Source organism: Populus nigra, chromosome 1, assembly GCF_951802175.1.
Source record: "Populus nigra chromosome 1, ddPopNigr1.1, whole genome shotgun sequence".
Lineage (NCBI taxonomy): Eukaryota > Viridiplantae > Streptophyta > Magnoliopsida > Malpighiales > Salicaceae > Populus > Populus nigra.
Genome location: NC_084852.1, coordinates 39115993 through 39169192, shown reverse-complemented (window position 1 = coordinate 39169192; position 53200 = coordinate 39115993). Strand labels below are relative to the sequence as shown.

At 32.0% G+C, this 53200-nt stretch overlaps 4 protein-coding genes across 7 annotated transcripts; 3 read left to right on the top strand and 1 right to left on the bottom strand.

Moving 5' to 3' along the window:
• Positions 1 to 10050: 10050 nt before the first annotated feature.
• Positions 10051 to 15502, top strand: LOC133675606 (probable methyltransferase PMT20). 3 transcript variants are annotated; one of them, XM_062097035.1, is made up of 8 exons: positions 10051 to 10280; positions 11766 to 12057; positions 12152 to 12300; positions 12426 to 12621; positions 12792 to 13002; positions 13319 to 13994; positions 14126 to 14203; positions 14862 to 15502. In XM_062097035.1, exons 2-8 carry the CDS (start codon positions 11788 to 11790, stop codon positions 15079 to 15081), a joined length of 1800 nt encoding a protein of 599 aa, XP_061953019.1. In that variant the 5' UTR covers positions 10051 to 10280; positions 11766 to 11787; the 3' UTR covers positions 15082 to 15502. The 3 variants fall into 3 exon arrangements, with proteins under 3 accessions (XP_061953019.1, XP_061953027.1, XP_061953035.1); XM_062097043.1 differs by having other exon boundaries at positions 10051 to 10576; XM_062097051.1 differs by lacking the exon at positions 10051 to 10280 and adding an exon at positions 11171 to 11328.
• Positions 15503 to 21391: 5889 nt separating this feature from the next.
• LOC133699716 (uncharacterized) lies at positions 21392 to 27106 on the top strand. The gene is made up of 3 exons (XM_062123107.1): positions 21392 to 21747; positions 25451 to 25731; positions 26763 to 27106. The coding sequence occupies exons 1-3, from the start codon at positions 21685 to 21687 to the stop codon at positions 26836 to 26838; spliced, it is 420 nt and encodes a 139-aa protein (XP_061979091.1). The 5' UTR covers positions 21392 to 21684; the 3' UTR covers positions 26839 to 27106.
• A 4446-nt stretch (positions 27107 to 31552) lies between these two features.
• Positions 31553 to 33424, top strand: LOC133699919 (uncharacterized). 2 transcript variants are annotated; one of them, XM_062123440.1, is made up of 5 exons: positions 31553 to 31781; positions 32271 to 32398; positions 32489 to 32710; positions 32847 to 33064; positions 33140 to 33424. In XM_062123440.1, exons 1-4 carry the CDS (start codon positions 31694 to 31696, stop codon positions 33045 to 33047), a joined length of 639 nt encoding a protein of 212 aa, XP_061979424.1. In that variant the 5' UTR covers positions 31553 to 31693; the 3' UTR covers positions 33048 to 33064; positions 33140 to 33424. The 2 variants fall into 2 exon arrangements, with proteins under 2 accessions (XP_061979424.1, XP_061979433.1); XM_062123449.1 differs by having other exon boundaries at positions 31556 to 31781; positions 32283 to 32398.
• A 3048-nt stretch (positions 33425 to 36472) lies between these two features.
• Positions 36473 to 44222, bottom strand: LOC133700885 (protein BREVIS RADIX-like). The gene is made up of 7 exons (XM_062124610.1): positions 43788 to 44222; positions 43128 to 43325; positions 41696 to 41853; positions 38369 to 38775; positions 38059 to 38188; positions 37221 to 37582; positions 36473 to 36899 (listed from the first exon to the last, which is right to left on the bottom strand). Exons 3-7 carry the CDS (start codon positions 41813 to 41815, stop codon positions 36821 to 36823), a joined length of 1098 nt encoding a protein of 365 aa, XP_061980594.1. The 5' UTR covers positions 41816 to 41853; positions 43128 to 43325; positions 43788 to 44222; the 3' UTR covers positions 36473 to 36820.
• Positions 44223 to 53200: the final 8978 nt, after the last annotated feature.

The following is a 53200-nucleotide window of genomic DNA, read 5'->3' as shown; positions in this document are numbered from 1 at the left end:
TCTCTACCTTTGGTGCAAATCTTTTCAACAAGTGGATACTGTTTGTATAGCTAATGATACTATACTAGCTAGTTAAGATCATGAGTATGAAAATAAGGTGCAAAATAGCTTTCATGGTTGCTATATATCTTCATGGCCAATGAAGTAAAGAGCTAGAGGACAAATTAATACGAGCTCTTAGATGAGCAAACTCTCTTAAAATTAAAGACTACTCAGTTTCTTTTGTTGCAGTAACGTGGATAAAGATGATATGCATCTGTCGAGGTATACTCAATATGAGCTGTGAAAAACCTCACTCCTTATATATATATTTTTTCGATTAAATTAAAAATGGTGTCTATATAATATTTATATATACGTTGAACGTGGCAGATAATGCAACGTACGTGATTGGTTTAGTAGCTGTAGGAGTGGATATCCATACATATCAAAACTATACAAGATCGAGTTTTGGTTGGATGTCAGGATCAAAGTTTGAGTTGTCAAGGTGGTCAATTTTGTTGAGAAAAACACCATTGTCGTTCTGAAGAAATAAGATACGTGTATGCATTAATTGGTATATATTGCTTTCGTTGTTGCCGACACCTTCGATAGGAACAGCCTTGCCTTTTCTTATTCCAACTACCTGCAACCATTCTGTCTCGCGTATAAATAAACACTACTCGTGGTCGTCTTCATAGTTGTGGAATTTGGACCGGCATGATGAGTTGATTTGAGGGTTCAACTAGCCTAAATAAGATAAGAGACCGGACTAAGTAAAAAATCTAGCAAAACCTGATCCATTTATCATCCGGGTGACATGGCAAAATCTGATAAAAATATTTTTTTTTGTAATTAGAAATCTTTTTATTTATGTATTTTTTAGTAATTTATTAATTTTTTTTAAAGTTCACTGTATAAATTATTTTTTAGCGTGGAATTTGAAGTCTTTTAATATATATGCTCTGTATAGAAAGAAATAATTTTTTAATATAAAATAAAAAATAATTTTTTAATATAAAATAATAAAACAATATCTTTTTAATTTAAAAGGATAACGAGTCGTAGCTCTATCATCTTTCTTTCTTTCTTTCTTTCTTTTTTTGTCCTACTGGCATGTGCCAAGAGGCCCAAGACAGGCTATTGATGATGGGGGCACCACTGTACTATGAAAGGCGGTCTTTCTCTTTTATTTCCTTTCAAAGCCGGCCTGTATTTGAAACTAGCAAGGATGATTCATCACAAACTCTCACAATAATATGATGTTGAGTTTATAGTTTTTTAAACCACATATTTCTTTCTTACGAAGCTACATAAAAAAGAGTTTTAATTAAAACATTATACTATATACCATTTGATCTTTAAAAAATGTTGATGTGGGTGGAATCATCTCCAATGAAATTCAACATAGTTGATATCCATCTCACGTCCAGTCAACAAATAATATATACAAGAGCTACTGAATATGTGCTACATGAGACGCCTCCGGATGAATTAAATTTCTTTCAACATGAAAAAAAAAAGATATTCAAGTAATAATAACTTGAATTAACTTTGGTATAATTTGATTAACTCATGATCTAAAATATGAAATTATAATAACCCTGCACAAAAAAAAGCAAAACAAATAATTATAAAACTCAAGGCTAAATAATTTAATGTTAAATAATGAAATTGAAAAACAAATTAATTTTCAAAAAATACATCAAAGAAAAAACTACGTCAACCCGGGTTAACTTGACTAACCCACTACATACGAAATGAGATTGGGGTAAAAAAATTATTTTTTAAAAAAAATAACATAAAAAAAGACCAAAGTTAAATCAATAAAAAAAAGTTGACAGAAAAAATTCGAGTTTACTCGAGTTAACTTGACCAACCCGAACCCAGGATAACCCCACGTAAAAGAAACTTAAAAAGTTACAAAGCTCAAGGGCTAATAATTTAATTTTAAAGGATAAAAGAAAAAAATCAATTAAAAAAAATATTGAAAAAAAACCAAGTCAACTCGGGTTAACTCGACTAACCTACTACATGGGATATAAGATCAAGATAACCCTATAAATAGAAAAATAAAACAAATTATAAAGTTCAAGGACCAATAACTCAATGTCAAATGATAAAATTGAAAAAAAAATCAATTTTTTAAAAAAGATCTAAAAAAATAGTGAACTTAAACCCGGCTAATATTCAAAACCAGTAAGCTGAGTCATAAGACTGTGATTAACCCGTTGAAGAAGGAAACATAAAAATAATGAAGCAAAACTCTCAATCATAAATTTTTTTAAAAAAACAAAATAAATAGCAATCTAAATAATGAGAACCAAATCTGATATAAAAACCAAATGAAAAAAATTATTAGGGATGAAATTAAAAAAAAAATTTGTAATTAAACGAGGACCAAAATTGAATATAAAAATTAAACTTTAATATTTTATATATTAGAAATAGTTATTTAATTTGAAGTATAATTGTTTTAAATGAAACTTAAACTCAATTATTACGTTTATTATTTATCTTCATCTGCACCAAAATTAATATATACTGAAATTAAGCGGTAATGTGATTAAGATTTGTCCGCTAAAATACTTTCCTTTTTGTTCTCATTCCGATACTTCAATTATTGGATATTATTTTTCGAAGAAAACTTAATCCTCCAAGTAAAATTAAACCATCGAATAATTATTTGATATCTCCCTGTAAACCTGAGCCTCTGGCTTTTTTCTAGAAGCAAATTGTGGCTGGATAAATCACTAATTATTGGTTTGTGCATGGGAGTCTTGTATTTGCATCATACTTTGCATCCAATATTACGTGAAGACATATCCAAATCCAAAGGACCCCAAAAAATCAATCCTACTGTTCGAAATGTTCTGAAAATTCTTTTTAATTTCTTAGGGGGGAAAAAAGCTTTATTAAATATAAAAAACATACCCTCATGCATGAATATATGTATTTGCCAGCTGTTGCTTGGATGATTCATAATTGCTCTCAGTAACTTGATTTCACTCGAATTTATAGACATTTAAAATTAAGCAAAATACCCAAAATTCTTGATGGTGATTGCTTCTTTTCTTTCCCCCCCCCCCCCCTCTGTGAAACTCTACCCTGCAATTAATACTACTAAAACAACTAAAATAGATGAAGTTGGTATCACTGATCATATGAACATTGATCGATGCTGCTCCATCTGTCTTTTTTTTTTCAATTTTTGCCAGAAGTTTTTCTTTTTGTCCTCTAATTTTTATTTTCCTTTCAACTAAACCCTTTTAGCTCTAATTAGATGAGGTTAAGCTTGAAATTAAGGTAGAAAGACAAAAATAAAAGGTAGGGAATGGAAATGTAAAACACGAAAAAAATCATTCTCTTCCTCTGTTCTTTCTTAATCTGCTAATCTTCTTTTCTCTCTATTCTCTCTTCAAATTCTTCTTTATCAACAATTTGTTAAGGCCAAAAGCCTTAACACATGGATGTAGTCAGTATCATACCTTTGATCTCAATCAGCTAGTGGAAAAGTGCACTTGCAAAAGGCATTGGAGGTGAAGAAAGTTGTGTTTCATCTCTTAGAGACCCATCAAAATTATAGGATGGAGTAAATCAAGACTGTGAACTATGAAGGTGCACATTTCATTTACCTTCTTTTCTTTTTGGTGAAGGCTTTTGTAGTTTGATAATATATTCCACCAAGTGCTGTATTAATGAATTAGAATTTTGAATAGTTTGAAGGAATGCTAAGATGAAAAATCTTGGCCTGGTCTACGGCTACATTTACCAACATTACTTCATATATATATTATCAGCTGACATTTATAATAAAACACGTACATATTGTTTTTTCAGTCTTTGGGACTACATATTTTTGGATTCATATCTCATCATGTCACATGCACAAGAAAAAGACATTTCAAGTTCTCTCTCTCTCTCTCTGCTTGCTTGTTTGTGTTTACTTGGTGTTCTAACCTGTTACATTATCTACTACAAGTGATTATTCTTTGAAAATTTAAAAGATAATTGAATAGCTATTATGAACACAAACCACTAAGTTGGGAAGGAGTTCGAGATAATTAAAACAATGAGAAAGTTAGAATTGAAGGGATGAAGTCTTTTTGAAACAGTTGAATAGTTTTTAGATTATCCTAATTTTATTGAAATATTTTTTAGATATTCAAAAAAGTTACACTTTAAATGGTTAATTTGAAGAAAAAGATGGGATAATAATATGTTATTGAGAAATTCAAGTAAAGTATAAAAGTTAGAAGTATTATATAGTTTCGACAAGCTTATTTTTTCAACTATATATCAAAAACTTATTTCGTAAAAAAACAAAATGATTTAAGGGTAAAATAGTTAAGATTGTTAATTTAATTTATTACCATAGTTAATTATGATGGGTTATCAACTAAATTAAATTTTAATAGTGATTTGATTTGATTCAAAATTAAGGAGAAATATAGTTTCCCTTTAAAGAGATGCCGGTTTTAATTGTCGGCGAGTTGACCTAGCTAGTTAATTGTCTGAGCAAGTCATCGTAATAGGTTAATAATTGTAGAATATATAGTACTAAGGACGTATCAATTAGTGTATGAATCTAATAGACTGACATTATTAGAATATAATAGTCGGAAAAACTCAGAATCACAACTTACTGTGTACAGAAATCAATGGTATCACATTGATCAGTGGCTTCTTTCCAGCTTCTATCAGATTCTCTAGAGTGTGCAAAAGATAAAGAAAAGCATATAATATGGATGAATGGCGCTGACAAAGCAAAGAATAAAGTCATAAATTAGCAAACACATGTCGGTGGATACATATTTTGTCTGCCTAATATGTGACTCCTTTATCCTAGTTGCGAGACGCAGTGGAAGATGACATTAATATTTTAACATTTTCTATATTTCCCTCCCGGAATTCTTCTCTCTACCGCGTTAATGGCTAGTCGATCGAGTAAGTTTCTATTAAGACACCATGTGTATATATATCGTCGGTGGTTTTTATATATATATATATATCGTCGGTGGTTTTGTATTGTATATAACTTACATCCATGTTCAAGCTATTATAAGAACCAAACCCTTTTCCACATCTCTGTGTGTGTGTGTGTGTGTTAGGATGACCTATGATTCACTATTTACACGTATCTTCTTACACGTAATTTAGTTGAAAGTTCTTCTTGTAATAGAATTTAATTCGGTGTAAGAATATTTTTTTTTAATAAAGTGTGAAGAATTATTATGAATGCTTAAATTTGACTGGTTATTTTAGTACTTGGACCCATTCTATTGTCATATCAATTTTGGTGGATAGGAATGAAATCCTTTGATATTTCAATTTAAAGAAAAGTAGATTACACGGACCAAGATTAAAAAAAAAAGAATTTGGTTAACTTTTACCAGATAGATCTGACATTTTAATGCCAAGAACAACTAGCAGGAGGAAGAAATTACACGTGAAAATGAAAAGATGGAGGGAGAAAATGACTCCCACCATCCCATGAATCTATTGGCCAGTCATCAAAGCATGGAATATTGCGATGATGAAGGGGGATTTCATTTTATAAATTTGTTAGCTAAAAATGGCGGTGTTGACTGTTGACAAATGAATGGCATCTTTGTTTTATTTTATATTAACACAAGTCAAGAACCATGCACTTATTGTAAACCTATGCTTTGCTGCCAACTTCTTCCCAATCAACGTCCTCTCTTTCAATGCTTGGACAAAGGAAAAACAATGCCATCTCCTTCTCTCACAAGTACCAAGGAACACCTTGTGTTAGTATATTTAATAATATATATTGCGTAATTAAGGTTGTAGTTAATGCTATATATTTCTTCTTGAAAAAAAAATACTATTTATTTCTTTATAGTTTAGACTTCGATCAATAATAAAATCACGAGAATCCACGTAGAAATGAACAGCCTTTAACTAGTTTTGTTAGGTTCTTTTATCATTAGGAAAATTTATGATAAAAGTTTTGAAAAAATAACAATGGATATAAAAGAACTATGAAAATATCTTAACAATTGTTATTGACAATAATGATTGTACACAATTGTTATTAAAAATAGCATTGTTTTAAAAATCATTTCTTATTTAAATTAATTAATATGTATAAAAGTCAATCCAAAATTTATTTTATAGAGATTTAATTGCTAAGAAATAAGATCTAAGATCTAAGGCTAATAAAAAAAATGAGATAAGTTGATATGACATGAATGAGAAAGAAGAAAGATAAAAAAAAAGGAAATAAATAATGGGTTACTTATGACATACCGGGATTCTGTTTTCGATACACTTGGTAACTTTAGAAGGATATCGATGAGATGATTCTAAAAACATATTGAAAGACCACCAAATAAGATCGTAATTGATTATAAATTTTGTTCGGGATTAATTTAGAGTTAATTATGAATTCATTTGATAGTCTTCTAAGGTGTTGTTAAAATTATCTTGTCAAAATTTTTATAAAGATCTAATTGCTAAGAAATAAGATTTAAGATCCAAAGGCTAATAAAAAAAAGATGAGATAAGTTGATGTGACATGAATGAAAAAGAAGGAAGATAAAAAAAAAGAAAATAAATAATGGGTTACCGGTGATATATTGAGATTTTGTTTTCGACACATTTGGTAACTTTAGAAAGATCTTGATGAGATGATTTTAAAAACACATTGAAAGATCACTAAATAAGATTGTAATTGATTATGAATTTTGTTCGGGATTAATTTAGGGTTAATTATGAATTCATTTGGTGGTCTTCTAAGGTGTTGTTAAAATTATATTGTCGAGATTTTTATAATGATATCATATATGTCAAAAAAAGAGCTCTGATGTGTTCCCACTAACCTATTCTTTCTTTCTCTTTTTTTTTTCTCCCCCAGTTTCTCTCTCTCACCACATCACCTTATCTCCTTGTTTTTTTTTGCCATTGAATCTTAAATTCTATATCTTGAATATTGAATCTTCATAAATCTCGAGTTAATTTTTATTTAGATTAATTAATTTACAAAAGATATATTTTAAAACATAGCTAAATAACCGTTATTGAGGGTTGTTTAGCCATGTTTAGGTTAATTAGTTGGCAAAAAAACATATTGTTTTTCAAATAGTTTTTAAACCCATACCATTCTTCCAAGATTCTTCCAAGATTTTTATCAAATTGTGTTATTTCAAGGAAAAAAAAAAGAAATTCATTTTGTTGGGAGCTAGGCACTTGGGAACCCAAAGTCGAGTCAATCCAACTTCGAGGGGGAATCAAAGGAAATTACCATTACCCGTTTTAACCTTTTGCTTGGATCTAAAATCTTATAAAAACAACATGCGTCTAGAAATTTTGATTTGCAATGCCGTCCATGATCGCCTGTTGCTGTAGATGTTCCAGCAGTTTGCGACCGTGTCATTGGTTTTAACACCTTTCTGAGGAAATTCAAATTACAAAAAAAAAAAATTCGATTTCAATTGTGATATGGATGGTTGCTTGATATCTAGCAGGAAAATCCCCCAAAACTTGCCCACTGAATTATAGCTAATAATCAAGCATAGAGCTGTACTATTCCCAAGCAATTTACCAGTTTTTTTTTTTTTTTTGGTTTTTTGATTTTGCAAATAATTGTTTTGTTCAATCAACAATTGAAACCGTAAGGAATTAGTATGAGAGAGCATACGCGCTAATGTCCCTTCCCGACCATGCCCATATGCAATCTAAGCTAATTTATGTCAGATGATCACATGCTGTGTTTGAAACAGCTAACAAGTTTCTCGGAACATTATGGACTTCTCTCTCAAGTGTTATCATTGTCTAACACGCATGCCTCGCGCATGAATTACCGGGCTGGAATCCATTTTACATGCTTTCAACTTGCCATAGTTAGGCTAAAATACATATTCCTTTGAGTGCCTTTTATTTTTTTGTTTTTTGACCGCAAAGAATATATATATATATATATATATATGAAATTATATGAATAGTTTCATAATAGATTAAAATAACAGCTAAAAGATGTGAGTGTTTCACTATAAATCAAGATATAGTTTATTGTGAATCTAAATAGTAAAATAAATAATTATTTTACCCTTCTTAGCTAAAATAATTTAACTAGCTATTCGGGGCAAACTAGTCTGTTTGCATGGGATTCATTTATCATTAACGGATTGATAGTAGATAAATTGGTTCTTTTGCATTTAGGGTGCATAATAAAATAACTTATATACCCTTTAAAAAATTAGCTGGGGCTTCTTTGTCCTTTAAAGCTTTGAACGTATAATGGAATGACCACATTGCTCTTAAAAGGAAAAAAAAATTAAAATAAAACTAACATTCAAGAGTTTTTTTTTTTTATCTTTTCATCATTACTTTTTAGTTATTATCAATGTGAGTGAGAGGCAATTTAAACTTTTAACAAATTTAAAAATACTTAAAAAAACCAAAATAGTTGTTGGTGTTTGCCACTTACGAGCCAACGAATGAGAGGCATCCACGCTTTTTGAGCGGTGCGTAGGACTCCTCCTAACGTTCAAACACCACCTTTAGCAACGACATTGGAAACAACGTGTAGTCCTCTTCACGATGGTTAGACACGTGTATACAAGAGAGTAGCAGCCGAGCTCCTATGAACTTTTTTCTTTTACTTTCTATTTTCTCTCTCCTAGCCTCGAATTTCACACCAACCCTCCTAAAAATCAATTATGTCATGTAGTTTTATTAATTTTGATTCTTATTTTTTTAATGTTATTTGTTTTGTTTTTTAATGTTTTCTTATAAATAATGAGACACTAAATTGTAAATAAAATAAATTAAAAAAATAATTAAAAAAGTAGTAATCAAAAGAATAAAAATCAAAATTGAATATAAAAATTAAATGAAATAAAATACTGAAGGATAAAATTAAAAACAAATTTCAAGAAAATGATAAAAGAAATAACAATCAAAAGAATAAGAACCAAATTAGATACAAAAATTAAATTATTAGGGAATTTTTCTTCATGATTTTTTCATGTTTTTCTTTTATGTGATAATCTCGATTTCATTACCTAGGTTACTAGTTTTAAAGAGTAATCTAGATTTCATGATCCGAGTTACTAGTTTTGAAGATTAGTTCGATTCAATTTTGATCTTTATTTAGTTTCTTTTTTAAATTTATTTATTTTTATTAATTTCATCATTCAACTTCAGGTTATTGGACCTTAAGCTTCATGCTTTTTTTTGTTTTTTTTTTTCTGTGGTGTTATCCCGATTTCATATTCCAGATTATGAGTTAGTCAAGTTAACTCGAATTAATTTGATTTTTTAAAATTTTTATTTTAAAAAAAATATATATTTTTTAATTTAATCATTCAACATTATCAAAGATATTCAACTAAATTTTATGTAATTGGTGTATAACACATTACATCTATCAATTATGAGAACACAAATTCATTTAAATGATGTCTATAATTAAAAGAGGTAATTAATCAAACACAAATTCATTTAAACATTATGAGAACACAAATTCATTTAAATAATGTCTATAATTAAAAGAGGTAATTAATCAAACACAAATTCATTTAAACGATCTTTATAATTAAAAGATGTAATTTATAAGGATATAGTTTAACTGGTTAGGTTCTGAGTTTACTTTCTAGAGGTTATTAGATCTAGTTTCACAAATCTTATAGCCACTGAAGGTTTATATAACTTTAGAATCCGTAGAATTTATCGAGATATATATAAACGACCCGACACTCACACATTATATATATATATATATATATATATATATATATATATGGGTGATGACAAAGACTAGGAAGGTCCGTCCAAAGTGCGTGTAAGAAATCATCCGGGTCTTCTTGTCTTTCACCTTTTCACCTTTCACTCTGATGATGAGAGATTTACAGACTAGTATGTTTACACTTTACAGTTTACACTACTAATTTAAAAAGAGATAAAATATTTAAAAGACGAGAATAAAATAAAACAAAGGCAGAGAGAGAGAGAGAGGGGGGGAAGGAGCAAAAGGACACAAGACTGACAGCTAAGCAAAAAAAAAAAAACAGCAAGCACTGGAGACTTTTTATTTAAGGTTTTGGAGAAGGATGGATGGATGGATATCTGTGTGTGCCCGGCTGCTTCTGTCTTGGCGAGGTTTTAATGCATATCCCATTATCCTAGCCTCACCCTCCTTTCTCTTCTCTGTTTTGAAAATTGCAAGCGAGATCTCAATTCCCCTTCATTCTCTCTGTTTTGAAAATTGCAAGAGAGATCTCAATTCCAGCGTCCATTTCTAAGTATTCAGTTTTTGTAGCAGGTGGAAAATTAAGGTACAATTTCACATTAGCAAAGACTAGTACCCACTTGATCTTCTCTGTCTGTGTTTTGTCATTCTTGTTGCGTTGAGTTGCTCTTTCACCCCCCTCTCAATTACTCTCTGCTAGTAATTTCTTTTCTCTGACAGATATATTTATATGTGCTGCCCATATGACATACCTGTCCCCTTCTTCTTTGCTTTCTACAATTCAGATCTGGCCTTTTTCTGGGTGCCCTGTTTCCATTCTTGATTTGTTTTTTCTAGACTTCTATATCGTTACTATCTTTTGAGTTACTCTGTTTTTGTATGGTAAGCATTGTTTCACTCTGTTACTGCCCCTTCTTCTACTGCTTCTCTGGCCTTTTTTATGGTATTTTTTTTCTGTCGAGATTTTGATGAAATTCATGGAACTATATTTTCTTCTTTTTTTTTATTGAACGGTGAAAGATTGCTTTTTGGATTGAATGGGGGTCATGTAATAGTACTACTAGTATTAGCCATTGATGATGCATGAGAAATGAAGAAAACAGCTGATTGGAACAAAGTGATGATTGAATCATGGGAAACCTTTTCTTGGGTTTCAAGGAAATCATTAAAATTACTTAATGGTTTATTGTTCTTTTCCTCTTTTATTTCCTTTTTGCTTTTTCATTATTTGGTGTAAGATCTAGTGCTTCGCCTTTTGACTTATTGGGGGGGGGGGGGGAGTGCTGCCTAATTAGGACGGCTGTGTTTGATAGAGTTGGGTCCCAATACATGTGAGAAATGTAAAAGTAGCGTGGATAGTGATAACTAACATGTCGGTTGTTGCTATCAGATATTGTACTACTAGTATGTATCCCTCATCTTTCCAAGTCGTTTTAGTGGTTCAGCTCCAATCAACCTTTTCATTTCTATTAATTACTGCTTCTTTTCTTCTGGGGTTTGTTGGAACTTATTTACCAGTCACTAATTCTATATACATGAGTTGGATCTGTCTTAAAGACTATGGCTTGTTGCACTGACCTGCTCAGTTTTGCCAGTTTAGTGTTCACCAGCTGGAAGAATCGACTTATTTATAAGTTTGTGCTATGCTATGCTCTTGTTTTATCTTGATAGATGGATTTTGAGTGATATAATGCGCAATATTTTTTCATTTGGAATTCTTTTTGGCATTGCTGTTCAGTGTCCAATTTCATACGTTGATCTGCCTGAAAATTTTACTCCGATCTCTTTTACGGTTCTTAATAGCTCAGTACTAATGTTTATGGAATAATAAAAACTTTGCTGTTTAATAAGTCGATTACTATACCACTGCATTCTCTAATTAATCATTCTTAGTTTTACGAACGAGGTAACTTAGGAATAGGATTGAAAACTCCTAATGCTCACCTATATTTGTGCTCATTTTGTAATATTGGTTAAAGTTTTTCAATGTTGAGGTGGGAGTGATTGATATTAGCATCGTTGTTATTGTTTTATAAGACATTGAGACTTACCACTTGCCTATTGTTTGCAGATAGTTGTTCATTTGTGAAATCATGAAGCACAAAGATGGAAAACCTGTGTCTCATCCTGATAAAAATTCCAGGGCTGTTCCCATGGCAATAATGTTTTTTGTACTGTGCGGGTTTTCATTCTATCTTGGTGGAATCTTCTGTTCTGAGAAAGATAAAATTGAGGCCAAGGACGTTGCAAAGGTGGTCTCCTCTCCCAAGGAATCGTCCATCGCTCCTCTCCAAATTAAATCCACTGCATTTCCTGAATGTAGCAGTGACTATCAAGACTACACTCCATGCACAGATCCAAAGGTATTTACTTAATTAGTTATTACATGGAGCCTTAAGTTATTTAGATGGTTATACACTGAAATTGAGATTTCGATGACGTATGTCTATTGCACAGAGGTGGAAGAAATATGGTAATCATCGGCTTACTTTCATGGAACGCCACTGCCCTCCAGTTTTTGAAAGGAAGGAATGTTTAATTCCACCACCAGATGGGTATAAACCACCAATCAAATGGCCAAAGAGTAGGGATCAATGTTGGTACAGGTATTTTGATCTGTTTCCGATACTTGTTATTGTTTTTACAAGGTTTTTCTTTTAGCTAGAAATTGCCAAGTTCAAAACTGTCTTACTAAGTTTCACTTATTATTACCATGTGGATCTGGCTTCAGAAATGTACCGTATGATTGGATTAACAAGCAGAAATCTAATCAGAACTGGCTGAGAAAAGAGGGGGATAAGTTCCTCTTTCCTGGTGGGGGAACCATGTTTCCAAGAGGAGTGGGAGCCTATGTCGATTTGATGCAAGATCTTATCCCTGAAATGAAAGATGGAACCATTCGCACTGCCATTGATACTGGGTGTGGGGTGAGTCACATTCTCATCTTCATTCTAGTTTCTGAAATTATTCGTGAAAGAAAATTTGATTTGTCAGAATCCATGTTGCAATAAGAATGGTTATTCTGTTTGTATTTAGGTTACCTATGTATCTCTACAGAATTCTGTCATCTAATCCAGTTGATTGTTTTTACATCTAGGTTGCTAGCTGGGGAGGTGATCTATTGGATCGTGGGATTCTAACCGTTTCCCTTGCTCCGAGAGATAACCATGAGGCTCAAGTCCAGTTTGCATTAGAACGTGGAATTCCTGCAATTCTTGGCATCATTTCCACACAACGGCTTCCATTCCCATCAAATGCATTTGATATGGCTCATTGCTCCAGATGTCTTATCCCATGGACAGAATTCGGTTAGTCTTCATTTTAACTCTGTCAAATGATGTGTTATGGTTCTTGCTCCAGTTTGTGTGGGAACTAGCTTTGCATTTGTGAATTGATGCTGAATAACTTTCACAAGGTTCTTCATTTCTGTGGGATTTTAGAAAGGCTTTGAAATTCAGATGTGGGATGGGTGCCACCAACTTAATGAATTTTCTTTTCTTTTCTTTTCATTAGTTCTATGATTACTTGATGAGGTTCCTTTCCTCACCTTGGTCTTCCTATTATAATTGCTTATTATAGTACTACTTGCTGCTTTTCTCAAGAAAAGAATTTTGTTGCTTTCAGGTGGAATTTATCTTTTGGAAGTTCACCGTATACTCCGTCCTGGTGGCTTCTGGGTTCTGTCTGGTCCTCCTGTTAACTACGAAAACCGTTGGCGAGGCTGGAATACTACTGTCGAAGAGCAGAAATCAGATTATGAAAAGTTGCAAGAACTGCTGACTTCAATGTGCTTCAAATTGTACGACAAAAAGGATGATATTGCTGTGTGGCAGAAAGCTTCTGATAATAGTTGCTATAGTAAGCTTGCTAATACTGATGCCTACCCACCCAAGTGTGATGACAGTCTTGAGCCAGATTCAGCATGGTACACTCCAATCCGCCCTTGTGTTGTTGTTCCAAGCCCAAAAATCAAGAAATCAGTTATGGAGTCCATCCCCAAATGGCCAGAGAGGTTGCATGCTACACCTGAACGCATTTCAGATATTCCTGGTGGAAGTGCTAGCGCTTTTAAGCATGATGACAGCAAGTGGAAGATTCGTGCAAAGCACTACAAGAAGTTGCTGCCAGCACTTGGGTCTGATAAGATGAGAAATATAATGGACATGAATACAGTTTATGGGGGTTTTGCTGCAGCTGTGATTGATGATCCCCTGTGGGTCATGAATGTGGTCTCTTCCTATGCTGCCAACACTCTTCCTGTGGTTTTTGACCGTGGCCTCATCGGGACTTTTCATGATTGGTAATCTGAATGTGCTTATATGAATTCTAAAGTTTTCATTTTGCAACAAAAGTACCTTAAATAGGTGGGATGTCATTAATGATACTTTAGGATTTATTATGGTGTTGATTTATTTCTTTTTTGTCTTGTAGGTGCGAAGCTTTCTCAACTTACCCTCGAACCTATGATCTCCTTCATCTTGATGGCCTCTTCACTGCAGAAAGCCATAGGTAGGCTAAAGGGCACATTTCCCATTATCTACTTTTATGGAATCACTTGGAATTTAATGTCTAGAAATGTGGGTCTGGCAGATTGTACCGGGTCCAAGTTTAAGTGGTTAACTTCAAGGTGGTAATGATACTTTGTGTAGTTAGGTACAAATCCTTGTCTGGTATGATAAGGCGGACAGAAATGCATGGACAGTAGGTGACGCCATTTCCTCATGGTTAGGCAATGTAAATAGTGACATTGTAGAAGTTGGTTGCCTAACTACAATATAGTTGACTATCATGAGGAAAAAATAGCACAAGATATTTGATTGTTTGGAAATATGCAATGTGTACCATACCAGACCGCCACGAATTTCTTCCCAGGATGAGAATTGGCATGAAACCATGGTACTGTTGATTTGGAGTTGCACATTTAGGTTTGACTATATATCTCCCATCAGCTGGTGTGGAAAAGTCAATACCTTTACCAGCTAGTCAATGGATTTTCATTATTATTCGACTTTTATGATCTGGGGGTGGTGTGATCCTCCAGCAGAGGATTATTAGTCCTGTAATTTTCATTTATTTCCTTAATCGTAACTGATGAATGCTAAATTGGAAAGTGAGGATCCTTGTTTACTGGCCTTTGTGAGTCTCATGATTGTTTGTACTTGTGCAGATGTGAAATGAAGCATGTGCTTTTGGAGATGGATCGAATCCTACGACCCACCGGTTATGCAATGATACGAGAATCCAGCTATTTCGTTGATGCCATTTCTACCATTGCCAAGGGTATGAGGTGGAGCTGCCGTAAAGAAGACACTGAATATGGAGTTGAGAAGGAGAAAATATTGATCTGCCAGAAGAAACTCTGGTACTCAAACCAAAGTTCAAGGTGACAAACAAAGAGATCCAAAACATGCCATGCATGTAGCTGCAATACAGAATTCCAGGGATGATGAGTTGAGGAGATAAGTAATAAATTGAATCCCTTGCACACATATTAGTATATTCAATAGAAGCCAAGGATCCACAAGGTTGACACTGCAATTGAAGAGTTTGCTACTCAATAACAGAATTTGTTAATTTATAGAATCATTTAAGTACAAATAGATTCTTTGTAAGGCATCTATACTATACTTTCCTTGCGCTGTACTCTGTTTTCTGTTTTTTGGCCCTGCCCTTTACTTTCTCCCATTTTCATCATGTAAAACTTCGACGATCAGTGTATGTGAAAAATCGTGATGGACTGGATAAGCAATGCCATCACGCATTGTTTTTTTTTTATATATAATGTGATGAAACTTGGTTCTTCGATTATTGAGATCTTAATCTTATGTTGCAGCTCTGTTTCTTTAATTGCAATCGTGTTGGCACCTGGAGAATAACATGCAAAGCAGCATTACAGAGGGACTAATCGGTGACAACTGAAAAACAAGGAGGCTCTAATGAGTGTAGCTGTGATCATATAAAACGTTTGACCAGTGATAGTCCCAACTAGTCATCTAAGCACACTTGCCAAACACATAACTTGTTCATGAGGCGACGATAATTTTTAAAAAACCAAAAAAAAAAAGATAAAATGTAAAGTGTATAGAATTGAAAAAAGAAAATCATTGTAAAAAAGAGAAGAAAGGATTTGAGAAAATAACTTGTTAATGTTTTGGATCTCTTTGTTTGTTTTAACCAGAGTTCAAGGACTGGCCCATGGCTGGTATTGCACAATGAAAAAGCTTGAAAGGTTAATCCCAGAAAGTGATTTATGCGGGAGGAGATCAGATCTGTGATTCGCTCTCCTTCGAACAAGGGACCCACCAGAATTTAATTAAGGATGACAACCAGAGGTGTCTCCATCGACCAACTTATACGAAGCTGTGCGCTCGACCTCGTTAGACATCTCGCGCGATAACGCCAGAGAGTTTGTTTTATTCTTTCTATGGTTAAAAACACTGTCAGTCGGTAGCTTGTTTTATTCTTTCTATGGTTAAAAACACTGAGTCGGTTTCCTATATAGAGAGAGGAGAGGGTATCCTGTTTCCAATGTCAATTAAATTCTTATATTTTATGAAAAATATAATTTTTCCCTAATTTCTTTTTAGAAAAAAAAAAAAAGAGAAGTAAAAATCGCCTTCTGTCATCAATCTATTGCTTGGCATGTAGATTACCTTCCCATTTTCACAATTTTCCCTAATTAATAGTGGGTTTACGATGTGGAGGACGTCTATGCATGAAAAGGAGAAGGGATCGGAGAAAGAGGAGAGAAACTTCGAAGAAAAGAAAGGTCGAAGAGTACTCAACCACCTCCAATTACTGTTAGACATTTTTGAATTGATCAAGGTTATTACTGTTTTTTTATAATTTCTTTTCACAGTTAAAATACTCTTAAAAGCAAAACAATATCTAACTTGGGTCTGGTTTTTTTTTAAAAAAAGAAATTTAACTTTTCGAAGCATGGTTTAATTATTCTGTTGCCTTTTAAATCAAAAATTTTAAAACTTAACTTAAGGGGCTTTTTCGCAATCTCATGTATTTTTTGTTATAATTATTTTGCCTTAGGAGAAATTTAATCTTTTAATTAATATCGATAATAATTAAAAAAAAAAGAGCTATTGGGTTTTTTTTTTAATTTAAATTATGCTTTTGACTTTTAATATTTGGTTCATTATAATTGAGTTTTCTAATTTTTTTTTTCATATAAACTTCATAGTTTTATCATGATCTCATATCTCTATCTAAAATAGAACTCCAGCTGTATATCTCACCATGATTCTCTCTTAATTGTAACCGTTATGAATTCCTTTAGTTTAGCCAAATATATTTCTATCATAATTATCAATCCCTACAATTGAGGGAATGCTATGTAATTTTTATCAATATATATACTTCACGGGAATCACCACAGGGTATGATCTGAAACCCAATATACTTGTTATCTATATTCTCCTTCACCATCTCCATTCATAAATCATAAAGCAATAAAATAAAATCCAAAATTTAAATTCATGCATAAAACCATAAAAATCTTATGTGAATTATAAGATAAGAAAGTAAAAAATATGTTGAAAAGTAAAATTACAATATCCATAAAACTGAAAAACCAAGTCGAGTGACAGAGCGATTGCATGCCTTACCCCAACTTATCAAATTCAATCGAATTTTACCCACATTTAAATTAAAATTCAATCCGATTAAATTAGATACTCAACAAGTCATGTAAAATTGTCATATCCTTATTGTATATCAATATTGTTTTCTATTTTACAAGCTCACCTGCGTATTTACATGAGACTGGGGAATAAGATATCCGTCGATGATCAAGCCAATCTGCAGGATATACAGGAGTGTGTGGTTTAACAAGAACAAGGCATCAATTAATGTAGGGTATTTGACAGCCTTGAGTACTTTTGGCTCCATCTCCTTGCTTGATTGCTAAGGAAGGCGTGGCTTTCTTATCTCTATCCATCTCCTGACTTGACTGGAACATGAGTTTATAAAAAATAAACCGAAATATGTTATAAAATTTAATTTTTAATCAATTTAATATTAAAAAAATAGTTAATAAAAAAACTCAAGTCAATCCATTAAATTTATATTACAAATCGATTGTCTTTTTAACTTTTTCTTGTAAAATAACTATATATATATATATATATAAATAAATTGTATTTTTTTTAATTTATATGAAATGTTAAATTCATAAATATTTTTTTATTTTTCTAAGTTGACCCAGGATAACCTATGCCAACTCATGTAACCTTACCCGAAGCCAGGTAAACCGCAGGGCAGATTAAATAAATATGCTTTTCATTTGTTGGTCTTGGTCCTTTTTTTTTTTAAAGTAAAAGACTCAAACAGATAACTCTCAGAAAAAAGCTCATTTATTAAATCCCTATATGTCTCCCATTGTGCCAGATGTCGATCGTGCGATATCGTTAGGCATCTTTCCTTTATCATCAGTATTCGCGCGGCGACGCCCCCGGAGCTGTCGCAGCTCCTTCTACAGTAAAAGACGTGTTTTTGGGAGCAATTAGATATTTATAATTCCTCTATTATTATTAACAAAAACTTAAAAGAGGTGGGAAGAAACACTGTTCTGTTACCCTCTCTTTACGTATCGAGGTGGACAAGAATATAATTTTCCTTTTCCTGCTCTTTATTTTTTTATTTTAATTATTGTACTTTTTTATTTAATTTTATCCGTTAATATTATATTTATTAAAAATTAAATTTCATGATTTATTTTATCACAGTCTTGATTTTATAAAAATAATTTAATTTTATTGTTTGTAAAAAATTATAAACGAGGAAAGATGAAAAATCTAAAATAAAGAGTGGTGTCAACTTTTGTTTGGAAATTAATTTTTGCCATAGGAATTTTTATAATTTTTTTATTTATAATTATATATTTTAATTTAAAATATTTTTTTATTGACATTTTAATCTCTATTAAAAAAAGAGATGGTTTGGTCAAATTTTGCTACTAAATCAAAATTGACGTCAAAGTCTTTCTCTCAATGAGAACAATACCATTTATATATTTTAGGGTTTTCTGATTGTTGTAAAAAAGTAGGTTGAGAGATTTTTTTTTAGCTTGATTTTATGTTTTTAAATCAACTTTTAAGAGGAGAAATGAAGTATAGAAATTGATTTGTTGAGATTATAAGAGTGTTTTCATGTGAAAATAGATTAAAATTTAATTTTTTAGATTCAAAAACACTTTAACTTGATTTTTTGACCATCTTTTTGACTTATTCAAAAACCCGAACTATTTCATTATTCAAATCAATCTGGTTAAAACCTGATAAGTTTTTTATATAAAAACTATTTTATTCTTAAAATAATATCAACTCACGATGCAAAAATTAGGATATACCTCCGGACTTGATAAATATGATTGTAACCTACGAAATTTCAGTTTTTAGAATCCACGTGGACCGCCAGCAGGTTCGAAGTATCTCGCTTCCACGTAATAGAAGGGAACTGAAGTGTTGTCTAAATGTCTGTCAACAGTTTGTGAACGTGTCCAGAGGAATGTGGCCCCGCATCTGAAAAAAAAGAAAAATTAATATGACAATGTCCCATAGATATGCATGCATGGTTCCACGTACAGACTCCAGCTGACGCAACAAATCCAAATGGCGCACATGCATGTTTCATGGGAGGAGGTGGTTGAGGGATCGATGAATCATGCATGCATGGTCGCCACTCGCCTGTTGTATCCTGATCAGTTTCAGGCACGGTTTCTGGAAAGAGGTTGCAGCTTCTTCCATCTGTTTTTCAAAACAATGGTTCGCCGATGAGCCATTTTAGGTTTTTTTTTTTCTAAAAATTACTGGTTTGGGTTTTAAAAACTTTAAAGTTATTAAAGGTTTATATAATTATTAACTTTAAAATTTATAAAATTAATTAAGGTATGCATAAATGGATCCAAACACCAACATTAATTTAAAAAAAAAAACACTAAAACCTTAGCCACTTTCTCGCTAAAAAAACTCTGAAATGAGCCATTCAAAATCTGCAACTTAATTTTCATATATACTTTCACTCTTTTTTTTTTTTTCCTTTTTAATCCAGCTTGTGTTGGGGTACTGCCATGGCAACCATGATTAGACAAGCCGTGGATCTGCCCTGGTTGTTGCGTTGGTATCTGTTTCAGGCATTGTTCTTGCCTTTTCATTAACTACTCTCTATAAGCTTATTAATCATCATGATCAAGATACGGTTTTACCACAAAAATTATATTAATTTTCTATCCACATTCCACACCCCCACCTTACGTTCCACGTTCCACAAATTTGTCTCCGGAATTCTCTTAATTAACGAGACAACGTTCGGAAAGTTTTCCAACACGACGTATCATAGCATTAACTAGACAGGTCGTCGCCAGGACATTTTTTAACGTGTTTTAAACGATAAGAAAATAATTATAATTCACGTCATATAGATTGTTGTGTGTATATATATTTAATTATATGATAAAAAATAGACTGGTTTTTATTTTAAAAAAACAATTATAATAACATGCACAAAGAGAAAGTATGCTAAAAGTAAAAGTTCACAAAACTCAATTTTCAGACAATCCAATGTTGAATGATAAATTAAAAAAATAAACAAAAAAAATCTTAATTTATTGACCTAAAATAGCATACCAAACCCGCGACTCAAATTATAAAATTACGATAACACTTTAAAAAAAATACGACGTCTAACTCCCAGCACGATTAGGATAACACTTCAGGTAACATGGCAGACAACATTTTTTTACCAACAAAGATTGTCGCGTGCACCGCATGATTAGCGTCCTCCTCATGCTAGCACTTGTAGTCCATGCACCATCTTAGCTAGCTTACCCTTCCTTCCTTGTCCACTATATTTGTTTTAGTTTCAATTTTGGTTACTTAAAACTTAATTATTTTACATCAATAAAACTTTATTTTATTTTGCCAAACTAAACATCTACTAAGTTTCATAATTTTTCAGGACATTATGAGAACTCATATCCAGACAAATCAAACAAACTAAAAGTTAAATCTCAAATAAAGCTAATTTGAATTGATAAAATTATGAAAAAAAAGTTGAGCGACTAAATAAAAACATAAAATCTTCTCATGACCGTACAAATTAATCCTTGATACTAGGTAAAAAAAGGACCGGATATTTATCTAAATCTCAAATTATATCCCCTAAACTCTAACTCTTTTAAATCAATTAAATAAAATTTTAATTTGCAAAACCACATCCCAATAGCGTGAAAAATAAATCACCAAGATAATCTCAATCAAAGCAATGTTAAAGAACTAAATAAGAAGAAAAGAAAATTGAAAGACCAAAACATTAAAAAGCATAGGAACCAGAAAAAATGAAAAAAACTCGGTCTCCCAAGCCAGCACACATAGTTGTGCTGGCTTAACTTGGTAGGCTCACATGCTTCGACTAATTTTTGATGGTCTAACCGCTAGGCCACCCAAGCTCTCGCGCACATGATTTTTTAAAAAAGATTTTGTCTTTATGTTTTTTCTTCAATTTATATTTAGTTCCTTTTAAATTAAGTTTTTTTTTGTTTACTAAAAAAATACATTATCAACCCTTATATTGTTTTTTAAATTCAAAAAACACTTTTGTCTTTAACTTTGTGGGGCAATTTTTATTTATTTTTTTGCTATTGTTTTTTTCTTTTCCTAAGAAAAAGAAAGGTATCAGGCTCCATCGCCCGATTACTCTCTCGTATCGCGCGTCCTAGCGCGGAGGAAGAATTTAAGAAAGAGTGCCCGAAATTTCCTCTCCAATTCGTCTAAAATATTGTAATAACTACAAGGTTAAATATGCAAGCTATGTTTTCCCCGATTCTTAGCCCGAAAGTAGGTGACGCTTAGTTTTCCCAAGTTGGTAGGCTAATCCCATTGCTGAGTTTCGGTTATCGATCATACAGAGATATCAACCGTTTCTTATACAAGGAAGAAAGAAAACAGCAGAGCAAAGCAGATCGCCATTGCCAAAAGATCATGGAATGCACAATGGTAGCCGAGGAAACAAGCCCCAAGAGATCGATTGCGAGCAGGCTTCAGGTATGTAGAATTCTATTGCAGCTATTTGCCATGGGGTAGTAGGAATTCATTCAAAGAATGTTTAATTGATGCGGCCACTGCTACGTGCCTCCGATTTAGTATACATTCTATAAGCATGCTCACTTCTTATAATAATAGCTCGGTGTTTGTCGATTTGGAGCAGTAGAACTAAACTAGTGGTTTCTCTAATTTATATTTTTATTTTTTACTGCTTCTGGACGGTAGATCAAAGTGAAACTACTGTAGGGATACAAGGGTACTCGATGCTCTACAGAGTCTTTAAACTCACTTCATGAAAAAAGTAGTCAGTCTTTAAAGATTCTCTCTCTTTTGATTTTACATGGCACTCACTCTGCTAGCATAGCAAGTTTGTCTTTCAGTGAATCTATAATTGTGGAGCGCAGGAGGCGAAAAATTGCTGTGATAAGAGTGAAATGTTTTGAAGGAGAATGAGAAAAAAACAACTTCTTCCAATTTTACATGGTTCGGTTAAATTGCCTGCTCCAACGGTGAAGACGAATCCAGATTTCTCCAGGTCAAACAAGGCGGATACAGGGTTCAAATTAAAGAGATAAATTCAAACTCAAAAACCTCAAAGCTCACGCGTGCACACAAGAACACTAACAAATCTTACACAAAACTCAATAGACAATAAAGAACATAATAGAAGTCTTGATGGGTTGTTGCTTAAACAAAAAAGGGTCTCTCAAAACTCACACATAAGAGCTTATTTTTCTCTTAAAATGGCTCTTTCATGCACAAAGCGGCTACACACATTTAAGAGAACCCACCCCTACAATAGGATCTTGAAGCCCTTGTCACGTGGTAATATGATCATTTTAGCTACATCTCAAGTATATCAAAGTATCATTTGACTTCAGGTGGCGTGTGCGGTTGATTATGGTAATTCTAATGGTGTTTTTATCGTATTATTTGATTCATCTCGGTCTTTTCTTTCTTTCTGGATAACATATGTAAGGTGTTTCGAAGAGGTTTGGCTGGAGATGACTTTTTTTTTTTCTTGGGATTGTATGCTAGCCATGCAAAAAATCATATCGGCCCTTCAATTTATTTTTTCTTTGGATTCAATCTATCTTCTCTTATTTGCAATTTTTTTTTATTTACATTTATTATTTTTAATTAAATTTTATTTTTTATTTCATAAATGATCATTTGATTTTTGAATTTTATTTTCAAATTTGATTCTCATTCTTTGAATTGCTATTTGTTTTGTTTTGAATCATTTTCTTGATTGATTTGTTTTTTTACAATTTCATCCCTAGACATTTATTTTCATTTAATTTTTGTGTGAAATTGGTCCAGCTTCTTTTAATTGCTATTTTTAATCATTTTTTAATGGATTGATTTTTTACAATTCCATCCCTGAATATTTAATTTTTTTAATGAATTTAGTCATAATTCTTTTAATTGCTATGATTTTTGTTTTGCATTGTTTTTTTTTTTCAATTTCATCCATTAATGTTTGTTTGGTTAAGAATCTAACTTCTTTGTTTTTTTGGGTTTACCTTTGATAGGGTCACATCGGTCTTATGACCTAGGTCATAAATCTAAAAGATTAGCCTGAGTCGATTTTCATCTTTTTTTAAAGTATTTTTTTGAATATTTTTTACCGATATTTTTTAAGCTTTCTTGTTTCTTGATCTGATGAGGTTGATTTTTGCACTGTGAAGCATGTATTGAAGAACCCTACACTATGGAATGATTAAAACGCGTTTTTGACAACTTTGAAAATTCAAATGTATCTAAAAAAACTCTATTTTTTACAAACAAGACTCTGATATCAATTGTTAATGAAGTGAGAGATCATTGGTGGTGGTTTTGAAATACTCAGGGAAGATAAAACAATCTTTTTTTACAAACAACAAGTGTACATAAATTACAAACTTTCAAACTCTTACCATCTCTTTCTTTATAATGTTTCTCTTTTATTTCTCACAATTAGTAACATAAACTTAACTACCTATTTATACACAAAATGAAAGCATGAAAAATCAAAGTTCCATGTGTGAAAGATAATGGTAGATGGTAGTGTGAAAACGACTGGTAGTTGTGGTTAGTGGTTGTCTTTCTTAATCTTTTAGATTGAATTTACTACAACAATTATTTTAATATTTTTTTTAATATTCTTAAAATTGAGTCAACTTGCCCAAGCTTTGATCGGGTCTTAGTCCGGGTCATGGATTAACCAAGTTTAATAACTTTGATCTATTGTTAAATTGTCACGTGGTCATATGACCAATGAGCTATGGGAGTTGCTAATGTGCATTTGATGTGTACCAATGCATCATGTAACCTTCATTTGGTAGAAGTCATGTCACAACCACAGTTATTAAATCTAGACCGGTCTGACGGGTCAACCAGGGACCCGGTGGCTGAACCGGTCCAGGTTTGTTAAAAGACCGGCCGGTGCAACAACTCGACAAAACCTGATCGACCCGCAGGTCAACTTATGACCCAAGCAACCTAGGCGAACCCGGACAAGACCTGGGGTTTTTTTTTTCAAATGTGGTTTTTCTCCTATACCTCTTTTTTTTTATATTTGTTTAGTTGGTTATTAACACTTTTTAAAGTTCACTATATAAATATTAGAAAAATATTTTATTTTTTCAATGTGGGATTTGAAACCCTTTCGTATATATAATCTATGTTCACAAGAAAAAAATTATGTTTTTTCAATTTGAGATTTAAAGCCCTTTAGTATATATATTATATGTTCTCAAGGAAAAAAGTTATTTTTTCAATGGGGGATTTGAAACCCTTTCGTATATATACTCTATGTTTACAAGAAAAAAGTTATGTTTTTTCAATGTGGGATAAAAAACTTTTTGGTTTAAATACTTCAACTTAAAAGGATAACATAATATATTTTCAATATGGGATAAAAAACTTTTTAAAATATTCTTTTAAACTTCATTATATATAACATGTATAATCTATATTCACATGGATTTTTTCATATAAATATTAAAACTTTAAATATATTTTTAAAATTTTTCTGGGTTGATTTATAAAACCTGAAACCCAATCTTTTAACCAGGTAAACCCCAAACCGGTTTAATAACTACGTTGACAATACGAAAATACTCATTTTGTTAAAGGTGAACTCATTTGCTTTTCTGTCTCTTGCAGGCGTACTTTCTTTTTCAACTTTATGTTTCGTGGGACTCATATTTGAATCTAGGACCTCACTCCCTCTTCTTTGGAAATACCATCGGCCCACCTAAGCACTCATTCGTTACTGAATGTAGACTGTCAAATTTAAATTTCCACTTGGTCTCAATTGCATACGTTATTGAATTTCTGAAGCCATATATTAGAGCATATAATATATAACAGCATGTTCAAGGTGGTCAATACTTACTTCAATAATAATCAATGATAATTTTTTTACCAATAATTCTTCTTAGATTCTCACGAACCCCCCCTGTTTTGAACGTAAATATTGGCGTGCCTATAACGAAGTTGAATTTCATCTTGCTGCAGGAATAAAAAATTGACTCGAAAATACCAGCTAGTACTATTTTGTTTCCTTGTATCATAATAAAAATTCTTATATTCATAATGCTATGAAGTGGATAAAACATAACCTCAACTATTTTATGTTAATTTTAAGGTTATGGCCTGTTTTAACTTTTAATGTGAGACTAAAATGATGTTATTATGCTCAATTTTTTGTGTACAGAAAAGGAAAAGAAGTGGAAAAATAAAAGCAACAGTGAAAAGGTTAAAAGCTGAGATGGTAGAGATTGCTGAACAACAAAAACATATTAGAGAAGGGCAAAAGGAAGTCAGAGAGAAGTTTGAAGAGATTGAGTTTCAATGTGATGAGCTCAAAAAGGAAACGTTCCTGATATCACAACAGGCTGCAAGCAATCAGAAGCGCCTAAATCTCATGTTCAAAATTTTGAAAGCACGAGATGAGAACAATTTTCATGAAGCTGCCAGTCTTACCCAGTCTCTTCGGTTAGCTTCACCTAAATCTTTCTTTAGTTTCGTTAACAAAATCCCTATGACTTTGGTTGAATGCATGCATGGGATGGCTAATTGGTCCCCTTAAGTTTACATATATCTTTGTCTGGGAAATACAAGTGGCTTTAAAGCTAATTTTGAGTATTCGATCAGGGTATTTCTTTTCAAGGCTTCTTGGCCTGGACTAATCCTCCTATGTCCTAGCATTTACACCCCCATGTTAGATGAGTTTCATGTCAGATAGATGGTCTACACTTGAACTCTCTCCTGGTGGAGAAAACACCAGGCTAGCTGTTGCCAACAGGGTGGCTCAACTTTCTATTAGGCAATCCATTGACGCATCAGAAGAGATCAGAAAAATGGCCTGGGAAGAGGGGAATTGAGATTGTGACTTGAAAATAGAGGAAATATATAAGTGATCTTTTTATACAATCATTTGATTCGTAGGCAGAACGTACTGAATTTACTGCTTGGATTGACCACCCTAGAAAATTAGCATGTCTTCATATTAGAGAATAAGTTGTTTGATTTCAAGGTAGAGAAAACAATGCATGCCAGTCTGCGAGTACGTTACTGCTATAATCACCCTGACATCAAATTGGCAAACAAGGAAATTAAAATTTTCAACTGTTAGAACCATCTTTTGAATAATCCATGCACTCTCACCTGCATGGCCGACAACTCCTAGAATGAATTGCAAACTACAAATCGGATATGCTTGAATGATCATGAGCCTGCAAACTAGAGTGATTGTTAGTGCCCCTATCTCCTCTGGTTCTATATATGCCATCTGATGTTAAAACATATTAACTGTTTATTTAGTTATATAGGAGAGGTTCGAACTCCAGATCTCTTGGGAGAGGTGGGACACTAATGTCTACTATTCTACAGCTCGTTGGCATATTAATTGTTATTAAAAAACAATTCAGCCAAATCTCTAGATGCAGCAGATGTAGTAAGCGAATTTTTGTTTGTTTGATTTTCGAAGAATACAATCCTCAGTCTTTCTCCTTTATTGTTGCCAGAGAATGCATGAGAAGCAAAACACAGAGCAATACTCAAGTGGTTGTGGATGCGAGTGGCGCAGTTGGAAAAGAATAACAGGTATCAGCCATTCAGAAAATCCAAGATCACTGGAAATGGCTTTATGGGTGTGTTTTCAATTAATTTGGTTTGTCATGTAAGTTACTGTTGGAGTGTTAAGATCACTGGCTTGCAACTATTAGTTAGTTTTCAATTTACTGTTGAATCTGCTACTTTGATTGTTGCAAACGCTTATGTGGAGTCTGGCTTTGCTTATTAGCTACTGGAATGGCCTAAAAGTTAATGATCTCTTTTACTATGGTAGGCAAGGTGAAATCTTTCTGGATATGAATGCTTCCATTAAGCTCTTTCCGCAAACCTGTTTTTGGCAATCAGCTTCCGGATTATTTCTGCTTTTTTCATGGATTTGTTTGGAAGTGCGGTTGAATTGTATTTCTAGAAAATTTTGAATGTTTTTTTTTTTTAATGTAAAAAATAAAATTTTAAAAATAAAAAAATATTATTTTAATATATTTTTAAATAAAATAAATTTTAAAAAACAAAAACAGGATTGCTGATCCTTGAATAGCAGAAGAGGGCGACCACTGTAGAAAGAAAAAAATTTGATCCTTGTTTTCTTTTAGGTCATTAGTGCACGCCTAAGTTAAAGCTCAACTTTAACAAATTTTTTAAATAGAAACTAGAAAGAAAAGGTTCAATTACAAGTCTCATGAGGTAGCTATCATGAAATAAAAAATCACATAAACGCGTCAATGAATTACAAATTCTTTAAATAGAAAGAGAAGGTTCAATTCAATAGCACCTTTGATGGGGTTGAAATTAAGAAAACCTCATTAAATGGGACCATAAGTTCCAGAGTTGCCATCAATGGCTGCCGACAAGAAATTACCGGATCGGTTTTAACTTCAGTGAAGATGGAGCGACAGACTGAGCAACTAGCCATATAGCCTTTTCCACAACATCCTGATTTTCCTCCTCGATAGCAAAAAAACCAGTACGAATGAAGGTTGTAGATTTCATTTTGTTTTGTTTGGAATATTTCATATTAATTTAAAAAATAATTTTTATTTTATTTTAAATCTCGGTTTGTTTTGAATTTTTTTTGTAAAATTTCAGCCAGAACATTCTGGTTTTATTTCACATGTTTCGTTTTGCTCTTAAAAAATCATTGAATCAAATTAAACCTTGTTCAATTTAATTAATTACACCATCCAATTATAAAATTATTATTTTCAATAATAATGATATTAATAATAATATTGAAAATTATTATTACTATTTTCATTAACAATATATTAATTTTTTAAAATTAGATTTATCACTAATATATATGGTTTATATTCAAGTTGTTTTTTTTCATGTTTATACTTTGTAGGAATTTAAGCAAAACAAGGGATGCTTTAGATTCTATTAGTCTTGATAACATTGACCTAACTTTATATTTAAAATATTTGTGTTAAAATATTTTACTTTTATATATTTTGATATTTTGTTTAAATTGAATTATTTTAAGTTAAAGATCTATTTAATTTTAACTATTTATAAATATTTTAAATATAAGTTGATATATACATGAACAGTACAACCCCAAAACGACACGTCAAAATACTTTAAAACTAAAACATTTCATTCTAATTAAAAATATAAAATACCTATCAAAACAAAATTGACAACTTTAATCCGAATCTCAGTCCTGTCCACGATATGGAAAAACATCTTGACTCCTCTTCCCTGTCATTTAATTCCTTCCGGGGATCACGATCTTTCAAGAAATATGGCAACTAGACGATATTGTCTGAACGCGACGATCCTAACTCCTCTCTGTGCAAATTTCGTTTTCTTTGCAAGAAAAAAGGTCCGTGATTATGATTTTTTCAGGGTTATCAATTATTCTGTAACTCATCTCAAGTTTTTGTTGCTAGCATTTTCGTCGTAAGGAAATGCCCAAGGTCCCAAGGATATGTTATGAGGGGTTGCAATTTTCCGCTCCAAAGCTTACATTTTTCATTGATTTGCCTCCTGTACAGCTAGTGGACATAGATTTTTATTTTTAATTTAATGTGGGTATTCAGGTCAGTTTACGTGTATCTCGACTAATTCTATAGGCCCTGAAGTTAACGACCATGTAAGCCTCTAGTGGCCATCATATAAGTAACCACAGGGTTCAAATATGGCGTATGGAATACTAATTAAATTCCTTTAAACATTGTTACAAGCAAATATTCGAAGAGGAATTCCAGTCCCAGCCATGAGTTGGTAAAGTGGATCGGTGTAAAGAGCTATGATTATTTATGGTTTTTAGTTTGACTTTTTTTATCTACTAATATTCCAGTCCCTTGTTTAAGGGTACTGTCACGGGGGTAATTTTTCGCAAGAAAATTCAACTCGTGCGGCAGCCTAGTCCCTCACTAGACTCAGCCTTCTCTCGCCACTCCCACTCGTGTTTGCCTAGTAACTAAGCAAGCGGAATACACAAGCAAGAATAACAATCATAGTGCACAACAAGCTTTACAGGAACTCTTTCCCAACCTTTATTAATCTCATACACAAAGGAAACTATACACAAATCCGTATGTGTGCTATGCACAAAGATTACATGCTACACAAGCTACCTCTAACTAGTGTTCTTGCATGCCCCTACATGCTGGACATCCCCACCCGAATGCCCTTACATTTTGAACATTCCCACCCGAACGCTCTCTACATTTGGAACGCTCTCACCCGAATGCTCTCCCCACACACAAGAGTTGCATCTTGTATTTATAGACAAGCAAAGGAGCTGCAAAGGCTCCTCCCCATTATCCCCCATTTTCGGGACCTAGTGGAGCACTACCTGTCCCCTACGCTCCCATGTTTTCAGGACATGGTGGAGCACTACCTCACACCCATTATCCCATGTTTTCAGGACATAGTGGCCCGGACAGCACCCAAGTTATGCTCCCACGTTCTGCCTCCCATGAAGCTGCCACTTCCCCCATTTTCGGGTTGTCTGCTTGCCAGCCCCAGCTGCCAGTTTCTGCTGCGTCAGCTGCTGACTTAGAAGGTCCATCACCTAAGTCCCACGTCCATGCCAAGTCACAAGCTCAAAGACTCGCATAGACCATTGCATGCTGCCTGCCGAATTCATTTCTGCTTATGCAAGGCTGCCGCAATCCATTGCTGCCAAATTCTAGGTAGTGTGCCTTCGTTGGCGCGTCCCAGCGCCTAGAGCTCTTTTCCCATGCCTTGGACAGTCCTTCGCCCAAGTTTCCAATCGTGCCCAGTCGAGTCCCTGACTTGCACAATTTGTTGCGCGCTGCCGAATCCGCATCTGCGTGCAGGCTGCCAATTCCTGCGCTGCCGAATTCGCATATGCGTGCAGGTTGCTCCTGCCTACGCTGCCGAATTCTGTGATAGCCCCAATTCTCGTCAGCCTACCTCCTGACGAGGCTTGGACAGTCCCTTGTCCAGCCCATGTTCGTCAACAATCTTCGCTGCCGATTTTTCTTTGACGAACCTACAACCGTATAAATCTGCGCTGCCGATTTCTCGCACTGATGGCATGGCTGCCAGCACCCTTAGGCCTTGTTTTGGCCAGCCAGCCGAAGCGTGCAACTCGTGCACATTCGACACTATGACAAGTACCATCCATCATTATTCCTTGCCCGACTGTCACGCTGTAAATTAATTCCTCCTGTACGTATACGTGATTATATATGCATGCATGACTTCATTCTCGTTGGTGGGAAAACATATATCTCTATATTTTGCATGATTTGGATGCTAATTTATCTCTCTGATTGACGTAGAAAATGTTGTATGTCTTTATGTTTAAATAGCTGAACATCCAAGCATGCTAGAACCATAAACTTTTCCATTCTAGCATGGAGACTATGAAGCTTACAGTTTCCAACTCAATAAACTACGCAAAAGTGATTACCTACCGACTGGGCATATTTGAGACCTATAATTGAAAATCTTTTAATTTTTTTAAGCTTTTTATATAACATTAAATATAATTATTTGTCCACTTACAAAAAAAAAGATATAAAAAGTGTAATGGTAGGGAAAAAAAGAATTTATTATATCATTTATTTTATAAAATATAACTATACATATAATATAAATATTTCAAATATAATATTACAGACATATAATTATTCTTTGGTAATTGAAGAACATTTAAAATAATTTTTTTCCCTATGGTATCCTAATTTTATAACAAATTTTATATGATTTAAAATGTATAATTACCATATAATATACCATGTTTTGTATTTGAATGTGTTTTTTTAATAATATTATGAAAGTATTAAAGTATTTGAACATTTAAAGTATTAGATGCACTAATATACTTTTATGTTGTATATTAATTATCTTAATATATTATTTCATATATAAATATATTAGTAATTTATTATTTCGTAATAATATTATATTTTAAAATATTTTATTAATATATATATATATATATAAATTTATGTTTTTCCTTAACTCGAAAATGAATTTCCTTAATGAATTTTTCACAATATAATCATACATGAAAGAATTAAAAAAAAATACTTTATAAGAGAATACATTCCAGCAAATAAATATAAAGTCAATTATAGTTTGATACCTAATTTAAGGTTTGCCCCCCTTTTCTTTTCTTTTTTTCCTTTCGCCAATAACAACAACCACAATATTAACAAGTCCAAATTCCAATGTCACGACAAAATGAAAGACCGAAGTCTTCCACTAACCTTCTGATATAGACGTGGGGGACCCTTCAAGCAACATTTTTATTTCTTAGCACAAAGTCTTCGTCAATGACTACTACTCACAACTACAGATCAGAAACCCTCCCCGGTCTTGATTTATCAGGGCTTGGTTTTTGAGACCGTATATTAAACATTACGCTCAGGGAATTTCAGAATTCATTAGAGAGCTAGCGATGAATCCTGATCATTTTGATAATCAAGAGGCGGTCTGGGAATGGAGGTGGGAGAGGTGCATCCAGGAAGCCACTGGAGATACCTCCTGTAAGTAATAACTGATCATTTATACTAGGAGCAGCAGTAGCTTGTGTATCTTTATTAATTATTTTATTGTTTGATAAAGGGTTTGTATTTTTATCTTGCTTTGGTTTATTGGCGCCTCTAATTTTCCAAATCAAGATGCTGTGCCTTTGAGACTTTCGGCATGGCGGTATGAACATGAACCCAAACTTATAAGCCGAATCTAGTTGATTCAAGATTCATAAAATTAACTCGCCCCCTCACAAAAAAAACTAAAAAAGAAAACAGAAAAAAAGACAAAAAAACAAAGTTATAAGAAATGACGCTGTAGCTACCAAACAATTTTACCCGGTAGCGGCTGTAATTATAACTGCAGTGCTCTCTCTCTCTTTTTTTCTGAGTATTTCCATATGCTGCATGTATAAAACTTAGCGTGAAAAGAAAACAGCAGCAGGACCACCCCCATCAGCTCATTTTTCTGATTTGTCTTGTGGTACTGTCCTAATTCAACAGTCTTGGATGCAGCAAAGGCACAATTTGATAACACGGCTGCCGGAACAAGTACCACATCAGTACCCAAAACAGAAGATCGACGCGACAGGAAGAAAGGTTACGACAAAGCATATCGCGATCGTTGTAGGGTACTCACTTTTTTTCTTAATTAATCTATTTATTTTCTTGAGTAGTACTGCGCTACATAAAAAACTGGTCGTTTAATATTATATATGCAGGAAGACAAGAAAAGACAGGAGGATGAATTGAAGATGCAAGCGGTAGAAAATGCACGCTTGAAGGATGAAAATGAATCCCTGGTGAAGGAAAAAGATACCATATTGAGTCCAAACCTGGAATTAGCAGCAAATGTGATAGATCAACTTAAAAGTGAAAATCACGACTTGAAACGTATTAGTGACCACCAAATAATTCGTCTGGATGCATTAACCGAAAAGATTGTAAATATTTTATATTCCAGGCCTTACTAATTACTTGTTTATACACTCATATATTTAGTTTATTTTATCACCAGATATAGTTCAGGAATCAAAACAATCATATCTTATACTGCTTGGATGTTTATTCCCCGAACAGGCAAGCCACGATGAACTTAAAAGCCTCCGTGATGAAGTTGCACGATTGAGAGAAAACGTCAATATCCAGGATCCCAGGATGCAAGAAAAGAAACAGCTCTTGGAAGAGCATCTGAGGTTAACAAACGAAAACAGGCTGCTGGAATTGCAAAATGAGTTTTATTGCAGGATGATACAAAATGAGAGGCACCCTGGAAATTAAGGATGAAGCTGAATAAGGTAACATGTCTATTTACCAGTTTAATTAACGATATCTTAGACAAATAACTTGCCATCTAATTAACTGTATTGCAGGAGTGCCACATATAGCAGCGGGTTGCACGACTGCTTTTATTAGATGCCGATCGTACTATAGATTATCTTGATGGCGCTCCTCTGCTTTCCACCCTTCGACGAATAAGGAAAAGAGGAAGAAGATGGCTTTATTGCGGCAGAACAATCAAAGGTCTTCCGTGTTGGTGTTGTGTTTGCCGGCGAATAAATGCTGGCGCCTGCTTGAATTTGTCACGCTTGTTTTATCTATCTATGCATCAACTCTCAAGATTAATTTTTCTATCAATCGCCTCCCCTATTGATTAATGCTGGTCCTGGTAAGGTTTTAGTTACTTCCTTTTTGTTTCATGCTATATCCTTTAATGGGTAGATCATCATATTGATAACATATACATCTAATTTAATAAATTATTGATCAACATTTCTATTAGAGAGTTCAACCTCGTTTTAACAATTTATATTTTCATTTTAAAATGATTTCTGAAAATGGCACCAAAATAATTTTAATGATGACATAATCATAAATTTTAACCTACTATCCATATATATATTCTTTTAATCAAATTAAAAGGTTAGCCTTTTTTTGCTTGGATTGTTTTATTGTTATTTTTTTAATTGATTTATTTTTTTATTTCATTTTTAATATTGGGTTGGTTAAAATTAGATTTTATAATTTTTTTATTTTTTTTTATTATGTTATCTTGATATTATGATTTGGGTTATAAGTTTGGCAAGTGAACTCGAGTTTACCCATATAGTTTTTTTTTAATTTAATATTTCTTTTCAAGTTTATCCTTTAATATTGTATAATTACGGATTGACATTTTATAATTGATTTTGACTTACTTTCTATAGTGTTTTACGGTTTCATGACCCGAGTCGTTGATTTAATAGGTTAATCTAAATTAATTCAGCATGTCGCCATCTAATTTTTTTTTAAAATGACATTGAATATGTCGCCGAGTCAATCTTTAAAAAGAATGTCTAATTTGCATTATATTTTGATTTCATGATTAAATTATTTCTTAAAAATGCATTGGCAATGCGTTGATATTTTTTTAAATTAAAAAATAATAATCTGACTACAATACAACGTAGGCTAATAATCTTATTATTTACTATTTACAAGAGATATGTAAATAAAAAACAATACTAACATGAAATTCTTAGTATATGTTTTGTATTATGATAATTTTTGTAGTTGTAGTTAAAAAATATTTTTAATTATGTTTTTTAAAAAGTATTTAAAAACAATATGTATTTAATTAAAATTATTATGAGATAGATTTTTGCATGTAAAATAAATAAAAAGTAGATCACCATTAATTAAAAATAGTTCATTTTAGCTTCTACAAAACTAAAATTTAAAATATAATTATACATGAGATCCATTATAAAATGCATAAACCATTTAACTAAACAAATAATTTTTTTAATGGATGTGCAAAAAAACAAAACAAAAACTATCACATTACAGCATGTTCTCTTAGCTAACAATTAGATTTTTGACAAGATTCGAGCTATGTGACAGGATTGAAGGTTCATGGGCGGTGACGAGCTTACGTTCTACTTCCATGGCCAGGAGGACAAGAATTTCTGCCTAGAGCATCCTGAAAAACAAGCTGAAAGTACAGGAATAACAGTAACTTCATTATGTTTCGAACCCATGTCAAATCTCATCCTAAAAAACAATTCCAAGCAAATTCCCAAATTTTCCCGGCGAGAAAACCCAAAAACAAAGGAATTCCAGGAGAACAAGTCTTACTCATGCAATTCATCGAACGACTTAAGTGCATCTTTTGTGCGTACCAATCTAACATAACCAGCCAACACTTGATCACCGATGAATCCATGATTATAATTCACAGACTTGATTGCCGAAGTAGTTAATGTTATGCTTGGTTGTCGACTCCCTCGTTTCGCTACATAACAACCCCTTTGTATCATTTAGGCCCCTACTCATATTATAGGGTCCTGCAAGGGATCGTAAGACACTCGAGCATCCTCGTGAGGGGAAACCCAAACCCATTAGTCGCTCTAAACAAATCTGTCATACTTGAAAATCTACTGTACTAAGAAAAGTGGCTAACCTTAAACTGAATTCGCTCAATAGATTCTAGCAAATCCTTACTGAAATTCTCCAAACGCAAGCGACTAGTTTTTATGGTGATTTTGGAGTGGTTTTTGTTGGCCATCCTTTCAATTTTTCAATGGCAGTCTCTCTCATCTGAAGTCGCTTAATGGTGGTTGTCTTGATTTTTTGAAAAGTGAGAAAGTCAGGGTAGTAACAAGTAGCTCTGGGAATGCATTTGAAGCCGCCCTATAATCTTCAACCACCTGCCCACTATGTCGACAAATTCGCTTTCGTATCTTGAGGAAAGTTTTGCTTCCTCAGCCAGGCAGGATTGTTTTAGAAAGCTGACAGTACTTTGCTTACATTGTTCTACTTGTATGTCAGAATTTTTTAAGTCTTTCTAGGATGTAATACCACGAGTTCTTAGGTAGCCGACCAGCAAGAGGAAGCCTGGAGATCAGAACTGTAACCCTAGGGAATGACAATCCTTTCTGAAGTTTGGTTTCGCGCCTTCTCTTCTATATTGATAAAAATGGGCTTCTCTGAGGTCTAGCCTTGGTCTTTGCTTGCTGTAATATTGGGTTGAGAAAATAGCAGAAAGGGATGCCTTTCACCAAATGAGTTAATATAGATGAGTTTCAAAAAGTTCAAAGCAAATCAATTAGTTGAACATTTTCTATCTCTGCCACGAAAGCAAGATGATCCAAATCCTGAGGGTAATGATACGATTTCTCTAGACAAAAAGAACTGGATAAATTGATAAAGGGGAAGAGATTAAAATGGAAGCATAAAAAGATTACCTGGTTTAATGATTATACGTTCGTCAATAGGTTGTTTGTTCAGCTAAGGTTTTAACAGACAACAAGCGAGACAGAAACTCTTTCCACATCCACGTACCTTACCAGAGTTCTCGCTTGCTTTGAAGTTACTAATTGGTTGTAATTTATTCACCACCCGACGGCCTCGATTTAAATCAATGAATTGCTCTCCATTAAAATGTACTGAGACGTCAGCTTTCGATTGTGTTTGCAGTCTTCTTGCATGCACAGTGCACATTTAGAAAAGTGAGGTTGCAGGTGGTTTCAACAGCATTGCAATTTCTATGGGGGCGCTCACCAACCATTCTAACAACAAATGATCTCAATTCCATTCCTTTAGTTAAGAAGAAAAAAAAAAGTGTGTTGCAGAGAACAAAACTCTGATAAGTGATTTGAGAGCCGAACAACCCCAGAAAAGCCCAAAGACTAGTACTAGTCTTCCAGGAGGGAGAAATCAAAGGAGACCCTAAAAATTAAATGGTGTGCTTAATTTGTAATCAGGACAGCAGTAGAGACAAAAATTGGGCACATCAGGACATCCAAAGGGAAATGTGCCATTACAAAAAATGAATTCGTCACCACAAGTGATGGTACAATATGATTTGGTTCTTAGAGTGAAGAAATAGCGTTAGTTCAGTGGTATAACCATCCAAGGTGGTGGCAAGTCCATTTCTCTGTAAAGACTTGAAAAGCATCCGTGAAAAACAAAACTGAATATGAGTTTTGTTTTTCTTTAGGGGGTGGAGAGGATATCCAGCTGCACCCTGAATTCCTTACTAGACAGCAATTTAGGTTATGTAAAATCATCCTTTATAGATATTGAGCTTGTATTCTTTCTCTATTCTGTTCCCACCATGACTTCGCGTGCACTTCTCCGAATTGTTCTCGGCTGTGAACATCAAATAGAAAGACAAAATGTCAACGAAATATAATCGTTATGTAAGGTAGAGCCATCAAACTTGGTTAACAAGAAGTATACCGCCATCCAATGAAAACAAAATCATACCACCAGCTAAAAAGGAAAAGCAGAAGAACATTTTTCATATGAAAATAGTTTTGATTTTAACAAGCAATAAATCCATTTTTAAATCTTATTTTTCATGTTGTATATGCTTCTGGTGGTGCTCATGTAAGTGAAGTTTTCCTTCAATAGTTTCAGCCACCAAAAAAGATGCAGCATGAGATGTGAATAATCAAGGATTTCCATTACCTGAATCTAACACGCCTGAGCTCCCTAGTGCCATCGGCTAATTGTCTGATAGTGATGTAAACCCCTGGTTCATCTTGCTCAACCCATTCTGCCTCCACGTCGCTGGCATTGCTAACTGAAATAGAAGGCTCATCCCTCGATGATGTTGTCGTCCGTGATGCATCTATTGAAGATGCCTCGCCTTTTGGTCCCATATAGCCACTTGAACCAGGGTGGTAGCGCTGGTTGCCACCTTGATCCATAGTGTCAGGTGGGAAATAGCCTTTACTTCCAGAAGGTTTATAGTAGTTTCTTGGAGTAAACGATGGAGCCATAGGGCTTTCCCTTGCAGATTCCATCCTTGAGTAGGAAGAATCTCTTTGCTGATTTAAAAAACAATTTTCTGTCAGTAAAATTTTCAAGAAGTGGACTTTTTTTTTAAGATAACGAGGAGTTTCAATAGATAGAAGTAGTGGTGTGAAAAAACAAAAGGATATTTTCTTAGTTGGATAAAAAGAAGAGGGAAAGCATGAAACAGGCATTTGTTGCAATAACGTGTCCAAAACTATCTTTCAATTTAAGTTCTGGAATGACATTTATTTTCCAACGTCGCATCAGCTGTTTCAAGTTGATAGCAATGAGGAGGAAAGTCTCATGCATAATAAGCTCATTAAAGCTTTACAAGGAAGGTAAAGGAAATGTCAACCTTCAGTGCTTTGGAATGGTAAAGGCTTAAACATGATTATGAAAAAACATTCCATGATCAAATAAACAGGAATGGAATCGTTTTGACTCAAAACCTTGATATACTTTTTCTAGAGAATCTTTTAAGCAGCAAGTTAAGATAGAAGAGATTTACCTCATCCTCACACCTTGGGGGAGTGTGAAGTGCTTGCTGATTAAATCTCTGGACATTATAGAGCTCCATGATTCTGTCGTAGTTCTCGCCCCACCATCGCTGAGCTTGCCATTTATTAAACATCTCCCGGCTTCAAAACCCAAATGCCTGAGTAATGTCAGTTTGCGCTTACACAAGCCAACTTAAGCTATTGTAATTTCTTTTCTGTTCACTTGCAAAACCCTATTACAAGGATTCTCTAATTTTTTTGTAGTTCATTTTTATCTGTTTGGAGCTAAAAGACAGATTGTTAAAGATAACTGAAACACACCTGAAGCGAATACGCTTTAGATCATTTCCTCCATTAGGGAGAGACACAAAAGTAATGTGAACACCTGGCTCCACCTGTGCCATCCATTCCTTAGGCTCATCATCATTCTCCAGCACCACATCACAAGACTGTGCTGAGATAGACTCTGCTCGTCCAGGGGTCCGGTCACCACCGTACAATGCAGTAAATCTAGATTCAGCTCTGGCACCTCGACGGTGACTGGGAGTGGTAAAATCCCATGCAGGGGTTGAGCTTGAGCTTCCACCTCCAAAATAGGGGTATGGAACCCCTTCTGAAGCTGCATCGAAGTCAGGGTAAGGTCGCTGTCCTTTCTTGTAGCTGCTGGGACCTGTGCAGGGCTTGCATTGCTTATAAGCACCAGACATTTTTAGTGCCATATCCTTGATCTGAACATTATTGAAATGCGTGGTTGATTAGAATTGCAAAAGAACTATATCATTCTATAAAAGAAATTGAAATATTTGGAAGTTGCGCAATAAAGTTTTCAATACAGAAATAAAAATTGCGATGGAACAAAACTTAAGGGAGGTAACGAAAAGGATGGGCAATTTAAAATCATTTTATATTTTAATATGTTTGCTGCACATAGATAAATCCTGAATATAACTCTGCCTAAAGAAAGCACCAGGTTGCTTTATATAGACAGTCATAAAATGCTAAGATAATGATGCATCTGCACAGATACTCTAAAACATTTGGCAAAAGATCAGAATAAAAACAGACACATCAGAGGGGTTGAATCTGATTTACAGATATAGTAGCTGGTGCCTGTTTCTGTTGTGAACATGGAGTCTCAGGAAAGACATAACAGAAAGTCCCTTGTGAAACCAATTAACCATGCCGGCAATTAGTCGGCAATTTCATCAGAGAAGAAATGAAATCCTAAGGTATTGCTACTCCTTACAGTAAAAAGTCTAATGCCTCAATATAAATGGCAGCAAAAGACCTTTCTGCCTACTTAGCACAATCAATGACTCTAACGCGCATATATATATATATATACACACTTCTGTGTGTGTGTGTTCCTGTTCGTTGAAATAGTTATTATATTTGGCGGTGCAAGATTTGATGTTGCAACTTATGGTGGCCAGAGCAAGCATGAAGGAGCAATTTGCAAGCAAGCCTACAGCAATTATTTCTCATTTGAACAAGGTGCCTTCGTTGCAAAATGAAGTATATTGCCCATCACAGAAGATGCCTGCAAAGGGGACGCTGAACCATCTCATTGGATGAATAAACGTTAACTGGCCTGTACTCGTGGATAGGAGGCAGACACGGGCAGAAAGCAGAAAGCAGAAAGCGGAAAACGGAGTTTTTACACGCAAAAAAATCTGCAGTGGTGAATACTGCAAGGTAAGAACAGGAGCCAACTCTAATGGTCTTGCACAATCTGAAATGATTATGTACTTTTGTGCTGCACACTAATGGACGCTGGCCTCATTTCACTGCCCATTAACAGAGCAGGCAGATTCTTCCTTTATCCATACTATTATATGATATATATCCAACTTTTGAGTTACAGTGGAACGACAAGAATTCAATGGTGGGTCGGATCAAAGACATCTAAGTGTCTTTTCGTAAATATCATCAATCTTTTCGTAAAGATCCCCACTGCTGCTCAATGTGGGAAAATATGCTGGTTATTATGCTGTCTTTCATTTTCGTATTCCATGGCAAACATGGCCAGTACAATGTCATGGGTATTTTTAAAAATTTAACTTCATTGTTCAGAGAGCATTTCAGGTTTTTTTTCAAATAAAAGAGCTTGAAAGTGTGTTAGCAGTGGGTCAACCCAAAATTCCTAGAATCATTTGACTTCTAAACTAGAACTAGAATATCATCTGCTAGTACAAAAGGTCTCAACAAGAACCCAATGGTATGAGCTAGCCTCATTCGTGGTGAAAGTGATGTCACCGCTACCAAGCTATAAAACGTGGTCCGATGGGGTAGCTACCACTCTAAACAAAGCCTTACATTACAGTCCTGTGAGATTCTCTATGAGAGATTTGGCGATGTTGTCATTTTACTGAAACACTGCTTTTGAGTTTTCAGCTCTGACAGCTGCTGTGGAGGAGGTACAAGGTCTGCAGAGGTTCAACCAGCCCATAGCTCCATAAAGTTGAATAGGGTTTTACAGTTATGAAAATCTGTTTTAATAATAATAATAATGGCAGTCTTTTTGGAAATAATTTTCCAAATTCAAATTAAAAAAAAAAAAAAAAAAGAGGAGCGAGAAAGAGAGGAACTGGAAGGGTGTGTCTCCAAGTCAGCAAGCAATATTTTTTATTTTTTATTTTTTATTTTACTATACCTGAAATACTAGATTTTGATAGTATGAGGAGACCGTAGACAGCCATGTGTAAACGTGAAAGATGCCAAAAAAAAAAAAAAAAAAAAGGAAAAGATGGTCCCTTCCCCTTCTCACACTTGGACCCCACTATATCAATCACCACTTATAATATTGTTTCTTTACGTAAATAAGGAAAAGAGAAAATAAAAGCAAGCACATGAGACACCATCTATAGAGTGTGAAAGTCTATAATTATTATAATTATAAACTATGGTTTTTGCCTTAAGGAATTTATATCTTATGGTTTAAGATTTTTCAACAACACTAATTCTGTAGTTAATGATAAGTTTCAAGTTTTATCCTTATCATTAAAGGATCGTTTGGGAACGTTCAAAATTTTTTATTTTTCTTTTTAAATTAATATTTTTTCAATATTTTTAAATCATTTTAATATTAAAAATAATTTTTTAAAATAAAAAAATATTATCTTGATATATTTATAAGTAAAAAATACTGTGAAAAACAATCTCAATCATGCTTTTAAACACATCATGAATAGCTAATGACATCTAATAATAAACCAATTATTTCGTTTTGTTTTCATGTATGTTAGTGGAAATTGATTTCAGAAAACTGAAACTTTCCTAGCTAATTAAGGAATTTTTTGGGAATGTTGTAAAAGTTATTTTAATGTATTAAAATAATATTTTTTAATTTTTAAAAATTTATTTTTAATATTAAAATAATCTAAAAATATTAAAAAAATAATTTGAAATAAAAAATTTAAAAATTACTAAATTCATTGTTAGATTACAATGTCGAAACCGACATTAAACTCTGCGGACCTTAAACTACGGAAGACAACATTGAAACTTTTAAAAACCAGAGAAAGAACATTGGAAAATCTTAAATTGTAGGAACATAGGTGGGAAATCGGTGGATTTATAGAGATAAAAATGAAATTTAGCCTTTAAAATAATAATGTTGAGGAGGTAAGGGATAAGAGTAATTTGAACCTGTGAAGTGAGGCTTTTGACGGCTTCTTTCGTACTTGGGGTGCCACTTCCACGCGCTCCTCCTTCTTCTCCTCGTCCATCCTCCGCCGCTGGCTTGGTGCACGCTATGCACGTAAACATCTTCTCTCCTCTTTAGCTTTTATTTTTAGTTCTGAACCCTGCAAATGATATAATATTCACTTGTCATTATGCTGACAATGATTTCTAAATCTATCGCCTTTGTTTCTTGCTTTATTACTGTTTTCAGAAACAAAGTGAAAATGATGTTGGCGATGCGTTTGACCAGAATCTTTAACAAAAATCACAGATTTACAGCATGTGATCATCAAATCAACATCAACTGTAGCTGCATTTTTTAACATCAGTGGTTTTTTACTATTTCACATGGCAGTTTCCTTCCACCTCCAATAGCAAAAATCTACAGATTTCGTCTACGGCAACTGGCAAGACTCCAAGTGGGTGTATGAGCTACTCTGTCCAAGAAAGACAGTGGCATTTGATTGGATAGAGCAACAGTCAAATTACCATTGCAGCCATGAAGGGGGGGTTGTGTGAAGGGAATATGAGGTCAAATTGATCAGATATTAGAACATTCTAATATCCATATTTGAAGAAGCACACTTGCCTTATATGGGCCCTAACTTCAGTGTATATTACTGCATATGTTACTATTTATTTAAGGAGAGGCAGATAGGGAAAAAATAAAAAGAAAAGGACCGCCAGGTTTAAGACCAAAAAAGAAAAAACAATGAGAAATACCCAGAAACCAAAGGGAAAAAAGACAAACTAATCATGGAGACTTGCAAATCAAATGAAGTGAAGAAAGAATTTAAAGATTTGATTTTTGTTCTCAAGTTTTAAGGAAAACGATGCGTTTTTTGGGGGGAGGACAAAAGGCCAAAAAGATAAAGGGAGGCTCGGGATCGGAGAAACTAAAACAAAATAGAAAGAAGGAAAATGTTGGGATAAAACAGTGAGTCAAGAATGGACAAGGAAAACAAAATGGGGACATAGCCCCATTTGAAAGTGGTCTAATCTAATAAAGAATCAAGTTTGTGTATGACGAAGTTTCTGACATGCCCTTTAAAAAAAAAAAACCAGAGAGCAGTGAATCATATGAACTAGACAGCAACGCCCATCGATAATATATATAATCTCTGAGAGATCAAAAGAAAAACTCAAAAAGCAATATGAAGGGTCAATCAACTCGTGCAGAAGAGATTGATAAAAAGAAAAAGAAAACCAAAAAGAAATGTAGTGTGTAGGAATGATGAAAGCGGTAGTTGAATAGACAGGGAGACATGGAATATTTAAGAAGGGAAGAGTGAGCAACGTCCATATTTGTTTTCATGCCCTCATAAAACATGAGAAAGAAAAAAAATAAAAAATAGAAATGAAGAACTGCATCGTTATTATTCTGAAAACGACTTACCCAAAGCAAGATGACCCTCCCCCCGAAAAATAAAACACTCAACTGCTGCTGCTGTTGTTCTTAGCTGTCTACTTTATACAAGTACTGGTCTTCATAAATCTTGATCAGTGCTTTTGTTCCCGGATAGATATAATACTCTTGCTTTCTTTCAAATCTATCTCTGTTACTCTCAGCTCCTTTCAAATTTCACCATATATACTGCAATAAAACAACATTAAATCAGTCAAATTCTTTACTACCTAACGAAAAACAAATAGCACAGAAAGAGAAAAAAGCATATACGACAAGCAAAGCCACATTGAAATGGTTCTTGAAGAATAATAGCAGCACGATTGGAGATTTATTCTACGACTAAAATGGATGGGTTTGAGTCTAAATCACCAAAAAAGCAAGCAACTTACAGAGAGAGAGACAAGAAATACAAATAGTAAAGTCATGCTCTGTTTGGTTGCTAAGAAAGTTCAAAAAGAAAAACCAAAAAAAGGAAAATATGAGGAATTAAAAGACATCCAACTACTCGATGATGAAACTACTTGCTCAGAATATACGAATCAAAAATCTTTAAAACGAGGTAAGGAAATAAAAATCAAAATGCTATGCTTTTGGTAGCGGGCCAGTGAAGAAAAAAAACCCAGATAAAAACGAAATAAAAATTCTTACCTTCATCAACCTCTTATCTCATAAGAACCGATTTTCTGTTGTTTGTGAGAGTTAGCAGCTGCTCCTCCAAGTTCTTGCAAATGAGATAGACAAAACCAATATAGAAAACAGCAATCTTTTTGGCTCTCCTTGAATCTCTTCCTTTTTTAACAGATTACAAAGAGATAGCATAAAATCCTTGTAATCAATTTTCTATTCACTGCCACCACCCGTAATCCCTCTAATTTCGCTGATGATTTAGTGTTAACTCAAAAACAAAAAAAAACAAAAAACACTCTTTCTTGCTATATAATAATAGCCGGGTTGCTTGCTAGAAGAGTGAAATGATATATCGGCGAAATGTATCAGATTTGGAGCTTCCCTCCCGGATTTAGTACGTTTCAACTAATCTTTCGTGAGTATTCAAAATGAGAAACTTACAGACAAGGGAAAGGAACAACTGGGAATCCTCGTATTTATATAAGAGAGACGCGACTTGACGCCGTCAAATTCCGACGTTACCCAACGGTTAAGGTGTGTCCACGGAGGATAATGATTACTTTTGTGTCGTTGAATAAAAAAAAAACAAATTAAACTTGTTGACCATCACGTTAAAATTCCTTTTTTCTTTTCTAGTTTTTTTTTTTTATGAAGGATTAAATTAATTTACGCACTTCATGATTACAAAAGCTTTGTCGTAGTACCTTAATAAATATAAAAAAATAAATATATGTTTAACTAAAAAATAATAATTTTAAAATGAATTTTTATATTTTCAAGCACATTCTTTTTTATTATTTATGAGATAATAATCAAACACTAACATAAATATACATAGACCCAAGAATATCATTTTATTATATTAAAAAAAGGAAAATTAATTGGTTAAATTTTTTATTTAATAATAATAGATATATTTAAATTAATTTATATTTCAATCCAAACTAATTTTGTTTTTAAATGAAAATATAATATAATTAGGATGACTTGAAAATTTTTAAAATGTTATTATCAATATCCTAATTATAAACATGAATGAATATACAATTGCAATAATTTTATTTATGTTATAAAGCACTATTTAAAATAGTTTGGTCTATTTCTATTTAGATCATATGATAGATATAATTGTAATCGGTGAATAAAATAGTTAAGTAACTGTTTAGAAACAAAATAATACTCCAATTCATAAAAAATTAAAATAAAAAAAGGGAAATTGGAACTTACTTTTTAGATACAATATTTCTTCATCTTGAAAATTAAAAAAATATATAGTTTTCTAGTTTTTTAAAATTATATTGAGTTTGAAAAACGCATTTTAAAGGTTCTCTATAGTTTTTCAATATAAATTTTTCACATTATTTTCAAATAAAAAAAACACATGATCAATACACTTTCTTTCTTTATATACAAGTACTATTGTCAATAAAAAATATTTAAAATATTTTTTTATATTTAGTTGGTTTCATAAATTTAATAGAAAAATTATATATTTTCTCATATTTAGTTAAATTTACTTTTTTATTATAAATCTAACATAAAAATTAGTTAACGATAAAATTTTTCATTATAATTTCTAATTTAAATAAAATATAATTAATATTATATAATTATATTTTCAAAAATATAAAATATTCAGAAATTATGCTTTTGATTTTTATAAAAAAAAATAGTTTTAGTTTTATTGTATTTCGTATTATAAAAATTCATTTTTTTTAGCAAATGAATACATTTTTCAAGTTTTTATTAAAAAAAATTGAGAAGGAAAAAAAACTAAAAAAACTGTTCTAACACACAATAAATTCCTTTAAAAAAAATATTTTAAGAGAGAAATTTTGATTAAGGAAATGGTTGTGGTAAATGAGGACATGCGAGGCCCGCATGTCTAGCTGATGTAAGGAGAGGGGATCTCTTACGTATGGTATCTAGCTTAGGTGGCATGGTGCGATTAGTTGGAAACCATGAAATGCTCGAAGAGAGAGATTGTAAGGCTGGGATTTGATCGTGAGATATTTGCAGGATGAGGAACCATGACTCTTTCGGTAACTTACCGCATTTTAAAAAATATTTTAGTTAAATAACATAGTTAATATATATATATATATATATATATATATATATGAATCTAAAATATTTGATCACAGATAATATTTGTGATTTTTTTTACAGCAGCATTCTAGGATAATTTTTTCTTAACTCCCTGCCTAAAAAAATAACATTTGTACCATTCAAATAATTAATTTTTTAATATTAAAATACAATTGATATAATATCTTTAATCATAAGTAACAAAATTATATCAACAATTAATATAACATAATATTTTATTAAAATTAAATAATATTCATGACATGTAACTTTATCTAATAATTATTTTAGCTCGTAAAAAAGTTTGAAGTACTCATAAAAAAATCTAGAACATCACTTTAACTCGTCGAACTTGATGACGGGTTTGTAATATATATATATATATATATATATATATATAAGAGTAACATCACTTAGATAGATCTGAAACCCTTGTAAATAGGCATGGGATACTTGATGACAGATTTAGAATGCTGGTGGACAGGATTGAAATGTTTTTAGATGAACCAACATCCCCATCATCTCATAAAAAAATAAAAGATAGATGTAAAATACATATAAAATATAGGTGGCAGATAGTCCAGCTAGTTAAATATAAGATAGGTGCAGTAAACTATAGAATGGAGGAAAGAGTGAAGAATTATTTCAAAGCTAATTTATATATAATTATGTGATAATAAAAATAAATATTTAAAAGAGTTTAAAAGATTTAAATTATGAAGAAAAAATGTATTATGTGAGCCAAAACCCCTATTTTCTTATATATATACATTTTTTATGAATATTTCTTTCTTTATTAGTAATGTGGTTTTTTTAACAAAACTTTAAGTAATTAAAATCAAAATTTGTAAGAGTTATAATCATTTAAATTTAGGAGGAAAATGCATTTATTAAGGAAAAACTCTTCTTTCTCTATTCCTTTAGTTTTTGTTTTTATTTTAATGAAAACATATTTTTTAAATAGAACATATATTTTATAATAAAACTTATTATAATGTAAAACGCAAGTTTCAATGAAAGAAAATAAAAACATCATGTCTTGATAATTTTTATGCACCTATATGAAATAATAAAAAAACAATTAATTTGTGAAAAAATAAAAAAAGAATTCACAATTAAAAATAAAAAATATAATTTATTATTATTTAATATTCAAATGCAATTTTTTAAAAATTCAAATAATAATTAGTTTGAGAAAACTATATTAAAAATATATAATAAACAAATAATAAAAATATGTTTTTTCTCACTGAATATTTAAGATAAAATGTTTTAAAAAAATTTTGAATATTAGATTCATATATAATTAATTCATAAAACAACTATAAATTTTGACATAAAACCCACCAACCTTATTTGGAAAATTTAGCATAATAGGATGATTTTTCATATCTCATTTTAATAATTTTATTTAAAGGTTTTGTTGTAAAATAAAAAAACTAAATAAATAAAAAATGTTCAAGGCCTAAAACATTGGACAAGTGCTAACTAGCCACTAGTCACAAGCCACGCACTTGGGTTTTTTTAACTTGGGTGGAAGATGTTGGGTTTGTCGAAATAACTACACAACTCGTATATAAAATATGAGATATAACATTCTATTTATAAAAAAAATCTAATAACATATAAATAAAAAAATATCAATTTTATCCTTAATAATATCACGTACACTATTTCAGGATAATTTTAGAAATTTATGCAATCAAGTCTTTGCTTGATTTTTCTAGGTTTAAAATTATAATTTCATGTATAAATTATATTTTAGTCCTTAATTTCTGAAATTTATTTACAATCAAGACACTTGATTAATTATCCTAATTTAATTTTTAACAAATGGTTCTTATGTGTGTGACCCATTAGGTTTTCTAATATGTTGATCCAAATATAAATCATGATCCTAAATAAAATAAATTAAACCATTTAACCAATTATCAATTAAATAAATCGATTGATTTATATTTAAAGATCAAATACAATATTTAACAACATGTCATGATCTCCCAAATATTTTTAAAAAATCATTAGTTGTTTGACTTAATCTTTTAGTGATCAATTTCTTAGTGTAATTATTATCATTTTATCAGGAATTTATAATTTCGATATTATAACATGAAGAGTGTCTATTTTGTTAAATTATATTTGTTCTCAAAATCATAGTTGTTAGTTTTTTAAATAATATTTGAAACTCTTTTTAAATCTCGTTACACCTTACACAAGAATTTTACAATCAATACTATTTAAGAACATGTAGAATATTTTTTTTTTATAATTCACATAGAATAATAAATCTTCGCTTAATCACTTAAATACCTTTATATAGTTCATGTTATACATATGAGCCTTTTTATAGACATATGTGATCTTTCCATGTGAAATTCTCATGCGAGTTAATTTAGTATGCATGTCATCTGACAAGTATCTACATATTAGTTCTAGGTATCCTTATAACTCAGTTTATTAGAACAACTGTTTCTTTCATAAAGAAAAAAAAACATAAAATGTGCTAGTCTCGATGGATTGATTTATTATCCTGCATTGATAAAGTGTCGGCCATGAATATATAGGAATAAAGCTTTAATACAATAAGAATCTCATAATTATAACAACTTTATAATTTTCCTTGCAAAATATTTTTATTCCATGAACTTTATCTTTACTCTAAATTCATTAATAAAATATTAGATTTATTATTCAAACATAAATAAATATTAAAAAAAAAGCATTTATTAATAATAAATATATCTTTATATAAACAAAATCAATGTCATATTTAATCAATTGATTAGCTATAGGGCATATACACTAATAAAAGACGTGTTGTTTACCTTTTATATATTATTTTTAAAACAAATGAGATGGTATATAATCTACATAGGTAGATGAAGTGTCACCATTGTAACAAATTAAGACCACTTTTGGTGCTTAGAAAATCAAAGTCTAGGTCATTTAAACTTTAAAAGCCTAAATTTCAGTCATTTAACCTAAAAATCATAAAAATCTAAAGAAAGTGATTTTCTATTCCAAGACACCCTTTAATTGGTAAAAAAACCTCAAAATCAAATTAAATAAAAGAAATATTTTTGACCCTCAATCAAATTTTTTTGCATGATTAAAGAGTAAAATTATCTCAATTGAACCCCCTCTCCAATATGAATTCATTAACACCAGGATCAATGTTTTTTTTAAAGCAAAATATAGTTGGCCAATTCCTTTATTTCTCCTCTCTTTGTCATGGTGAGTTTCTCACTTTTCTCTCAACATTCAGAGATTGAAACATACTCAAAATGAAGTTTAGGATCAAATTATAAATATTAAAACTAAAAGAACCAAATATAAGAAAAATGCAAAATTGAAGGACCATATTGTAAAAAATTATAAAATTAAGGGATAATATTGTAATTCGGTGCACCTAGATTTTGCATTGTTGATTTCCACATATTATAGAGCAATGTAGCAATCCAGTGTGCAAATATAAGTGAGTTTTTTTTTTTTTGGTAACCCGGGGTGTCCGGGCCAGCTTACGCGCACCACAACTAATCCCCGGACCCACTGAACACCCTGCAAGCCCAGTAGGCATGTAAGATACCGCGGGGGTGACAGGCGTGCACGCTAGGGCTCGAACCCAGGTGACAGAGGCAAGAAAACCTTGCCTCTGCCGCTGGGCTACAAGCCCTGGTGCATATAAGTGAGTTTTTAATCACTTGGCATGTGGGGTTGATCCAATCAATTTGAAGTGTCCAAATATAATTTGAATGATTGATAAAAATATAGTTTAACTTAAAAAATTTAATATTTAGATAACGATACATTGGATCAATCTAGATCAATCTTTGTTAACTAGTCAAATTCTTAACCCATATCATTAGACCGTGATAATTCATTAAAAAAAAATTAAAATAAATTATGAAGCTAGATTTTCAATCAATTAATGTTGAAAGATGAAACTTAAAAAAATCAATTAAAAAAAAACTTGAATCAATCTAAATTAATATGTCAAACCTACAACTTGATTTATGAGACCAGAATAACACTATAAAAAATAAATCAAAATAAATTATGAATTCAAATCTTAGTAAAGTTAATTAATATTGAAAGATAAAATTGAAAATAAACTAAATTAAAAAAAACCAAAAAAATAACAAAACATTGTTCTAATGAAAAGTTCTTTTTAAGAAAATGAAAAATAAATTCACTTCCTCTTGTTCATTAAGTTTAAGTTTTAGAAAAGTAATTTAATTATTTTATATATTAATTAATAAATATCTCATGTTCTTTATCATCCATTTATTTTTAAAGTTTAGATTAAAGTATATGAGAGAATCTCAGTCTAATTAACATGATACATCATTAAATTCTTGTTTTATAAGAACAACATGCATATTTTTCATTGCTATGTGCTAATAATTTACTAGTTTAATTCGAAGGTATATTTTAAAATAAAGGATAATTAAAAAACAAAAAATAATTAGAATGCAAGGGACAACAATAAAAGATGGTTTCTGTAAATGGCTTGGCATAAGGTGATCAAGTGTAAATCTTTTGGCACAATATCATTATTTTTTTATAAATTTTTAAACTATTATAATGTGTAGATATAAAAACAAATTTTAAAAAATAAAAAAAATATTTTAATATATTAATAATACTTTAAAAAATAACATTAACAGTGTTATCTAATTTGCAACCCAAACAACACGACACCGAATCTAACCAGGGTGTAAGTAAAAAAATCAAAGAAAAGACATCAGCCAGTAAGGGTAATTAGGGTTCTTAGGTAAAAGAAACTCATAATCCAGAAAGGGTGTCGAGAACAGAAGTAGAGAGAGAGAACAAGGCTTAGCTCTTCAAATCCTCGCCAACCAAACCATCTCTCGCTAGGCCAGTCCATACCTCCGACGTGCCTCACTTAATTCTCTCCTCATTCTTATGTCTATTCTCTCGCTAGGCCGGTCCAAACCTCCGATGTGCCTCACTTAATTCTCTCTTATCTGCAGGTTTGTTCTTAGAAAAACTGATTGAATAAGAACACACACTTTTAGGTGGAGAAGAGTTGGAAAAAGAATTGGAAAGTGTGGCAGAGAAGAGGCCATTTCATCGTTAAAAAAAAAAAGGGTTCCCTATTCATCTATAAAAAGAATCAGAAACTACAAGTTTGCAAAAGAGATGAGAAAATACGATGGATACAACTGAACAAAACTTTTTATTTTTTATTTTTATAATGAATAAAGTTTTGCACGATTAACACTACTTAAGTCTATAATAAAAGCACTCCCAACCTATAATGTTTATCTAATCTCTTTTAGTTTTTTTTTTTTTTAATTTAGCGAGTCCATTTCTTTATTTTTATCCAAATTCAAAACTTTCATTCTGCACTCATCAAATAATTAATGATCAGCCAAAGTTATCTGAATATCACCATATTATAGAAATTACTAAAATAAAATAACCATGGTAACTTTTCTCACATTTTAAAAAGATAAAGTATCAATTGAAATAAATTTTAGCTATAAAAAAGGTTAATTTTAGCGGCAAAATAAGCGAGATGTTGTTTGTCTCGACAGACAACACGTTGTTTATTGATAGCATGACTATTAGACCTAAACATTTTGAATTTAGCATGGCTGCCATGAAATATAATTTTAAAGAATATAATTAAAAAAAAATTAAGTAACGTACGAGGTTAAAAAACTAGAAACTCAAGATGGACAAAACCTTCTCTCTTTTATTTTATTCAGATGGTCTCTTTTAAATATTATTAATTTTTTTATTATGCGCTTAATTTTTGGTTTATGTATGGTTTTATTTTTATCTTTTATATAGATAAACTTTGTTTTTGAAAATAAAAAAATATTTATTTTCAGATAATATTTTTAATATGTATAGTCTTACATGTTTTTTTTTCTTTTTATTTTACTCAATCAATTTAATATTTTATTTTTTAATATTAAATATCTTAATCTATATATATCTCTCAGTTTTTTAAGTTTTGTTTTTAGGAATTATTAATGATTATTTATTTATTAGTATACATAATTCTTAATTTATTTAATTCTATATTTGCATAAAATTATTAATTTGTTATATTTTTTGAGTTACAAAAATACATTAAAGAAATTTATATATATGACTTTTTATAAAAACATAAAAATATTTAATCCAGGATGTAGCTCAATCTCAAAGATAGTTTTTTACATTCAACGTTTTCTTGATTTGGCCGGTTCCGAAGCGCGGGAAACCCAAGTAATCTAAGCCAAGGCATGGGTGGTGATTCGTCCCTGTCGACGTCCCAGGGTTCTTACCCCTATATAATGAATGCACTGTAACTCTCTGCAATCCATGGCCATACATCTGTTATAATAAGTTGACTTGATATTCCCTGCTGAAATGGAAGACTGAGGTACTTGGTCCCTTCGATTCATAGTTCCGAGGAAAAGAAATCTTTTACTTAGATTCTGGTGCAACATCTTTCACTATTTGTTGTTGTTAAGAAGAATATATTTGAACATTATTTATCAAAAAAAAAAAAATTAAGTACGAGACTTGCTCAGCTGCAAACTTATTTACTTAAAAATATATTAAAATAATTTTTTTTATTTTTAAAAATTATTTTTAATATTAGTATATCAAAATAATTTAAAAATATGTTAATTTAAAATAAAAAATAAAAAAATTCAAATTCTTTTAAAAATATTTTTAAAATAAAAAACAAACCGATATTACCGAGGTGCAAACTCAGTTGAAAAATTTCTTTTTATCCTGATTGCATGGATGTTGTTTTCCCAGAACAAGAGTATTCCTGAGAAACCCATCAATAATCTTATTATCTCATAATTTAAAATTATCAAAGAAATGTAATTGATTATGTTAAAATCGGCTCGAAGAATCCTGATTCTGATGGTTTAAAAAAATACACTCATATATATATATATATATATATATATATATATATATATGTGAACATCGAGAAACGTAAATTACTGACATTGATTAATAAAAATGGATAAATTATACACTTTGGAATGTGTTAAAAGCTGTTGCATATGTTGTAGCGATTTACTAATGACTCAATAAAAGCTTATTATAGGCCGCTAGCTCGTAGGTGACGTGCGTACCACTAGTAGCATGTGATCCAATGATTCTAAACTCAAATCGTATGTGAACCTTTTCTGTTGCTTTCTGAAAAGGGCTTTATTCTAACTCTTTCATTTTTTAAAAAATTTATTTTTTTCAGCTTTCTAGCCAAAATCAATTTTTAAAATTCTAGAAGTTGTTTATTTTAACATTTTAAAAATATTTTAAAAATAATTTATTTATTTTTATTTTTTTATTTCAAATTAATTTTTTTA

Coding starts and splice junctions, on each gene's coding strand:
- LOC133675606 (XM_062097035.1), top strand. CDS start 11,788: ATGAAGCACAAAGATGGAAAACCTGTGTCTCATCCTGATAAAAATTCC. Junction 12,301..12,425: donor AGGGATCAATGTTGGTACAG/GTATTTTGATCT, acceptor ATCTGGCTTCAG/AAATGTACCGTATGATTGGA. Junction 14,204..14,861: donor TTCACTGCAGAAAGCCATAG/GTAGGCTAAAGG, acceptor GTACTTGTGCAG/ATGTGAAATGAAGCATGTGC.
- LOC133699716 (XM_062123107.1), top strand. CDS start 21,685: ATGGAATGCACAATGGTAGCCGAGGAAACAAGCCCCAAGAGATCGATT. Junction 21,748..25,450: donor CGATTGCGAGCAGGCTTCAG/GTATGTAGAATT, acceptor TTTTGTGTACAG/AAAAGGAAAAGAAGTGGAAA. Junction 25,732..26,762: donor AGTCTTACCCAGTCTCTTCG/GTTAGCTTCACC, acceptor TATTGTTGCCAG/AGAATGCATGAGAAGCAAAA.
- LOC133699919 (XM_062123440.1), top strand. CDS start 31,694: ATGAATCCTGATCATTTTGATAATCAAGAGGCGGTCTGGGAATGGAGG. Junction 32,399..32,488: donor CATATCGCGATCGTTGTAGG/GTACTCACTTTT, acceptor TTATATATGCAG/GAAGACAAGAAAAGACAGGA. Junction 32,711..32,846: donor ATGCATTAACCGAAAAGATT/GTAAATATTTTA, acceptor TTCCCCGAACAG/GCAAGCCACGATGAACTTAA.
- LOC133700885 (XM_062124610.1), bottom strand. CDS start 41,815: ATGTTTACGTGCATAGCGTGCACCAAGCCAGCGGCGGAGGATGGACGA. Junction 38,189..38,368: donor CTAAAGCGTATTCGCTTCAG/GTGTGTTTCAGT, acceptor TGGGTTTTGAAG/CCGGGAGATGTTTAATAAAT. Junction 36,900..37,220: donor CTCAGGCGTGTTAGATTCAG/GTAATGGAAATC, acceptor TGATGTTCACAG/CCGAGAACAATTCGGAGAAG.